This window comes from Eumetopias jubatus, unplaced genomic scaffold (genome assembly GCF_037043125.1).
Source record: "Eumetopias jubatus isolate StellerSeaLion01/CBP00866 unplaced genomic scaffold, mEumJub1_p1.0 scaffold_10, whole genome shotgun sequence".
In the NCBI taxonomy this organism is placed as follows: Eukaryota; Metazoa; Chordata; class Mammalia; order Carnivora; family Otariidae; genus Eumetopias; species Eumetopias jubatus.
In genome coordinates this window covers 42823294-42894919 of record NW_028274816.1, presented here as the reverse complement: position 1 = coordinate 42894919, position 71626 = coordinate 42823294, and the positions used below count along the sequence as shown (strand labels likewise).

The 71626-nt window shown below is 49.8% G+C and overlaps 1 protein-coding gene across 1 annotated transcript; it reads right to left on the bottom strand.

The window, feature by feature from the left end:
- Positions 1–38508: 38508 nt before the first annotated feature.
- On the bottom strand, positions 38509–64407 carry VSTM2B (V-set and transmembrane domain containing 2B). The gene is made up of 5 exons (XM_028123502.1): positions 64326–64407; positions 63590–63774; positions 62622–62651; positions 60785–61250; positions 38509–38597 (listed from the first exon to the last, which is right to left on the bottom strand). Exons 1-5 carry the CDS (start codon positions 64405–64407, stop codon positions 38509–38511), a joined length of 852 nt encoding a protein of 283 aa, XP_027979303.1.
- Between the last annotated feature and the right edge of the window lie 7219 nt (positions 64408–71626).

Genomic DNA, 71626 nt, shown 5'->3' with positions numbered 1-71626 from the left:
AAAATTATGAAAGGAAATAAACTTCATTGGTAAAAGCAAACATATAGTAAAAGTAGTAGATCAGTCACTTATAAAGCTGGTATGAAGGTTAAAAAACAAAAGTAGTAAAGTCAATTATTTCTAAAAAAAAATTAGCTAAGGAATTCACAAAATAAAAAGATGTAAAATATGATATGATATTATAACCTAAACAAGGGAGGGGTGGGGGTAAAAACGTAGTGCTCTTAGAATGTGTTTGAACTTAAGTGAAAGTCAGCTTAATATAGGGTGATATATACTTGGCATGTTCTATATGAACCCCATGGTAAAAACCAAAACCTATAATAGATAAGCAAAAAACGAAAGGAAAGGAATCCCAACATAACACTAAAAAAAGTCATCAAACCACAAAGGAAAGAGTAAGAGGAGAAGAAAAGAACAAAGAACTCCAAAACAAGTATAAGACAACAAAATGGTAATAAGTACATGCCAATCAATAATTAAATGGACTAGATGCTCCCATCTAAAGACATACAGTGACTGAATGGATAAAAATACAAGATCGGGGGGGGGGGGCAAGATGGCAGATGAGTAGGGGACCTCATTTCATCTGGTCCCTCGCATTCAGATGGATATCTATCAAACCATTCTGAATACCCATGAATTCAGCCTGATATGTATGAAAATATATCTGGAATGCTACAAGCAGAACAATGACTGTTTTTGCAAGGTAGGTGGTGCAGAGTTGTGAATATGTGGGGAAACATTGGAAGACGAACGGAGGAGTGAGGGGGCCTCCATAAACTGGCTACCAGAGATTGATATAACACCAGAGTGCAAAATCTGAACCCTTAGAAATCTGCTCCAGTGAGAGACATCCCTTTCTGAAAGGGGCTCAGGGGATGAAAAAGGCAGAATTCTAGGTGGATCATTGTGGTCTCAGGATCCCAAGAGACACAGAAATAACAGGGGTGCCTGAGCTGATAGAGTGCCCAAGAGGTGGGGTGGGGAAACTGGTTATGGTCAGTGAGCCCAGGAAGGATTCTCAGCTCTGTTCACCATAAACCGCGAGCTGGGCCGGTAAGGAGACCACTCTTTGCCTGAGCACCCTGAGAAGGACTGAAACATGTCCCTGGGAGGGACAAAATGGCTGTACCCATGACTGGGCAATAGCTCTCAGGGTGGTGGTGGCCTCAGAAAGGACAATAGGGCAGCACCAGCTGTGACCTGGGAGCAGCGGAGCAGGGTGTGTACATGAGCCCACAACCACTGGTAGTTGCAAAGACACAAAGCAAGTAACACTTGGAGATTAAAGAGCATCCTATTAAAGAATGAATGGGTCAACCAGGAAATTAACGAAGAACTTAAACAATTCACACAAACTAATAGAATGAAAACACATCAGTCCAAAACATATGGGATACAGCAAAGGCAGTCCTAAGAGGGAAGTACATAGCAATCTAAGCCTCTCTCAAAACAATTAGAAAAATCACAAATACAGAAACTAACTTTACACCTAAAAGGACCTGGAGAAAGAATAGCAAATAAAGCCTAAACCAAGCAGGAGAAGAGAAATAATAATGATAGAGCAGAAATCAATGAACTAGAAACCAAAAACAAACAAACAAACAGTAGAACAGATCGATGAAACTAGAAGCTGGTTCTTTGAAAGAATTAATAAGATCAATAAAACTCTGCCCAGACTTATCCATGAGAAAAGAGAAAGGACCCAAATTAATAAAATCATGAACGAAAAGGGAGAGACCACGACCAATATCAAGGAAATACAGACAATTGTTAGAACATATTATGAGTAACTATATGCCAACAAATTAGGCAATCTGGAAGAAATGGATGCATTCCTGGAAACTTATAAACTACCAAGATTGAAACAGGAAGAGGTAGAAAATCTGAACAGACCAATAAATGGCAAGGAAATTGAAGCAATAATCAAAAACCTCCCAAAAAACAAGAGTCCAGGGTCAGATGGCTTCTCAGGGGAATTTTACCAAACATTTAAAGGAGAAATAATATCTGTTCTACTGAAGCTGTTTCAAAAAAAAAAAAAAAAAAGAAAAGAAAAGAAATGGAAGGAAAATGTCCAAACTCATTCTATGAGGCCAGCATTACCTTGATCCCAACACCAGACAAAGACCCCATCAAAAAAGAGAATTACACACCAACATTCCTGATGAACACGGATGCCAAAATACTCACCAAGATCTTAGCCAATAGGAACCAACAGCACATTAAAAGGAATATTCACCATGATCAGGTGGGATTTATTCTTGGGATGCAAAGGTGGCTCAACATTCACAATCAATCAATGTGATAGAGCACATTAATAAAAGAAAAGACAAGAACCATATGATCTTTTCAATTGATGTAGAAAAAATACAGCATTCTTTCTTGATGAAAACTCTTCAAAGTATAAGGATAGAGGGAACATATCTCAATATCATAAAAGCCATTTATGAAAATCCCACAGTGAATAACATTATCAATGGGGAAGAACTTAGAGCTTTTCCCTTAAGGTCAGGAACACAACAGAATGCCCACTGTCACCACTACTGTTCAACATAGTACTGGAAGTCCTAGCCTCAGCAGACAACAAAAAGAAATAAAAGGCATCTGAATTGGCAAAGAAGAAGTCAAACTCTTTCTCCTCACAGTTGACATGATAATTTATGTGGAAAACCCGAACAACAACCCCAAAATTGCAAGAACTCATACAGCAATTCAGCAACGTGGCAGGATAGAAGATCAATGCCAAGAAATCAGTGCATTTCTATACACAAACACTGTGACTGAAGAAAGTGAAATTAAGGAATCTATTCCATTTACAATTGCACCAAAACCACTAGATATGTAGGAATAAACCTAACCAAAGTGGTAAAGGGTCTGTATTCTAGAAACTACATAATACTTATGAAAGAAATTGAGGCAGACCCAAAAAGATGGAAAAACATTCCATGCTCATGGATTGAAAGAATAAACACTGTTAAAATATCTATGCTGCCCAGAGAAATCTATTGCATTCAAGGCAATCTGTATCAAAATACCATTGACATTTTTCACAGAGCTGGAACAAACCATCCTAAAATTTGTATGGAGCCAAAAAAGACTGCAAATTGCCAGGGGAATGATGAAAAAGAAAACAAAAGCTGGTGGCATCACAATTCCTGACTTCAAGCTCTATTACAAAGCCGTAATCATGAAGACAGCATGGTACTGGCACAAAAACAGACACAGAGATCAATGGAACAGAATAGAGAACCCAGAAATGGACCCTCAGCTCTATGGCCAAATAATCTTTGGCAAAGCAGGAAAGAATATCCAATGGAAAAAAGACAATCTCTTCAATAATTGGTGCTGGGAAAAGTGGACAGCCACATGCAGAAGAATGAAAGTGGACCATTCTTTTACACCATACACAAAGATAAACTCAAAATGGATGAAAGCCCTAAATATGAGACTGGAATCCATCAAAATCCTAGAGGAGAACACAGGCAGTAACCACTTAGACCTCTGCCACAGCAACTTTTTGCAAGACATGTCTCTAAAGGCAAAGGAAATAAAAGCAACAATGAACTATTGGAACCTCAGTAAGATAAAAAGCTTCTGCATGGCAAAGGATTCAGTCAACAAAACTAAAAGGTAACCCACAGAATGGGAGAAGATATTTGCAAATGACATGTCAGATAAAGGGCTGGTATCCAAGATCTATAAAGAACTTCTCAAACTCAACACCCAAAAAACAAATAATCCAGTCAAGAAATGGGCAGGAGATATGAACAGAAACATCTCCAAAGAAGACATCCAAATGGCCAACAGACACATGAAAAATGCTCCACATCACTTGCCATCAGGGAAATACAAATCAAAACCACAATGAGCAGACATTTAATGACTGAGCCACCCAGGTGCCCCAAACATGATGAAATCTTATCATTCTGAACATGTATGGATCCAGAGGGTGCAAGGGTAAGTGAAAAACTCAAACAGAAAAAAGACAAATACAATATGATTTCATTTATGTGTGGAATCTAAAAAACAGAGCAAACAAACAAACAAAAAACAGAATTAGACTTTTAAATACAGAAAACAAACTGGTGGTTCCCAGAGGGGAGAGGAAGTGGGGGGGGATGGGCAAAATAGGTGAAGGAATTAAGAGTTACAAACTTCCAGTTATAAAATAAATAAGTCACAAGGATGGAAAGTACAGAGTAGGAAACATAGCCAATAATATAATAACCTTGTATGGTTAGATGGTGACTACACTTACCATGGTGAGCATTTTGTAATGTATAGAATTGTTGAATCACCATGTTGTACACCTGAAACTAGTATCATATTGTATGTCAACTACACTTCAATAAAAAATACTATTACAATTACATTGAGTAACTTAGAGGAAAAAAGGGACAAAGTGGTTAAAAAGAGGAGGAATTTCAGCAGAGAAATTCTATAGCTGAAAAATGTTTTCAGTGTTTCCTGTGATGGCAGTGGCCTACATGTGCAAACTTAACCTTTTTATAACTACTGAGAATATATCTCCAGACCACACACACTTTCCTTTTTAATCATCTGATAAGCAGATATTTACCTGCCGAGCGCTCTCTGGGCCCCTGTGTCTTGCTTGTTAAATGAAAGGTGCCCTGGGCTGGGGCACCTGGGTGGCTCAATTGGTTAAGTGACTGCCTTTGGCTCAGGTCATGATCCTACCGTCCTGGGATCGAGCCCCACATCGGGCTCCCTGCTCAGCGGGAAGCCTGCTTCTCGCTCTCCCACTCCCCCTGCTTGTGTTCCCTCTCTCGCTGTCTCTCTCTCTGTCAATTAAATAAATAAAATCTTAAAAAAAAAAAAAAAAAGGACGGTGCCCTGGGGACTCTTACCTGCCCTCCTGAAGCCCCTACTGCCCTACTGGAGAGGAGTCATGTCCCGGAAAAGGTTCTCTGCGAGCTCTGGGCCCTGAGGGCCACGTCCCAGAGCCTCAGGCAACTGGAGAGCTGGGATGTGGAGCTTGCCCTCTGGAAAATGGCTCCAGGTCCGGGCTGGACTCTGAGTCATTTTCTAATCTTCTCAGTAGCCAAGTAAGACCTCATTAATGAGGGTCTGTTCCTGTTTGTCAGTGAAGTAATAGGGAGGATGAGCTACAATTTATCCCTGGTGCTGGCCTACAGAGCAGTCAGGGCCTAGCTGGGACAACAGCCCTCTTGGTGAGCTTGGAGGGGCTCCTCTATTTGTCACAGTCCTCTGGACTCAGTGGGGACACCTGGGAGCTATGAGGGTATCGATGGCAGATCCATCTCTAGCACACTCCTGGAGGCCTGTTGATCTCTGCTTTTGGTGCACTGATGGCAGCCAGGGAGGCCCCCACACGTGGCTCATAACCAAGAAGAGGGCCCAGCTCATCTGACACAGGGTTGTGTGGTGGGGAGAACATGAGGGGACAGGTGGTCTGAGGTGCCAATGACAGGACACACTAGATTTCTGACAAAGGTTGAGTCAGCTGTGAAATCTGCTTTCCAATATAATGAGGTTCCTTGATGCCTGAAGAAGAACTGACTTTAATGTTAAATCAGCCACTTAGGTTAAGACAGGTTATATTGGCATTTATTATTTATTGGTTTACATTTTGGGAAGGAGGGGGGAAGGTTTTAGAATATTAGACGTAAATGCTGCCTTGGGTCCTCAGCTGCATATCCCAGTGTGTCGCGAGATGGCAGCCTAACACAAGGATTGAATCGGTGGCTGGCAGCCTCCTCCAGAGTCTTGGAGTTATTTTCCTCCCAGCCTGTCAAAACCCGGTTTACCATCCACTTCAAAGAATTGCAGCCCTGGGTACTAAAAACCACGACCATCCAGGAGATGGGGTTATTTCTCTCCAAACAATGTAACTTGAATTTGATCAACACTTTCCCTGTCATAATGGATGGTGACCGAGTTAAGTGGTTTAAACAAGATAGAGGTTAAAAGGAGAAAAGAATAATGAGACCTTGGGGAGAGGCGTGACTGTGGTTCACATTTGGGAATTGATGGTGCATCAGTGAGGTGGAGGGAGAGGAGGCGAGGAGCGGTTCCGCTGGCTGGATAGAGGGTAGATTGCAGCGGGGCCTGGATGGGGCTGCTTAGAGGAAGGTGAGGGAATTTCCACTTCGTTGGGGTTTGTTTGTTCTTGGAAGTGTCCTTTTTTCTTTTATGATGAAATGATTTTCTGCCCAGTGCCCTTGTTATTACCACGGAGAGAGACGCTCCTACCCGCAGAGTAAATAATACAACATGGGGCAATGATGTATGTCTATACATGAGCTCATGAATTTCATGTGACAAGTGTCCTTTTCTGTGTTCATGGAGGTAGAAATCAAGACAAAGGGAGTTGAAGCTACTTAGCAAAATTGCTACCAATTAAGCTTTATTTATTTATGTGTTTAGACGTTGGACACTATCTGGTGACATTTATTTGTGACATCTGGGTTAGGAAGCCCTGGAGTGTAGTTTTCCCTCCTCCTTATCAAGGAAGAGCAAGTGCTTGTGGGAGGGAGGCAGAAGGTGGCAAGGGCGGTAGAACGGGGTGCTGCCCCTTGTTTTTCAGGCTGACTGTGGGAATCCAGTGCAGGAGACCCACGGACATGTAGAGAGCATCTGTGAGGGATGCACAAATGACTGTATGTCGGCAATCCACTGAGAGGCACAAAGAGGGGTTGCCTCATGCTTAGGCAGAAGAGGTTACTTTCTGAGCATTGTGAATCCAGGAGCACCATAAAATACCCCTGTCCCCCATCCCCACTCATATAGTAACAGGCATGCTCCTGCTCCAAGAACCAGGGTGCTGGGAATTCCAATGGAGAGTCATTCCTTCAGGGGGAGCATTCCTTTTTCCAGAGGTATAGCTTTTAAATATAAACACTAATTGAGGGTAGTAAAGAAACTCTGCCATGTGACAAGTTAGCCCCTCACCTGGCAGTTGAGTCTGGTCTAAGGAGTCAGGATGGGGATGGGGGGTGGAGAACAAGGGAGGAGATAAAAAGTGACTTGGCTCATTTCACACTTTTGCCTCCACAATGAAAACCTGGACTTAGAATTTCATCTGAGTGGGCACAGTCCTGAGAGTTTGACTATCTTGGTTGGCTGTAACTGAGGAGAAGTAAAATGTTTTCCTTCTTTATTATTTCCTGGCCTTCCTTCCACTGAGGATCTTGATAAAACTGTATGTAAAGACCTCTAGAAAGGCAGGTGTGGGGAGCCCTCCTGTGCCTGCCTCTTCTATAAAGTGGGCCACTTTTCTTCACCTAGCTATGCTGGGCACTAAGTTCTGTTTGCCCCGAGGCTGATTGCTTTAGGAGGTGATTTCCCTTCCCTCTTGGAGACACACATGCTGTCCTTGAAAGTACAGAGCACAAATTTCTCATTGTGCATGAAAGTTATCTGTTATTAATGCAGAGTCCTGAACAGAGAACCAGTCCTGAGGTTTGGGCGTGCTGCATTGGAGGTATATAAATTCATTCTGATGCCAAGGAGGACCTTGCTTTATTTTTCTTTCATTAAGTAATTGATTAGTAGCATTGATTAGAAAAAAAATTATGCCTTGTTAACCATATTCTCAGATGAAGATCAATGAAGTTAATTTTTAGTACATCAATTCCTGCATCAGGCACTAATTAGAAGGGATAAAGCTATGCAATGTGTTACTGGATGAGACACGGGACAGCCACACCTTCAAAAGGTGCCAAGGAAATTTGATTTTTACTAACATATAATAAAATGGGAAATTGCACCTGATAGATGGAGGTTTAAAGCTGTTCCAGTACTCTAACATGAATACCATTTGATGCTCCCTAAGTATCCTTCTGAGAAGGAAAAATGACAGAGCTGGGAGCAGCTCCTGCTCCTTGTACTGCAGATACGAGCCTCCCCCTCCTTCCCCTCCAGCATACATTTTCTTTCCTAAACCCCATATCTTGTCATCACCGGGGGAAAACTTTATGTTGAGAGATGACAATTGACTGTGTCAATTGCAGAGAAAGCCAGAAATCATCTACCAGTGAAGGTTTCTAGGGTCAGAGTATAACACATTGCCTTTTTTTAAATGACTTTTGTGTGTGTGTTTTGGTCTTCTGAAGGTGGGCGTGAGTAATTGTCACCTTCATGAGAAATGCATATGGTGTGAGAGAAGGTGCAGAGTTTTTGGACAGCTAGCCAGGAAGTGGATCAGAGAAGCACTGGCTTCTGGGTTCTGGGAATCTGGAGTGTCAGACCTCTGCTGCAGAATCACTGCATTGGCCTGTGACGGATGAGGTGTTGCAGAAGAGGAGGAGCCACCACAGGTGGAAGGTCTAACTGAGTCATAGAATCTAGTCTAGTCTGGATTCTCAGGCACTGAGCAGGAGAAATTCCTTACTGGTGACATCTCTTTACCTGTAACCTCTTTATAGCCCTTGCCTGATGTTGAATTGTAATGGCAGGATGTTTTATGACTCTTGGGCTTGGGGCACCTTGACAATTTCCTTTTTCCAACTGCCCATTTGACTTTAAAGCAATTCAGGTGGTTTTCAGCACAAATTATTGTTAGAATAACCAAGTGCCATTTTAGAGGAAACAAAAGGTCAAGAAATTAGGATTAAATGAAATCCAAAGAGAATGTAGTCAGATGATTTGGCCAATTTGACCATCAGGGTACACTGGGTTGTTAAGAGGAATAAGGAGGGTACCTGCTTTCTTGAGGTTTTAAAAATGGAATAACCAGCCACCTACTCTAGATAATGTTGCTATTCCTCACTCAGTGGCAAGAGGTTGAACTAGTTGGTGTTCAAGGTTCTCTTGGCTTGAGGACTTCTGTGGTCCATGAGTGTTGTATGATAAATTAGTAGGTGTGGTGTGTACTGGGAGCTTTTGGAGGTCAAGACCCCAGACTGTCTGCTATGAGCTAAATTGTGTCTCCCCCACCCAAGATACATATGTTGAAGCTATAATCCCCAATGTCATGGTATTTAGAAATGGCATTTTTGGGAAGTAATCAAGTTTGTGTGAAGTTGTAAGCATGGGGCTCTCATGATGGGATTAGTGCCTTATAAGAAGAGACACCAGAGAGCTTGCTCCCTCTCTTTCTACCATGTGATGACACAGTGCAAAGGTGGCCATCTTCAAGCCAGGAGGTGGGCTCTTACCAGAAACCTCAATGCTGGCCCCCTGAACTTGGACTTTCAGCCTCCTAACAGTGAGAAGATAAATTGTGTAAGTCACCCAGTCTGTGGGATTTTGTTGTGTAAGTCACCCAGTCTGTGGAATTTGTTGTTATGGCAGCCTGTGCAGGCTAAGACAATGCCCAAGGGGGTTCAGACTGCTGTGTCTGTAGAGGGGCCTGATGATCTGCATCAGTAGGTTATTTGTTACAGGTGGTGGACAAGTTTGGTTAACCCCTCCAGGCAATGGTCCTGGAGACTTCAGTGGACTCTCAGTCTCATGAACTTTACTAATTTTGGTGAGACACTCCAGGTGTCCTCCCCCTTCTACCCTGTAGACTCTTAACTCCTGCTAAGAAAAAAAAAAAGATCAAAGGATTTTAACTTTGTCCTTCAGAGATTTCTGTCTATCTTGAAAAAAATACAAAACAATTAATGACCTTATATCAGAAATCCTCCCAGTAGCACTCTTTTATGGTTAAGGACATATGGACATATGGAGTTTTGCTGCTCAAGAATGAGCAGGATAAAAATCTGGAATTCAGGGGGCCTCTGTCAGGAGGTATACCCCATTTGCCAGTTCACAAGTTGGTCTGACAGTTTCATGGATGCTGGTAGAACCCACCAGAGTCCTGGGTCAGAGGCCAAGGACTCCATTCTCACAGCAGTAACAGCAGCCCATAATCAGCATTTTCCGGTACTGGTTCAACCCAGTGGGTTGTGTGACAGGAGAAGAATGTTTAGGACCTCTGAATTTTTGTAATGGGAAGTCAGCATACCTGTCCTTCCCTCCAGAAGGAGAGCAAGTCTTTCAAGGTTGTTCACTGTACAAACATCTTTGAAAAGATAGTCCAGAACAAAGGCCACCAGTGCCTCTGCTCAGAAGATATGCAGAAATGTGACAGACCCATGAAGAACTGTCTCCCAACATTTCCGTAACCCATGTCCCACCTTATCTGTCTTTACCCCTGCCTCACACTTCATGCTCAGTCATAACAAACTGCTTGTCTCCCTGCTTCATAAGGCTGCTTGTTTGTGATGCTTTCTTCCTTCCCAGATGCTTTCTGCTCATCCTTTAGGGCTCAGCATGAGTGCACTGTCTCTGCACTGAGTTAGAAGACCCTCCCTGGCAAGCTTTCTATGGAAGACCATGAATTCTTTGACAAGGAGTACAGGGTGTGGCAACTTTTCCAGAGTGAAGAGCCCCATCTTGGTTTCCCAAGGCCATCTACCATCATTGCCACTCTAATGGATCCTAGGCGAATTCAGATGTGAGTGTGGCTCATCTTTCCATGGGAATCTTTCCTGCTCTAGCCAACTGCAAACGCCGCAAAGACAGGGCTCTGTGTTGGGCACCTTGGCAGAGTGGCAAGCAGGTATTGAATACATGTTAAGTCCTCTCTGATGGGTGGGCTGTTTGAAGCTGTGACTCGGCAGGGACAGTACTGGCCAAGCAGACATGTGCTGCTGATCTGTGCTGTAGTGAGGTCTTTCTCAGACATTGGGGTTTCCTGCTGGACACAATTCTCTAAAATTGTATTGACCTGTGGACTCTTTTGCAAGTAGCTATAATCTCTGTGAGAAGCAGCCCCTACAATGTACCAAATTTGTTGAGATCTGGGTTTAGATGTTTTCTGTTAATTAAAAAGCTGCATTTTCTCATTTTGAATTATGGAAGGTAATTCCTGGGAGAAGGAAATGCTTCTGTGTTCACAAGTTTTCTCCCCTACAGAAGACAGAAATTCAAGTTAATCTGGCAAATGTTTATTGAGCATTTATAATATATGGGGAAATTAGGAGCGTAGGAAGTGGGCATTAATGACAACCTGGTCCCTGACCTCTGGAAGTTTCTATCCAGCAGGATGGGATCATGGCACTGAGTGAGAGCAAGTCCTGCAAATATTAGACAGATAACCAGGAGACAAGACTTGTTTGCCTGCATCTGGAAGTGGAGCTATATTATTTATCTTACTGCATAATAGATGACCCCAAAACTGACTGTCTTAAGAGAATATTTATTATCTCAGTTTCTGTGGGTCAGGAATTTGGGAGTGGGTTAACTGAGGAGTTCTGGCTCTGGGTTCCTCATCTTGTAGCCCAGACACCAGCCACAGCTTCAGTCAACTGAAGGACTGACTTGGGCCCGAGGGTCTACTCCCAAGAATGGCTTGTCCACCTGGTTATAGTCAGAGGACCTTGGTTCCTTCCTACGTGTGTCTTTCCACTGGGCTGTTTGTTTGAATATCTTCACAAAATATCAGCTAGCTTCTCCCAGAATCAGTGAGAAAGCAAATGAGAAGCCATAGTATCTTTTATGATCTACCCTTCAGAGACATCATCATGTCTGCAATATGCTGTTGGTTGCACAGGCCAGTCCTCTTCAATGTGGGAGAGACAATACCAGAAGACAGGGATCATGGGGGAGCATTTTGGAGGCTGGCTACCAGGGTTGTCTCCTGCTAGAAAAGGGACCCAGGAGTGGAGAACAAAGGTCCCAAGTGTCCCTGTGTCTGTTCTCACTCCTGACCAAACTGACAGCTTCTGTGGGGACTACTGGAACCTCCGCCTCAGGCTGCAGGCAGCAGTGGTAACTCTGAGTCTGCTCCGGAGATATTGCTTATGCCTGCTTGTGATCACAGAGATGTCTCTGTTTCAAAGAATTTTCCTGGCTGGGCAGTGAGAGAAGCAGCAGGTGGCTGTGCACTCTGCTCACCCTCTGAACTGGCTCCTATGCAATTGCTCTCTTTTCTTCACTTTGCACCTTCAGTACAAATCTTCCTCAGCCCTTCATCCAAGGGATGGTTGTTCACCTCTCTCAAAAAAGAAGCTTTTGCACTGCTGACCTAGATTGGTCTCAGCAAAAGTAAGATGTGTTTTCTTCCATGACCCAAGGCAGTCAGCCCCCAAATGAAGTTTATTTAATAAAGGAATTAGTTCAAGTCAAATTCTTGAGATGGAGTTATGGGTTCATTTGAGGCGAAACTGAAGGGGCAGCATGCTCAAAAGTCAAGAAGAAGCTAATGAACACTTTTCTAAAGCATACATGTTGCACCATCTGAAAGATGCAGTACTTCTAGAATGACATTTTCATTTTCCAAGCTTGTGGCTTACTGTCTCTCTCCTTCTCACACATATTATGTAGAACTACATTCCATCAAGATGCACATGTAGGCCATGGCTTGTTGTGTTCATTTTCCATTCCTGGAGCCGTGCCCCCCAGAGCTGATGCCTTAGAGTGATTCTTGTAGGGAACATTTGTTGTTTGTGCCTCCTGGCATGCATTCCTCCCCACCCACCCCCCAGGAATAAGGTGACTGTTCTTCATTTTTAGCCCATGTGCATTCAGTGAAGGTGAGGCCATCCTGGTTCACCCAGTCAGCACATTGAGTCCCTCTGGCCCTGGCGATTGGTTCCAAATGAGCATATGATTCAGGTGAGGTCAATTAGAACCAGGAGTCAACTCCAGAACTTTTGTTCAGCTGGTGAACTTGCTGCCATTAGCTTACCACATGCAGCTGCCTGTGCATCAGGTAACCTGGGAGTGCTCTGGACTGAGATGCAGCCAAATCCAGCTCCATAAATTCTCTTTTGGCTTCAACCAGTTTGGATTGCCATGTTCTATCAATATGATATACTTCTGCATTGTAGAAATAAGGTGGTTGTACCTCTCCTATATGGAACTTAATGCTTCAGGACAGATACTATGGGGAATGGATTTCTTTAATGTCTTGTCTATGTCACACCATTTGGGTGACCCAAGGCTGTCCTAAACTGTGGCCTTGAGCACCATGTTATGATGTCCACTATCTCAGTGCATTGATGGGACTTACTGCTATTGCTGCAGGGGATAGGTCTCAGAGTTGCAATCTTTGGCTGCTAGAAACAAATCTGAGGCTTGTTTTCAGTCTTTCATAGGCTGACATGTGACCTGCCCAGGTGTTGTCAACCTCTCTTGTAAACTGGGAGAACAGTACATGGATTGCAGAATTCCTCTCTCTCTAACCTACTATTTTCCTGCTTTAGCACTCATTCTTCCCTCTTGGCAAGGGACAACCCTTCCCACTTCCCATCTCCTGGGATCTTGCTCCATCAATTATCCTCCTTCTTCCATATCTCAGGCTCTACCTGTCCATTGCTTTTTCTTCCTCAGACTATGCACAGATTACAGATTGGATACTGAGCAGAAAGTGTCCCTTCCACTCCCAACACCTTGGTCCTGCCTTCCCCTAGCTACTAATCTCCTTCCCTTTTCAACCAAGCTTCTTGATAGTATGGCCTGTACTACTTCTGCCCATCTCATTCACTCACCCCTACTTCAGTATTCTCTGGTAAAGGGGACCAGTTTTCCATATTGGCAAAGCCAGTGAAACAAGCATATGCAAAGTCACAGCACAGGATGTACTCATGGCACGGGTGGCATTGATGCCCACAGCCTCTGGGGCAAGGACACCTGGAGCCCTTCAGTTTCTTGAAACTCTACAAGCCCTGGGTTCCACAACCTCGTCTCTGATGACCTTTCTACTTATGTCTTTCTTCTACATCATAGTCTCTCTTGTGCATACCCTGCCCCTGTGGGTTTTATATTTAAGATAGTGCCCTTCCTCCACTACAAGATCCCTCCAGTTGCACTTATGATTTATTTATTAGTTCTATGTACTTGCTCCCAAATATTTATCTCTGGTCCAAACCTCTCCCATGAGGTAAGTGACTTTCCAGGGAGAGGGAAGTCCACACAAAGCCCACTAGTTTCCTCAAGATGAGGAGACTGAGTGGAGGATTCAGGGAGGCCAAAGTGGCAGACTACCAGAAAGGGGTGAAGAGAGATAGATAGGAAAGGAGGTTAGAGAGAGAGAGAGAGAGAACACACTCTGGATTCTTCAAGTTCCATTCAAGTTTTCAGCTCAGTACCAGTCAGTGCATGCACGTGAGGAAACTATTTGAGGCAACTGAAAGAACCACTGGAAAGAAGAGGGTAGAAAAACCTCTGAACTCATATAGGGCTGGAATAATCATGTTCCCAATAGCAAAAGTGGAAAAATCTTGTAATACACAGGGCATCAGGAAAAATAATCATTACTCCATAATTTAGATAAAATGGACAGATTTCTTGAAAGACACAAATTATTAAAGCTTACTCATGAAAAAAGTAGATAACCCAAATAGCCCAATATCTATTAAAGAAATTAAATGTATAGTTAAAACCTTCCCACAGGGGAACCTAGATGGTTCAGTCAGTAGAGCGTGTGACTCTTGATCCTGGGGTCATTAGTTGAGTGTGGAGCCTACTGAAATAAAACACAACAAACAACAACAAACTTCCCATAAAAAAAGAAAACAAAACAAAGCCAAACTCCATGCCCTGGTGGTTTTAGTATAGAATTCTACCAATCATTTAAAGAAAAAAAAGTCAATTCAATCCAAACTCTTCTAGAAACTTGAAGATGAGGGAAGAGGTCCTAATTTATTCTATGAGGCCAGCATTACCTGTAATTTTAAAATCAGAAAAGACATTACAAGAAAAGAGGACTGCAAATTAAGATTTCTCATGAACATAGATGCAAACATTCTTAACAAGATTTTCGCAAATTGGATCCAACAAAACATAAAGAATACATCACAATCCTTATTCTAGGAACATAAGCACAGTTTAACATTTGAAAATAAATCAGTGTAGTCATTTTTTAGGTTTTTCACAGAAGACCAGAGGTCTGAGATTAGTGTAGTCATTTTTAACAGACTATAAAGGAAAATCATATGATCATCTCAATAAGTACAGAAAATAATGTGACAAAAATCCTACATCCAAACATGGTAAAAAATTGGCAAAAAAAAATAGTAAACATGGTAAAAAATACATGGTGACTTTTCTGATTTGTTTAGTGGATATTTTCTGGGGATGTCATTACCCTGTTGGCATTTTGTTCTCTCATTCATCTATTGTCCTCTGGACAAAATGACAAGACAGAAAAGATCACCTCAAAAAAAAGAACAAGAGGCAGTACCGACTGGCCAGGGACCGAATCAATATGGACATTAGTAAGATGTCGGAACTAGAGTTCAGAATGATGATTTTAAAGATACTAGCTGGGCTTGAAAAAAGCATGGAAGTTATTAGAAAAACGCTTTCTGGAGAAATAAAAGAACTAAAATCTAACCAAGTCAAAATTAAAAAGGCTATTAATGAGGTGCGATAAAAAATGGAGGCTCTCACTGCTAGGATAAATAAGGCAGAAGAGAGAATTCGTGATATAGAAGACCAAATGATGGAAAATAAAGAAGCTGAGAAAAAGAGAGATAAACAACAACTGGATCACAAGGGCAGAATTCGAGAGATAAGTGATACGATAAGATGAAACAACATTAGAATAATTGGGATCCCAGAAGAAGAAGAAAGAGAGAGAGGGGCAGAAGGTATATTGGAGCAAATTATAGCAGAGAGCTTCCCTAGTTTGGGAAAGGAAAGAGGCATCAAAATCCAGGAGGCACAGAGAACCCCTCTCAATAAAAATAGGTGAGGGGATGGAAAGCCATTTACCATGCTAATGGACACCAAAAGAAGGCTGGGGTGGCAATCCTTATATCAGACAAATTAGATTTTAAACCAAAGACTATAATAAGAGATGAGGAAGGACACTATATCCTACTTAAAGGGTCTATCCAACAAGAAGATATAACAATTGTAAAACACCCCAACATCTACTAGTAAAACTTACGAGTCTCAAAGACCAAGAGAAAATCCTGAAAGCAGCTCGGGAGAAGAGATATGTACCTACAATGGTAGAAACTTTCGATTGGCAACAGACATATCCACAGAGACCTGGCAGGCCAGAAAGGACTGGCATGATATCTTCAGAGCACTAAATGAGAAAAATATGCAGCCAAGAATACTATGTCCAGGTAGGCTGTCATTGAAAATAGAAGAAGAGATAAAAAGCTTCCAGGACGAACAAAAACTAAAAGAATTTGCAAATACGAAACCAGCCCTACAAGAAATACTGAAAGGGGTCCTCTAAGCAAAGAGAGAGCCTAAAAGCAACATAGACCAGAAAGGAACAGAGATAATATACAGTAACAGTCACCTTACAGGCAATACAATGGCACTAAATTCCTATCTTTCAATAGTCACCTTGAATGTAAATAGGCTCAATGCCCCAATCAAAAGACACAGACTATCAGATTGGCTAAAAAAACAAGACCCATTGATATGCTGTCTGCAAGAGACTCATTTTAGACGCAAAGATATCCCCAGATTGAAAGTGAGGGGGTGGAAAACCATTTACCATGCTAATGGACACCAAAAGAAAGCTGGGGTGGCAATCCTTATATCAGACAAATTAGATTTTAAACCAAAGACTGTAATAAGAGATGAGGAAGGACACTATATCCTACTGAAAGGGTCTATCCAATAAGAAGATCTAACAATTGTAAATATCTATACCCCTAACAGGGGAGCAGCCAATTATATAAGGCAATTAATAACAAAAACAAAGAAACACATCAACAACAATACAATAATAGTGGGGGACTTTAACACCCCCCTGACTGAAGTGGATAGATCATCTAAGCAAAAGATCAACAAGGAAATAAAGACTTTAAATGACACACTGGACCAGATGGACTTCACAGACATATTCAGAACACTCCATCCCAAAGCAACAGAATACACATTCTTCTCTAGTGCCCATGGAACATTCTCCAGAATACATCACATCCTGGGTCACAAATCAGGTCTCAACTGGTACCAAAAGATTGGGATCATTCCCTGCATATTTTCAGACCACAGTGCTTTGAAACTAGAACTCAATCACAAGAGGAAAGTCAGAAAGAACTCAAATACATGGAGGCTAAAGAGCATCCTACTAAAGAATGAATGGGTAAACCAGGAAATTAAAGAAGAATTTAAAAAATTCATGGAAACCAATGAAAATGAAAACACAACTATTCAAAATCTTTGGGATACAGCAAAGGCGGTCCTAAGAGGAAAGTGTATAGCAATACAAGCCTTCCTCAAGAAACGAGAATGGTCTCAAATACACAACCTAACCCTACACCTAAAGGAGCTGGAGAAAAAACAGCAAATAAAGCCTAAACCCAGCAGGAGAAGAGAAATCATAAAGATCAGAGCAGAAAACAATGAACTAGAAACCAAAAGAACAGTAGAACAGATCAACGAAACTAGGAGCTGGTTCTTTGAAAGAATTAACAAGATTGATAAACCCCTGGCCAGACTGATCAAAAAGAAAAGAGAAATGACCCAAATCAACAAAATCATGAATGAAAGAGGAGAGATCACAACCAACACCAAAGAAATACAAACAATTATAAGAACATATTATGAGCAACTCTATGCCAGCAAAGTAGATAACCTGGAAGAAATGGGTGCATTCTTAGAGATGTATCAACTACCAAAACTGAACCAGGAAGAAATAGAAAACCTGAACAGACCTATAACCACTAAGGAAATTGAAGCAGTCATCAAAAATCTCCCAACAAACAAAAGCCCAGGGCCAGATGGCTTCCCAGGGGAATTCTACCAAACATTTGAAGAAGAATTAATACCTATTCTCCTGAAACTGTTCCAAAAAATAGAAATGGAAGGAAAGCTTCCAAACTTGTTTTATGAGGCCAGCATTACCTTGATCCCCAAACCAGACAAAGACCCCATGAAAAAGGAGAATTACAGACCAATATCCTTGATGAACAGGGATGCAAAAATTCTCACCAAAATACTAGCCAATAGAATCCAACAGTACATTAAAAGTATTATTCACCACGACCAAGTGGGATTTATTCATGGGCTGCAAGGTTGGTTCAACATCTGCAAATCAAACAATGTGATACAATACATTAACAAAAGAAAGAACAAGAACTATATGATCCTCTCAATAGATGCAGAACAAGCATTTGACAAAGTACAGCATCCTTTCTTGATCAAAACTCTTCAGAGTATAGGGATAGAGGGTACATATGACAATATCATACATTCCATCTATGAAAAACCCACAGCGAATATCATTCTCAGTGGGGAACAACCGAGAGCTTTCCCCCTAAGGTCAGGAATGTGGCAGGGATGTCCACTATCACCACTGCTATTCAACATAGTATTAGAAATACTAGCCACAGCAATCAGATGACAAAAAGAAATAAAAGGCATCCGAATTGGCAAAGAAGAAGTCAAACTCTCACTCTTTGCAGATGATATGATACTTTATGTGGAAAACCCAAAAGACTCCACACCAAAATTGCTAGAACTCAGACAGGAATTCAGTAAAGTGGCAGGATATAAAATCAATGCACAGAAATCAGTGGCATTCCTATACACCAACAACAAGACAGAAGAAAGAAATTAAGGAGTTGATCCCATTTACAATTGCACCCAAAACCAAAGGATACCTAGGAATAAATCTAACCAAAGAGGCAAAGAATCTGTCCTCAGAAACCTATAAAATACTCATGAAAGAAATTGAGGAAGACACAAAGAAATGGAAAAACATTCCATGCTCATGGATTGGAAGAACAAACACTGTGAAGATGTCAATGCTACCTAGAGCAATCTACACATTCAATGCAATCCCCATCAAAATACCATCCACTTTTTTTTTTTGCCTATTAAATTTATTTTTTTTTTAATTTTTTATTGTTATGTTAATCACCATATATTACATCATTAGTTTTTGGTGCAGTGTTCCATGATTCATTGTTTGTTCATAACACCCAGTGCTCCATGCAGAACGTGCCCTCCTCAATACCCATCACCAGGCTAACCCATCCCCCTACCCCCCTCCCCTCTAGAACCCTCCGTTTGTTTTTCAGAGTCCATCATCTCTCATGGTTTGTCTCCCCCTCTGACATACTCCCCTTTTCTTCCTCTCCTGTTATCTTCTTCTTTTTCTTTTTTCTTAAAATATGTTGCGTTATTTGTTTCAGAAGTACAGAACTGTGATTCAACAGTCTTGCACAATTCACAGCGCTCACCGTAGCACATACCCTCCCCAATGTCTATCCCCCAGCCACCCCATCCCTCCCACCCCCAACCACTCCAGTAACACTCAGCTTCTTTCCTGAGATTAAGAATTCCTCATATCAGTGAGGTCATGGGATACATGTCTTTCTCTGATTGACTTATTTCACTCAGCATAACACCCTCCAGTTCCATCCATGTCGTTGTAAATGGCAAGATCTCATTCCTTTTGATGGCTGCATAATATTCCATTGTGTATATATACAACATCTTCTTAAAATACCATCCACTTTTTTCAAAGAAATGGAACAAATAATCCTAAAATTTGTATGGAAACAGAAAAGACCCTGAAAAGCCAGAGGAATGTTGAAAAAGAGAAGCAAAGCTGGCGGCATCACACTTCCAGACTTCAAGCTCTATTACAAAGCTGTCATCATCAAGACAGTATGGTACTGGCACAAAAACAGACACATAGATCCATGGAACAGAATCGAGAGCCCAGAAATGGACCCTCCACTCTATGGCCAACTAATTTTGGACAAAACAGGAAAGACTGTCCAGTGGAAAAAAGACAGTCTCTTCAACAAATGGTGTTGGGAAAATTGGACAGCCACATGCAGAAGAATGAAACTGGACCATTTTCTTGCACCACACACAAAAAGAGACTCAAAATGGTTGAAAGACCTAAATGTGAGACAGGAGTCCATCAAAATCCTAAAGGAGAACACAGGCAGCAACCTCTTTGACCTCAGCCGCAGCAACTTCTTCCTAGAAACATGGCCAAAGGCAAGGGAAGCAAGGGCAAAAATGAACTATTGGGATTTCATCAAGATAAAAAGCTTTTGCACAGCAAAAGAAACAGTCCACAAAACCAAAAGACAACCGACAGAATGGGAGAAAATATTTGCAAATGACATATCAGATAAAGGACTAGTATCCAAAATCTATAAAGAACTTATCAAACTCAACACCCAAAGAACAAATAATCCAATCAAGAAATGGGCAGAAGACATGAACAGACATTTTTCCAAAGAAGACATCCAAATGGCCAACAGAGACACGAAAAGGTGCTCAGCATCGCTCAGCATCAGGGAAATTCAAATCAAAACCTCCATGAGATACCACCTCACAGCAGTCAGAATGGCTAAAATTAACAAGTCAGGAAACGACAGACGTTGGGGGGATGCGGAGAAAGGGGAACCCTCCTACTCTGTTGGTGGGAATGCAAGCTGGTACAATCACTCTGGAAAACAGTATGGAGGTTCCTCAAACAGTTGAAAATAGAACTACCATACAATCCAGCAATTGCACTACTGGGCATTTACCCCAAAGATACAAATGTAGGGATGTGAATGGGCACGTGCACGCCTTTGTTTATAGCAGCAATGTCCACAATCGCCAAACTGTGGAAAGAGCCAAGATGTCCATCGACAGATGAATGGATAAAGAAGAAGTGGTATATATACACAATGGAATATTATGCAGCCATCAAAAGGAATGAAATCTTGCCATTTGCAATGACATTAATAGAACTGGAGAGTGTTATGCTGAGTGAAATAAGTCAATCAGAGAAAGACATGTATCATATGACCTCACTGATATGAGGAATTCTTAATCTCAGGAAACAAACAGAGGGTTGCTGGAGTGGTGGGTGTTGGAAGGGATGGGGTGGCTGGCTGATAGACATTGGGGAGGGTATGTGCTATGGTGAGCGCTGTGAATTGTGCAAGACTGTTGAATCATAGATCTGTACCTCTGAAACAAATAATACATTATATGTTAAAAAAAAAGGAAAATAGCAGGAGGGGAAAAATGAAGGGGGGGTAATCGGAGGGGGAGATGAACCATGAGAGATGATGGACTCTGAAAACGAACTGAGAGTTCTAGAGGGGAGGGGGTGGGAGGATGGGTTAGCCTGGTGATGGGTTAAAGAGGGCACATTCTGCATGGAGCACTGGGTGTTATACGCAAACAGTGAATCATGGAACACTACATCAAAAACTAATGATGTAATGTATGGTGATTAACATAACATAATAATAAAAAAAAACACAATTTTGTCAATCCAATAAAGAACTTCTGTGAAAAACCTGCTAACATCATACTTAATGGTGAAAGAGAAAATACTATTCCATAAGATTAATAGCAAGACAGGTATGTACATTCCTACCACTTCTATTCACTTCTATGCTGGAGGTGGTAGTTGGTGCAAGTAGGCATGAAAAAAAGAAAGCCAGCATACAATTAGTAAAGGAAGAAGCTTAGCCATATTACTTTGCTGACAGCATCTATCTATGTAGAAAATTATAAGGAATCTACAAAAATAAAAACAGCTATGGAACTTAATAGTGAGTTTAGTAAGTTTGCAAGAAAAAGATCAATATGAGCCAGCACATTACATTTCCTTATTCTAGCAATAATGAGAAATTTATATTCAAAATAATGCAATTTATGATAGCATCAAAAGTTTTTACTACCTACAGATAAGTTTGGCAAAAGTTGTGCAAGTCCTGTAGATTTAAACCTATAAGACACTGCTGAGAGAAATTAGACTCACATAAACGTGGAGACATATCGTGTTCATGGATCAGAAGATTCAATATTGTTAAGGTGTAAGTTCTCTTCAACTTGACTTATAGATTTAACATAATCTCAATAAAAATCCTAGACGTTTTTTGTAGAAACTCACATGCTAATTAAAAAATTTATATGTAAGTGCAAAGGTCCTAGGTAGCTAAAATAATTTGGAAAGGAAGAACAAAGTTGGAGGACTTGCACTAACTGGAAAGGGAGCAGGCAAGTGGTCAGTTGTGCTTGGGGTTTTATGTCCAGGCATGGTTTGGCAAATCATCCACCCATATCTTATTGTCAGAGTTGATTCCTTCTGGGTTACAGACTGGGTGTTGGCCAACCCTGATCCTCTTGGGTTGCTTTCATCCACCACATGCACCTCTCCCCCAAGCATCTGTGTGCTTTTGGCTAACAGACCATACCTGAAACATTCTGTGGGATGTTTTTGAACACCAGAGCCTCCTCCTTTCTAGGTAGAGAATATTTTCTCACTTGGAGCATCCCATAAACATGATTGCCTGTTCTGGGGGAAGAAAAGACCAGCATCTTTGCCTTGAGGTAGGTCAAACGTTGAGGTGTAACTTATACTTCAGAGCTTCCCAAGGGATCAGGCTGAATCTGGGACTTCACTGAGAATCACACCCTTGCTTGCCCTCTCCCTTCTCTGTGCTGCTTCCCCGCTACTCCCTTACTGGCTTCTTTAGGAGCACTTTTTCAACAGATCAGTTGCACCCAAAAGAAGCAAGTGCCAGTAAGCATCTAACTAGTCTCACTGCTCCTTTTTTAAAATCTAACTTTGTGTTTTAGAGACTTGAGTCTAGACTTCCTTTTTTTTTTTTTTTAAGAAACCTCTTCCATGTGTCTCCATCAATGAGCTCTGTTTACATGTCTGCTTCCCTTCATTAGACCAGCTCTCCTGCAGTCAGAAACGAACCATATTCATCTGAGTGTCCCTGGTGCTCATGTGACTTGGCGACAGGCATACAGTAACTGCTGGATGACATACCATTCCTGAACTTCACATCTCTTCATGAGGTTTTACTGCCAGGGTAGCATGGGGCGCCTTTGAGAGTTTTTTTTTCTCTGCTGCCTCCCTGACATGGAGAGTTGAGATATCCAAGAAGCCAGCTGGAGAGGGAAGTTGTACCCTTGCTGCTGTTCTCAGCTCAGTTTTCTGAACTCTGGGATTTGCATGAAAATTTTAAATCATCCCTGCCCCCCCCAGGCATTACAGCTCCCAAATTACACACTCTATTGCTTTGCAATTAAGCAATAATGCAATTAGAACTAATGCAGCAAAGATGATGATTTGTGGGGCCCGTTCATAAAAATGCTTTATTTAAATATTAAGCTCAGTGCAGAGAAAGAATAAACAGACATATTTTTTTTCTTTTCTTCTTTTTTACATAAAAAAGAATTGGTCTCAAAACAGTTGTGGGTTTTATGAGTCATCACGTCTGTTCAGCCTGTAGCTTTCTGCCTTGAGATGCATCAGAGGAGTCTCTCCCTTGTGGTATCCACTTTGCTCATCTCTGCCAGGCAGTGGGGGTGGCTTTGCAGGCAGATCACATCCTTGCAACTTGTGCAGCCCCTTGGATGCTTTGCCAAGCTGTTTCCTGGGGACCCAGTGACAACAGCCTCATACCTTCCACCCTTCCCTCTCCTGGGTCAGTGTATAGGTGGGGAGGCAGTGCAACAGAGGAGGGACCATCAAAGCAGAGCTCTACACTTGGAGCACAGGATTTCTGTGGCAGTGGCCCCAGGATGGGCTTCCCTGGCATTTCTTTGTCAGATGGGGACTCCAGACTGACATGGTTCCCTGGCTCCCAAAGCAGGTCTGGTGAACATAATACAGAGAGCAAAGCAAGTGCTTCACAAAGCACAATGTCTCACACTGTGATATAGTCACCTTCCCATCTTTTTTATTAAAATAGTCTTCCTATTTGAGATGGTAGTAATAATGGTTTTTCTGATATTCTTGCTCACTAGAATCAGGTTCCCAAATGGTTTTGTATTAGGTTGAACCATGTGAAATTGATAACATTCAGATTTGACATCTTTGACCTATGAAAATGGCAAGTTTGCTACAATTTGATCATTTTGACCAATAAAAATGGCATTTCAGATGGCTTGATCTAATAATTTTACTAATGCAAGAGAAACCAACCATCTGGGGCCCAGTGGTATGGTGGAACGGTCTTCATGCTAGAGTTTAGAATCAAGTTTGATTTCCACATTTTCCAGCAACCTTGGTACCTCATCTCACCTGGATGAAGGTCAGCCCATCTGTGGAGTGGGTCTATCCTCCAGTTTCCCAGGGTCATGTGAGATGATGAGCATTAAATCACCCCTTAAAGGAGTAAAGAGCCCTGTGCATGCAGGGTTAATGGCCTGCAGTTGGGATGATTTGTAATGATCAAACCTTTGGCTTGGGCTTTCTGGGAACAAAGTGTTCCTTCTGGGGACCAGCTCTGGGGACTGGACAAGGTAGAATTGGGGTGCTAAATCCTGTATGTGCCATAATGGCCTCTCATCAACAGTCAGAACAATTGGGCTAAAAGTGCAAAAATCAATCCATCAGTTACTTTGTTTCCAGGAGGTTATGCAACCAGTTTGGATCTTTTAAAAAAAGAAATAGACTTTAAGAAAAAAAAACCCTAAAATTCAGTTTTCTTTTCTCAGGGTGGCTTAGAGACCACGTTACTTATAAAATGTTTTGAAATTCTGAGTAAGAGTAATATCAAAGAGGAAAAAAGGATCATTCTTCAAGAAGACATTTCTAACTTCTAAACCTCATAAAATGACTTTACTTAATATTCTATCTATCAAAAATCTCTACTAACTATATTTTTGTACGGGGCTTGATACAGCGGTAAATGATATTCCTATTATAGAGCTGGAGGGATCACAAGATTCTCAAATGACTCTAGGACCTCCAAGACCATGTAGTTCAGTCTATTCAGTCTAGTCTGTCTTTGGAGATTGTGAATGTTGTTGGTTGCTTGCCCATTTTCAGTCACCCTTCCCACCTTAGTGTATGCCAGCTCCATTTCCAATAGCCAGCATCTGTATCTCTCTGCCTCAGGGCTCCTTTGTCACTGGGCACAGCAATCCAGAAGCTCTGAGAATCAGCAGGCAAGAGTTGGTGTATAAATACCCCAGCTCTCTCACCCCTGGTTGGGATAACTCAGGTGTGATTTGCCATCTCCCAGAGTTCTCTGGTGGGATTAGTTTCAGTTTCCCATGGTGGTAATGAGTCTGATAACACACAGTTTACTGGTTGTCTCGCTTTTCACCTCCACTATTGATATCTCATGACCTCCCAAACAGACTACTTTTGCTCTTTCATCTCAGGATCTGCATCTGGGGCAACCCATGACCTTCAGTGATCTGGGTATGGTTTTTGTGTGATCCCATCATTTTAATCTGAAAGATAGGCTTACCCTTGAGCATGTTGGATAACTGCTTAGTGTGATAATATATATAATAACTGAAATTATATGAACTTATGCATTGTCCCCAGAATTTAGTTGTTTGAGACAAATTGAAATTTGTTTCTTTTGTTAGCAGCCCTCAACTTCCTCTTGGAGAGCATATTTGTCCTGCCCTCAGTTCTTACTTCTAGTGAGAGGTTATGACTCATCCCTGGCCAATGAGAGTGTCATACCTCCCTGGCCATGTGACTGGTTCTCAGTTTGGCACATAACCCAAGACAGATCACTGAGAGACAACCCCAGGAGCTTTAGGGAGAGAGATGGTCTCTTTCCACTGGTTACCAAAGTGGAGGGCATAATCCCTGTGAGTCACCACACAGACAGAGACCTGCCCAGGACCCAAGTCAGCCCTGAGGAAAGCAAAGCTGGGAGGTGGAGGGAGAATCAGGCCTGGTGATGATGTTTGTATCCTTGATCCAGCCATGCCTGCACTTTTCCTCACATGAGCTGTTTCCCCTATTACTTGTTATAGTCATGACCACACTGCTGAACTTGAGAGGAGGTTTCTCTGGAGGGGTACAGAGTTCCCTTCCCAGCAGTTGCTTTCCTAAGGGGGGCTGTGGACTCTTCTAGAGTGTGGGCACTGAGAGTAGCCAGTACCTGGCTCCAGTGCCAGGCCCATGAGTAAGGGTAAACTCCATCAGTTCTGCAAGATCACTGTGGGGCCCAATTCTGGGTCTGGCTGTATTGGGAAACCTGCCTTGGGTGGCCCTTTCCAGAAGAGAGGTGTGCAGGGTTCGGACAGAAGGGCAGGGCACCATGGTGATAGGAAATACTAAGCAACAGGTGTCATGGTTGCCCTGCCCCTGCAGTGCCATCCCTGGACAATGGTGACAAATGTGATTTTCCTTGGTCCCCCTGAAGTCTCACAGACAGACTCTCTGCAGCATCCAGTTTATAGGGTCTCCACTGAGATTGAGTTGCTCCCCTAATTGGATACTGCCCCAAACCCCATGGATGTTTCAGCCTGAGACCTTGGTCATCTCCTGCCTGGCTAGTAGGAAGACGGGGCTGTGAAGTGTAATATGACCACAGCCATGAAGAGCAATTGAAATAGGAGTGTCTGCTACTGGTAACTGCTGGAGCCATGGACAGGAGAGGACAGACACAAATGGAGACTAGGTCTTGGGAGGGGGATTGAAAGGTATAGGTGTGGCAGGGGTATGCAAGGCACAAGTGTGGTACCGTGCAGGCTGGGAACCCTCACTGGTGAGGGCAGAAGACACCAGAGCTGGAGAGAAATGAGATTTACAAGAGGAAGGACAGGCGAGGACGCTCCAGGGACTGGGCAAAGTGGGCAAAAGAAGCAGACCACTTTGACTTGGCCACTTGATGCCTCTGTCCCACAAGTGCTGTGACAAAATGTAAAATAACTGCTTTTAATTAATCTGTGATGTTCCTGTCACAATCCCTGGCAGATGATGGGAGGGTGAGGCTCAGGGCTGGGGTCTGATTTGGTCTGACTTGATCATTACTCGATGAAAGTAATTACTTGGCTGGAGGTTTAATGGCTTGGTTTGTAGGCTGTGTTAAATGTCCCTGTGTAAAAAAAAGCCCCATGAAAATGTCATTGACAACTCACTCCTTATCATATCTCAACCAGCAAGAAGTTTTCCTCATAATCTTTGCTGTAGCAAAGTGGTTTCTCTTGTTGGTTGTGGGAGGGATGGGTGCTTACTCTGTGAGGCTGAAGAGGGTCCTCCTTGGCTGATACTGTAGTGCTGCTACTCAAAGTATGGAGTGTGCACAGCAACATCAGCACCACGTTGTTGGAAATGCAGACTCTCAGGCCTTACCCTGGACCTGCATTTTAACAAGACCCTCCAGTAGTTTGTGAGCACAGAGAAGTGTGAGCAGCATTGATATAAAGGACATCCATTACAGTATCTTCCCAGATCACAATGGCACCCCATTCCCTCACCAAAAGAAGGGGATGGGGCTGGAAGGCACATTGGATAACATAACCCCAGCTCCTTGTCACATTTGATTAGATTAGGGCTAGTCATCTGACCCAAACTGGGCCAATCACAGCCCTTCTCTGGGAATTTGCATAGGGCTGTGTGTGTGTGTGTGTGTGTGTGTGTGTGTGTGTGTGTGTGTGTGTGTGAGAGAGAGAGAGAGAGAGAGAGAGAGAGCGCGAGACAGACAGACAGAGAGACAAAGACAGGGAGAGACAGAGAGGCACTGAGACAGAGAGATAAGTACACACCTTCTCCTTGGGCAGCCAGATGTGTAACTTATATACTTGAGAATGGAATGTCTTTTACCAGCTGCAAGGCCCTGAGCAAAGGGATGTGTTAGGCAATGGATAGTCCTGGCTTTTAGGATCTTGTTCTAGCCCCATCCTGAAGTACAAGCTCAAATTCCACCCTTGGGTTCCATGAGGCTACCTTGCACCATGATAAATTCCCCTTGTCAGCCTGGCTTGGGTTGGCTATGTCAGCTGGGATTTGGGGTGGCAGCAATGGAACCCTGACTTTGGCTATCTTCCATTGGAGAGAATCTCTTGGCTGGTAAAAGCTATCAGGGGCTCATGGGAGGCAGGTGCAGCATAGGAGCTGGGTCGGTGGGCAGCAGAAGACACAGTCGGAGCTATACAGCAAGGACAGTCCAGTAAACATAAAACTATTGCCACCTGGAAGTGGCCCCAAACTGTTCTTCTTACCCTCTGTCTCTCCCTCCAGGGGCCCCAGTGGCCCTGAGGCTGCCTAGGGGGTGGGGAATGGGCAGATTTAGCTGCTTCTCTTGTGGGTCCCTCACGGATCCACCTCCCACAGAGCTGCACACACCGAGAGCATAGTAATTTCCCAAGGAAATCCAGTTATAAAGGAAGAATGGCTGCTGGACAGCCCAAAACTGCAAAGCTCTGAGTCCTAATCAGAGCCTGGGGCAAGGACTTGAGTGGAGGCAATTTATTTGGGGATGACTCTAGAAAGTGGACGGCAGGGAGCAGAAAGCGAGCCTGGAAGGAGGAAAAGACAATAAAGGATGTTCTATCTAGGTCATTTCTGTAGGCAATGGGACTTGGCTGTACACTAAGAAGTAGGCAGAATGCCTTTGGGAATGATCCACCAGAGAATGGGGAGGAAGGCATTCCCATGGGACCAATGGGATCCTTCGGTAGCCACCCAACCCCACTGTGCTTCCACTGTGACTGCTCCAGACTGAACAGGTGCTACAGCTTAGTGGAAGCCCTGGGTGGAAAAGCAGAGGACACAGGCCAAGCCTCTGAGAACAGTCCTTGGCCAGCATCTGGAAGTGTCCACCACAGCTGGGTAAAGCCTGAGAAGGCTGAGGGAAGGTCTGCATGGTGCAAAAAGCATCTGTTCCATCCATGACACACCAACAGGTTGTGTTTAAATAACCTAAGTAACTTAGATGTGGGAACACATTAGATGCCCCCAAATTGGAATGATGGAATAATTATCTCCAAAAGTGTTTGTCAATGATGCAGTGAAAATTTCCCTTTCAGGCTTGACCAGTGGCATAAATTGGGAAATTGGGAACTTTATTCATGATCTTTCTGGTCTTAGTAGACTTTTTCCTACAATTTCTATCTTATAGAAAATGTACATGGTAGCATGCCAAATGCCATACAACTCTTTAATAAATAAAAACCAATTGCTGAAATATTTCCTGCTTGATAGATCATTTTCTTTGTCCCCATCTCATACAATTTAGGAAGAAATGGCAAACTTCTCATTTATTTGACTGATTTTAGTTTTTAGCATGGTCAACAAACACATCTCTTTGACCTTGATCTGCCTATTCAGTGGCACAATCTCCGCTGGGCCCATTTCTGCTGTCCGGGGACTCTGTGTGCACAGAACGTGAGGATCTGGCAAAGGTAGGAGCAGAAGAGCTGGTGCTCGAGTTTTCTTTGACTGGAGGTTTCCTTGTTACTTTTGTGGTGTGCCTGGCTTCCCCCACATCCATCGTGACGGGTGCCCTCTGATTCACGCAGCACAGCACTCTGTCGTGACAGGTGCCCAGCACTGTCTCCCAGGCCCCGCCTGCGTGGAATGGCTCAGAACATGCCACTCCCTGTGGCTGACTCAGCTTTCAGCATAGCTGCGTGTCTTGGCCCTGTCCAGAGATCTATCCAGACTCCTGAGTGGGCTCTGACACTCCACATGGGCTGCCTTTGGCTCAGCCGCACCGAGACCCACAGTTCTTGTTCCCACGTCTCAACACATCTCGGGAAGATGCCTCCAATTCTGGTGACAGCTGCTGTGAGAAAGCACCGACTTTTGCCCAAATGACAGCAACTCTGGTGTTCGTAGGGGAAATCCCACCGTGTCTGTGTCTAATAGGACTCTTCTAGCATCAGGGCGAGGGAGGGAAGGCTCTTAAGGCCCATCTTAAATGCCCTTTCAATTCAACTCCATGTATATTTGATGAGCCCCTGCTTCCCTCCCCCACACCCCATCACAAGTAATTATTTCCCCCCCTGGGTCCCCTTCTACCCCATTACTGTGCTTATCTTGGTCCAACTGGAATTCCAGTTAACTGTGGATGTGTTCATCCCTTCTGCTGGACCACCACCTCCTTTAATGAGTTGTGGAAGGGGGAATCCTTCCATAATCAGCTCTTTGTCCTGTGCGGAGCTGTGTGTGGAATAATAACCAACGTGTGTTTGAGTCTGAATTTGGATAACAGTAGCTAATGTCAGACTCTGCAGACCTCATGGTCCATGGCCCCCAGGACACCCTGTATCCCTAGTTTCCCCTTCCTCTGAGTCCTGCTTGCCACCTATCCCCTGTTTCTTTGGGGTGGTGGGGTGTGGTAGATCACCCACCTCAGATGAACCCCAAGCTCCCACCTAAGTGACCTGCTGCATGCTCGGCCGCCAGGGAGCCAGGTGTGAAAAGCATCACATTCCCAGAAAGCCCCTTCCTAGAGTAAATGTCCTTCTGAAAACCACTGGGAAGTTACATTTTTATACATGAATCATCCTTTTTGTGTGTGAGAATTGCTTTAATTAAAAACATTTTATTACTTGTATTTTATTACAAAAGAAGTGTTCATCATGGAAAAGTTGAGCCTTACAGTCAGCCACTAAAGCGCACACAATCAATCCCACCCACCATGGAGACACCCTTAACACCCTGGTGTATAACCTTCCAAACCTCTGTGTGTGTGCGCGCACTTATGCGCGTGCTTCTATTCTCTGTATAATAAAATTAAGATTCAAACCTTGTTTTAAACATGCTGCAGGAGCTTGCTATTTAAGGGAATTCTAAAGTAATTCCTTTTGGGACATGAGTAATTCCTCTGGGATTTATCGGTGCTACTGGCTCAGGTAAAATCTAGAAGTCATAAACTGTTTATGGTTGGAGGTATGTATGTCTGACAGTCTTTGAAAATTTCTATTTCTGTAGCTGCCTCCACATCCATTCATCCATCCATCCATCCATCTATCCATCATCCATTAGCTTATCATGTATTTTTTAATTGAGTGTTGAGAGATTGACATAAAGAGAGACAGGGAAGCCAGGGTTGGGTTGATTGAGTGCCCTCCGCAGGGAGCCTCACCCACTCAGTGCCACATATTTATGGCGTTCCCCAAGGACTGGATTACACCAGGAAAGATTAACATCCCTGCTGCACAAATTAAAAATACTCTATTATTTGCAGCGTGGAGCGGACTAGCTGAAGATCAGCATCTTCTTTTTGAACAACATAATTTAATGTCTCTCAGCCTGAACCCCTCGCTGTACTGATTTGAATTAATTATATGTGCACTTGTGATCTGGCTTCCCCAGCCCAGGAGTGCCCCATGTAGCAACACTGCATGGCCACCTCCTTCCCAGCCATCACTGCTAGTCTGGAAGCCTTTGACAGTTCTAAGGACAATTAATCAGTCAAATGGAATCAGTTTTTGCTGATAAAGGAGAGCCTTCCCTGTAAGACTGACATTCCATTTTATGGGAATTAACGTTCAAAGCGACTGTGGTCTGCTTGAGTTAAAAGCACCCATTCATTAGGACCCTGTTTGGAGAAGCTGTGGGAGGTGGTGTTTGGTGGGATCAAATTTTTACCATTGAGGGGCTTAGAGCTGGGTCATTGGAGAGGAGCTTGAACAATACCAAGCTTTTTGGGATTTAGGGAGCAGGATGATGTTCGGCTGCAAACAGGGCATTAGTCGGTTGCGTAGATAAGAGTGTGTTGGTAGATTGTGCTGTAGACATACTGCAGACCTCCCAAAGCAAAATGGAAAATTTTGTATACTATAATTTACTGAAAAAAAAAGCACTGAAAAATCAACATTTGCAAGGAAAAGAAAACTCAGGTTATCTGCAATCCAATTTAACTTCACTGTGTTCTTAAATCGAAAACTGGATACATGTTCTACACAAACATCAATTACCTGCTTTGGGAATGGAAAGTGGTTAACCCTAAAACTTCTTTTGCTTCATCCCCCTCTGGGGAGCATTCTGAGTGGTTGCAGTCCCTTCTGGCCCTGCAAGGCCAGGAGAGTGGACATAGCTCTCAGAGGCTGCTGAGGGTGAGGCAGGATGGAGGCTGGCAAGGGGCCTCCTGGGGGGGGGGCGCTCATCGGCCCCCAGGTGCTCACAGATTGGGCACCTGCATGAAGCAGGCTGGGTGGGGCGAGAGAGTGGTGGGGCTTGTCGGGAAGTGGGGAGACTGCTCTTTCTCAGGGGACAGCTGCTTGGCACCCATCCATTGTCACCACATAGGAATGTGGGCCCCCTGTGGTGACATATTATGATTTTCTCAAGAGAAGCCAGAAATTTGAATTTTTATATGAGAACTCCTGACGTTGTAAAATAATAATCAACATCCTTGTGCAGGCCAAGCAAAATATGTCTGTGAGCCGGAGGTAGCTCATGAACTTTCAGTTTGCACCCCCTGGGCAGGAGTTTGAGGTAGGTGTGAGTTTGTCTTGGGGGCTGTAGAAAGGGAAAGTTGAATGTTACTTTTCTGACTTAATAGAAATCCCTGATGAGACTCAGTCTTTTCTTCTTTTGTTCTTAACCTCACCTGCGCTGAACTGATTGATCACTATCCTTGTTCGTGATAAGCTCTCATCATTGATTCAAGTGTGTTATTATTCACTCCTTCATTCAAAATAATGTAGTCAGTACCCGACCTCACCACTGAATTTGAAAACTAAGATCTTGATAATGCCCTACACCCACCTGTGGGCTCCTCCTTCACCCCATCTCTCTGCCTCCTCCGACCAAGGTAACCATGGTTCCATACCCTATTCATATTCATCACTCTCTTGCTTTCCTTTTTAGATGGTTTTATCTCATCTATAGGTTTTATAAAGAGCCTGTCCCTCCATCCCCCATCCCCCATCCCCCATCCCCCCACCCCCTATCCTCCATCCCCCCATCCCCATCCCCCATCCCCCCATTCCCCATCCCCCATCCCCCACACCCTATCCTCCATCCCCCCACCCCCATCCCCCATCCCCCCATTCCCCATCCCTCCATCTCTCCATCCCCCATCCCGCCATCCCCCATCCCCCACCCCCATCCCCCATCCCTCCATCCCCCATCTCCCCATCCCCCATCCTTCATCCCTCCACCCCCCATCCCCCATCCTTCATCCCTCCATCCCCCATCCCCCATCCTCCATCCCTCCATCCCCATCCCCCATCTCCCCATCCCCCATCCTTTATCCCTCCATCCCCCATCCCCCTATCCTCCATCCCCCCATCCCCCACCCCATCCCCCCATTCCCCATCCCTCCATCCCTCCATCCCCCACCCCCACCCCCATCCCCCATCCCCCCACCCCATCCCCCATCCCTCCATCCCCCATCTCCCCATCCCCCATCCTTCATCCCTCCATCCCCCATCCCCGATCCCCTATCCCTCCATCCCCCATCCCCCATCCCCGATCCCCTATCCCTCCATCCCCCATCCCCGATCCCCCATCCCTCCATCCCCCATCTCCCCATCTCCCATCCTTCATCCCTCCATCCCCCATCCCCATCCTCCATCCCTCCATCTCCCACCCCATCCCCCATCCTCCCATTCCCCTATCCTCCATCCCTCCATCCCCCATCCCCCATCCCATCCTCCCACCCCCATCCCCCCATTCCCCATCCCTCCATCCCTCCATCCCCCATCCTTCATCCCTCCATCCCCCATCTCCCCATCCCCCTATCCTCCATCCCCCCATCCCCCATCCCCCATCCCCCCACCCCCACCCCCCATCCCTCCATCCCCCATCTCCCCATCCCCCATCCTTCATCCCTCCATCCCCATCCTCCATCCCTCCATCCCCCACCTCCATCCCCCATCCCCCCATTCCCCTATCCTCCATCCCTCCATCCCATATCCCCCATCCCCCATCCCCCACCCCCACCCCCCATCCCCATCCCTCCATCCCCCATCCCCAACCCCATCCCTCCATCCCCCATCCCCCATCCCCCAACCCCATCCCTCCATCCCCCCATTCCCAATCCTCCATCCCCCACCCCATCCCCATCCCCCATCCCTCCATCCCCCATCCCCCATCCCCATCCCTCCATCCCCCATCCCCCATTTTCCATCCCTCCATCTCCCATCCCCCATCCCTCCATCCCCCCATCCCCCATCCTCCCTCCCTCCATCCCCCCATCCTCCATCCCCCATCCTCCATCCCCCATCCCCCCACCCCCCATTCCCCATCCCCCATCCCTCCATCCCCCCATCCTCTATCTGTTGGCTTTAGGTGGGATTTAACTTTATAAAAAGAATATTATACTGTTATGTAATCTTTTGGGGCTTATTATTTTCAAGTAATAGATAATAAGATGTAGTTCACTTGTTTTGGCTCTTGTGTAATATTACCTTCTGAGAATATTCTACAGCATATTCATCCATTCTCTTGTCCATGGGAACTTGTCTGTTTCCAGGTTATGTGAATGGGGCTGCCATTAGCTTTTGTGTACATGTTCCCTGGTGCCCACGAGCAAGACTTTTGCCATGTAGGAGTGGAGTTGCTGGGCCATAGGGTAACAGGAATGTTCAATCTTGAGAGTCAGTGGCAAAGTGTGTCCAATGAGGTTGCACCAATTTATGCTCCCACAGTGAATGCCTGAGAGATCTTGTGATCCACATCCTAACACCTGGTATTGTCCAACTTCCACATTGTTGGTAACTGAGTGGCCGTAATTATTATGGATTTGAATTGCATTTCTGTTATCACTAGTGAGGTGAGGCTGAACACCTTTTTTATGTTTACCAGCCATATTTTTTGTGGTTCATGTTTTCTGCCCATTTTTCCATTGTATCATCTGTACTTTTCTTACTGATTTCTAGGAGTTCTTTGTATGTTGTTGTTATTAATCCTTTACTGGTTGCATTTTGTAAGTCTCTTTTCACTTTCTTTATGGTAGCTTTTGACAAACAAATGCTCTTCATTACCATCATCCATCTCCTCTCTTATAGTTACCACTTTTGGGGGCTATTTAAGAAATCCTCCCCAACTTCAAAATCTAAAAGATAATCACCCATGTTTTCTAAGATTATCACTTATTGATAAGAGTATTACTTATCACTTGCCTCTTTAAAAAAATCAAGTGCAGGGAACAAATCTGATTTTCATTGGGTTTCTGTGAGTTGGTGGCACATTAGACTTGGTGTAGAGTCATGTTCTCTGACTTGATATATATTTTTAGTGCTCTGCGGTTCTTTGTCATTTAAAAGGGGTCCCTGCTGGTGTTGTGTTTGGACTTGACCTCATGTTGTGTCTGCAGGCACAAGAGAGGGTGGGTCCTTCCTATTGGTCATGGGTTTTCCATGCATTTGTGGGCACCTGGTAAAGATTTTTTCTGGCAAAAGAAAGCAGGGAGTCCTGAGGGGCAGCAGTCCCACCGTGCGTCCAGGGTGACTGAAGTTCCCCCAAGCGCTGGGCCACTCCCACTGCTGCATCACTCACTGCAAAGAAAGCAAAAGTGTTCTGAAGCAGGAGGCTGCTGCGCGGATGTGTGCCCGCACATGTGAGCCTCTTGCCGCTTGTTATCCAGAAAAAGCAGGGGGTGCACCCTCTGAAATGCTGGCCACATGGATGCCTGATGCCATCTGACATGGGGACGAGCCTGTGTGGGGAAGCAGTGCAGAGATAAGCAGGAATTAGACCCTCACCGGCCAGTGTCAAGGAGCCCCTTAGCCACAAGCTCAGCTCACAGATGGCTCACTTCATCATATTCCAACCAAGCCCAGTCTTGATCAGTCAGACGGAGCTCTGTTTCTTGGGTCAGAGCTGTAGTTAGGAATGTGGGCTTGACACAGAACTGAAAGTCAGAATGCCACTACCTCTGGTCATGTCACCTCCTGTCACTTCTCTGAGGACTCCTGTCCTTCCTGCAAAGCTTTGCCCTGAAATGCTGCCCGGAGGACATGTATGGGTCGGCACCACGGGGTGCTGCCAACCAGGGGCAGCCCTTATCACGACTGCAGACCGCAGGGCCGCTCCCCTGGGTCTGGGGTGTGGCCCACTCTCTCCAACATGCCTGCTCCCCTGGCCCTCTTCCTGCCCACCCTCCCACGCAATCTCCTGCTGGGGTGGACTTTGTCCTGCCATCACTTCCCTCCTCTCCCCTCCTGCCTTCTGTTTTGGCGTTATTTGCAACGATGACCCATACTTCCACAGTCCCTTCTAGCTAACTGGGTAGTCTTCACAGCCTGGGCCCAGAGCTCCCGAATCACCTGCAGTCCCTTCTTCTCAAATCAAAATATTCATCTTTGTCCTCATACCTGAGCCCCTGTCTGCCGTGGACTCGGACCAAAATCCAAGGGAAAAGGTGGTTTGGGTGGTGAGCCCCATCCCATGGTTTCCATTCTGGGTGGTTGCTTTGTTCTTCCTGGCTTGTATACATCCCACAAAATTCAATGCAACCTGCCCATTCTTTGTCACCATCTCAGAATGCCACATGCGGGACCTCAGGGAGCATGTATGGAGGTCTTTGTCAATCTGCTTTCTGGGTGCACAGGTGCACCCTTCACTTCTCCTTCCTTTGAGTGCAGGGCACTGAATCAGCAGGGGTCCATGGTCAGAGGGATTTGTTTTTGCCTCTCATGGACCCCAGTTCCACCTTGGCCTTGGTCTGACTTCCATTGGCCTCTGTTGGGAGGTTACGCCCAGCCTCACCCATGACTTCCTTCCTGGAAATCCTTGGTCCCGAGGAGAACTCATAGTGTTGTTCTTCCAAGTGTGAGGTGCTGCCCATCTGTGCAGAATGCAGGCGGCCCAGGAGAGCAGTTCCCCAGAGCACATCTGCCTGCTTCTTTCCTGTGTGCATCATGCCGGTCCAGTTGCTTCCGGCAGAAACCTGGTTGACTGCACATATGCAGAGGGGTCTGGTTTTGGGGATGGCAAATGGCTCCCCAGCTCCTGGTCCCTGGAGTGATCTGGCACAATGTTAGCCCACCACTCACACATCGTTTCCATTCAACCTGCAGTCGGCCCCGGGAGGTGCCTCTTTCTTTTCAAGCACAAAGGGCCTGTATTTAACATGACATTAGCCCGCTGCAGTATTGAGTTAGCTATAAAAGAGATGATCCTGTGGACAGAATCACTATCCACCAGACAAATGATTAAATTTACAGCTTGATTGGTGTTGATCAATAGAAATGAAATGTGAACAACTAAATGTATCCGCAAGAAACAGCAACCGGAGGTGGTCTCCCCATGGGCATCACAGCTCCACACCGGGGGTCTCTGCACTCGTGGGGTCCTCCAAATGCACCTTCATTTCCTCTCACCCTTCAGGGGAATACAGCAGTGCCTTGCCGAATCAACGGAGATAGGCTGGACTGAGCCGCACTGGTGACTCCAAAGCTCAGTGGCTTCAAACAGCCCATGCTGCTGCATTTCCAGGGCTGGCCAGCAGAGGGGGCTCCGTGCACCATAGAAACTCAGGACCCAGGAGAGCTGAGTATTTAGTCTTGAAAATTGTCAGTCTTCCTATCAGAGGAAGAGAGGGCGTTGAAGGGCCCTGTACTAGCAGTCAAATGCCTGAGACTGGAAGTCATGTATACCCCTTCTGTTCACCACTCCCTGGTCAGAGCTGGTTACACGGCCCACCTGCCACAGAATGTGAGAAGATGAGGCATATCAAGCACAAACACACTTAAAAAAAAAAAAAAAAAAAAAACTGGCTAGATTAACAAATCCAGTGGGTTCAGGGCTATTTAATGCGTTCCTATCATGGAATGAATAACAGCCCCCACATCATGTCTATTTCTTTAAGTCATGTGGCACCTACCCAGGCACATGTATTTCAGAGGCTCAACGCTCTCTCTCCATGTATATAGAAAGACCATGAGCTGCCCCATCTTCTCCCAGAATTCCTTTCTCAAACTAGCAGTGAATCCAATAACAGCAAATACACCTGGATGTGAAATTGTCATTTCCACATGGGCAAACGCATTGCACAACTACTTTAAACCCAAACGGGAAAAGTGGTTCCCGATTTAAATTGCACTCTTTCCAGTGACCTTCTTCCCTTCTGAACCCAGGCTGGGGGCTCCTCTCGCTCCTGGCTCCGTGAGGTCCCCTGTGCCTCGTGAAGGCTGGGAAACACTCCTGTCTGCTCTGTGCAGCCTTGGCCAGGTTCCCTGGGCGGGCCTCCATGCTGGGCTGCATCCCGCCAAGTGTGCAGCTGGCGTCAAAGAACAGGAGGTCATGGCATTCGGGCTGGTTTAGGCTCCAGGGCTTAACATTCATACATGCCTGCAGAAAGGTTATTTCAAAGTTGTTTTTTATTCAACTGTTATCAGCAATATACAATACAGTTTATAAACAAGTGTCTGACCTTGTTTCCAATCTTTATTTAAAAATAAATATTATTGACAGTGAATTTTAATTATGATAAGATGTATCTTTTCTTAATCAAAATGTCTCAAAAGAAATAATTTACTTTAATAAAAAAAAGGAAAGCCCCCAAAGAAAAAAAGTAAATAAAAAATCCCTAAACACAATAATCTACTAAAAATATTTTGCTTTGTCAAAAAGGCTTTGACCCAACATTTTTACATAGTATCCTAAAGATAACTGCTCAACAGTTCGTGCAAAATGAAGACTTGGAGGAAAAGTTTAGAAAAGAAAAATACATTGAAGTAATCACTGATCCCATGCATACTGCATGGTCCAAATTCCATCTTATTTGGAAACTAGATGCATTATTTTAGGTGTTCTACGATTGTGTAACCTCCCCCAAAAATATGATTTATTTATTTTCCACGTGGACTTTGTCATGCTTCTCTCAGTCTCTGTGTGTCCGTTTGTAGCTGCAGGCCTCACACCAGGTCTGGGCAGGCTGTGCGGGGCCGCTGAGGTGCGCAGGATGGCTGTGGCCGTCAGTGCCCCACCAGCAGGCGTAGGAACTTATGCAGAGCTAGCAGGAGCAGGGACAGGAGTGGGTCTGTGGCAGAGCTAGGGCCAGTGCCTGCAGGGGACGAGAAAATGGGCATAGTGAACGCCTGATTCACGAGAACCTAGTGGCCACGAGCAGACCAGGGAGAAGCTCGGCACTCAGCTGATGCCTGGTGGTGCTTCCATACCACGATGGGGCATTTTGCTGTTTGTTATTTACAGACCACACGTTTTAGGAGCCTACTCTGGTCAGACACAAGGTACCCCCCTGGCCTGAAGCTGGGTGTCCTAGATTGTACTTCTCAAGTCCACGTTGTTATTCTAGCTAAATCAAAAGACAATATGCTCCCCCACCACTCCCCTCAATGTATACTGCGATATGCCCTCTGCATTTAAGCCCCAGCTTCCCCCCTCCTCCAGGGAGACCCCACGATTGCACACGACTCCAACCCCTCCAACCCCTGCCTGAACTGCACAGTTTAGTATTCACAAATGCTGTCTTAGGCATCCTGATGTTTCTGGGTCTTCTTTCCATGTACTGTCAGCGAAGCCCTTGGGGTCAAATGGGGAGGTCGGAAATCATAGGTTGGTGGAGGTGAGTGGGCTAGGTTCCTGGAAGAGTGACCCTTGCACTGTTCTAGTGGGACGTCACTTCCATCTGCTTCTCCAGTGCTGCCATTAACTTGGGCCCCTGGTCCACCACCGGAATGGTGCCGTGTGTCTTCATTCTGCCTTCCCTGGGCGGCCTGCCCTGGCTTCCAGCCCGTCTGTCATCAGGGCCTGCATCTCCTGGAAGGCCCCTGGTATAACCTGGGGAAGGCCTACCTGTGATCCCCAGGCTTCCCCTGGAAGGTGGGATGCTCTAGGGGTCCTGAAAAGAGCCAGTGTAGACATGCTGCCCAAACCCTGGGGACGTCACTGCTGTCTTGCTTAGGGTCGGGCTGTGTGGATGTCAAGTTTCTAGCCCTACCCTGCTCACTTGCACCCTCTGGAGGCCTCTCTCCTCCCTTCACTCCAGCCAGCCCGCTGGGCTGGAGCTCTGCGCCAGGTTGGAGGGAGGCAGGAGGCCCTTCCCTGGGCCAAGCAGGTGGTACCAGAGGCCGTGGCCAAGCAGGTGGTACAGGGGCGTGGCCAAGGAGATGGTACAGAGGGCGTGGCCAAGCAGGTGGTACAGAGTCGTGGTCAAGCAGGTGGTACAGAGGCGTGGCCAAGCAGGTGGTACAGGGGCGTGGCCAAGCAGGTGGTACAGGGGCGTGGCAAAGCAGGTGGTATGGAGGCCGTGGCCGCCACTACTTTGCTGCCCGCGGAGCTGCAACCAGGCAGGTTGGGTTTCTGGCCTCCCTGACCAGGTGGGGCCTGAGCCCATGACCTGCCCCTCTTCAGCTGGAAGAGCCAGTAATCTTCTATCCAAGGTGTTTCCCCCAGTCCCGAAGCCGTCTTGCTCTGGCAATCACTGTGTCCTGGGCCCGGTCTCCCTTTGTAGAAGGAGAGGGATGCATCGATGATCCAGGGGCCATCCCTGCGGCAGACTCCAGGATCCCATCTGCCCATTTTGGGAAACACGGGCTGTGTTCAAACATCTGAATGGAAAGGGGGTGGAGGCCGTCTGCGGTGCGCATCTCGCCCACCAGGACTTGTCTGCAAGCCCAGTCTGAGACCCCGCGGAGAAGCACTAGGACCGGAAAAATCCAGGTGTGCTAACCGTCCTCTTCAGACACTGGTCTTCCACACCGGTGTCACTGCTGGCTGTCCTTGCAGCCTGGCCGGGGCTGACATACGCAGCTGGCCATCCATCAGTGAGGAGGCCCAGGGTATGGGAGGCCCTCCAAAGACCCGGGTCCTCCTTTGCTGCTTTTCGCTGTCACACATCACTGGAAAGGAGGGTGGGTGTGGAGACGGACGTGCTGATGGATGGCCAGGTGCCTGGACTCAGGCGCACGGAAACTGGGGGTGTAGCTAGCAGAGAGCTGCCTCGTGGGCACCCGGGACACATGTGGCCGGACTGGGCCCATTGGCCTCCAGATCTCCTGGCTCAGATCTTTGTGCTCCTGCAAACCCTGACAGTCAGGCGGATGCAGGTGGGGCAGAAGCAGGCGCGTGAGGCATTGGAAAGCAGATGGATGTGTGCAGTGGAACACAGACCCGCAAGGCACGCAGGGGCAGGAGAAATGGCAATTGGGCTCATGGGCCAGGCAAGGTCAATGTGGCCCGTGGGACCGTGTGCCTAGGAGATGCGAGGAGGAGTTTTAATTTTCCCCTAAATACTGCTGACTGGCCTTTCCCAGTGTCACACAATCATCTACTCCCATTGCAAAGTTTTAAGATTGCACAAGACTTTCCGAAGACCCTGGAGCAAAACAATCAGCCTGCCACTCTATGCTGGGCCAGAGTGAGAGCAGCATGGGCTGGAGGACTGAGATGGTGGCTCCCAGAGGCCAGCGCCTAAGCAGGGCAGACGCCAGGGTCTGTGCTGTCTCTGCTGCTGGATGTCTGTGGGGGGGGGGGCACAGCCAGGGTTTGGCTCCTGGGTGACATGTCATCTGCTCCCTGGCCCAGGGTCACCATAGAGGGGGCCAAGGGAGGTGGTGTGGGGCAGTGGGCTGGCACCTGGAAGAGAGGCTTCCAAGCCAGCCTGCTGTGGGACCTGGGATAACACCCTGTACCTCTCTGGGTCTTGTGCCACACTCCATGAAGTGGGGATGTGCATATGCATGACTCCATACAGTTAACAGGTGCTTGGCATGTCCTACCAGGTTGGGGTGCAGATCAAGCAAGATCATAGCGGTAGGTTGCAAAATAGGCCACGATCTCCTTCCCTCATCTCTGCATTCCCAGCATTCACACCCTATGGTAGTGTCCACTGACACAGACTCTGGGCTTGGTCACATGACTTCCTTTGGCCAGTGAATATTATCAAGTGTGAGGCAAGCAAAGGCTTGAAACGTGCTGTACACTGAGGCTTGCCTTTCTTCTGTGCCCCTTGTAGCCTGTGAAAAAGTCTGGGCCAGCCTGCTGCAGGACAAAAGCCATGAGATGTGCCAGCTAGGCCTGTCTAGTCCAATCAGCCCTCAGTTGAAAGGGCAACTGTCCACAGAAGCATGAGTGAGCCCAGATAAGGCTGGTGGAGGGGTTGGCCCAACTGACCTGCAGGATCATGAGCTAAATGAATGGTTCTCACGTTACACCAAACCCACCAAATTTCTGAGTGCCCTGTTACACAATCATGGAAACAACAGCGCCTCAAACCCAGGCTGTTGCTTTGCAGATAGATCTTAGCGAAAAGGGTGACATAACTACTTTTCTGAAAAGTGTTGGAGAAAAAAGAATGTGGGGGGTTGTCCTTCTCTCAAGAGGAAAATTTTCCAAGATAGAAGAAGCAGGGCAAATGATCTCCCCAGCCATTTCTCACAAGACAGACGGAGATCCCCGGATTTTTGGTGGGAGAAGGACCTAGGGTTTGGAACGTCTTGCCAGTCTCTCACTGGATATCCAAACACACTCCTGGCTTCCCGAGTGAATCAGGGCAAGACTGACTTCCAGGCTGGCCCTGGAGGAAGAGGGCTCTTTCCACCAGAAAGGGGGGTTCAGGAGTCTGGTAGTCCAGCGTCCTCTCCCCAGGTGCTGACTCCTCAGGAGGGGACACTGATGGTGTGCTGTTGGGCCCCCTCAGCGGCTGCTGCCCCCACCCCTGTCTTCACTTTCCTGGAGTGAGCCAGGACGGCCTACTGTTGTCTGGGGCTCACCTTGACCCTCCAGGGCAGGGCCGGACTGGTGCCTTTGGCTCAGCTGAGGTAGGATCTCCTGTGCTGGCCTCTTATTAGGGAGCGTGGAGGTGGCTGTGTTCCAGGGGGCATGAGGCTGCTGTGTCCACTGGATGCTAATGGTCCTGTATCTATTTCCTCCCTTCCTAAGGAGTACCAGGAATAGCACTGGATCACGCAGAAGTTTATTTGTCATGATTAAGCTGGAAAATCAGGCTGGAAAATCAGAGGTGAGGGAAGTCCTCTGATGGAATAGTGGCTGATTCATTCTTTAATTTAACAAGTATCACTGTTTTGTTAATCATTCTTAAAGAAATAAAAGCTGCTTTTGCTCTGTGAATATTAACTTTTATCCTTGAGATGGTGAACGGGATAAGATGCCTGCTGGAGCCATTTAAGAGGCTCCCAAAGAACCCAGTGGGGGCACTGAGCCCCCATGGGCACAGCGAAGGCGCCAGCCAAGCAGCTTCTGACCGGGAAGTCTTCCGTTGACACGACAATGGCAGAATGCCAAAAGCCCTGTCAGAAAACAGCATGGGATCTCTGAGGCCATCAGAGGCCTCGGGATAAAAGTGAGGGAGGTTTTGCTTGAGTCATCCCCTGGGACCCTTGCCCTGTCCAAGCCGTCTGGAGGCTGAGCCCATGAGTCAGGATCCTAGTGGGGGAGGGCCTGCAGGGGAAGCAGCAGGACACCCCCACTGTGTCCCGGACTCCCATAGGCTTGGGAGCACGGAGGGGACGTCCCCCGCTCTGTGGGCATCAGGAGCATGGTGAGCTGCTCTCGGCTGGCCAGTGGGGATGGCTAGCCAGGGCAGCCACTGTCCTCCCTCCACATGCCCTGCTGGCCCTTCCCAGGTTCCCGGGCCGTGGGGGAGGGGGGAACTCCTGCCCTGACGTGGTCTGTAGCACCTGCCACACCAGCCACGTGCTGGAGATAGCTGCAGGCCTGCTGGCGGGCTGGTCCGGGTCAGGGCTTTGCAAACGATGCCCCTCAGAGTCCAGTGTTGCTCAGAGGCTGTTTTTGTTTTTGCGATAGAGTAAAAACTAAAATTTAGTTCGGGTTTGCAAAGAGTAAATACGATTCAGATACGTTTGAGGCCTGGCTCTACCTACAAAAACAGCTAACAGGCTGGTTCTGGCTCTCACGGGCTATGCTACGTTGGAGGTTCACTATGAGGGCTGACGGCACCGTGCTGGGCCTTCCCCCCTCCAGCGCTGCACTAGAATATTCACATGCTGACTACAGGTAGCCAGAGAACTGGCCCAGTCTCTACGGACAAGGCATTCCACCAGTGAGCTAGGGGATCCTAACGTCAGGGCTTGTGATGAGGGTCTTGAGGACGGTCCCCTCATCTACATCACCCAGAGCAAGGCCACGTGAATCTGTTCTGCAATTCATGCTGTCGTAACACATCTTTTATTTTTTATTTTTTTATTTTTTTTAACACATCTTTTAAATATAGGCTTCTTGGCTAGAGAGGCTAGGAAGCCAAGTGAGTGCCCTGGATGAGCCCTTTCAGCGCTGATGTCCAGTGTGGACCTTTCTTCCTTGGCTCTGCCTCAAAGTGAGAGAGGAGGGCTGGTCCCCAAGAGGCAGCAGTCTATGCGTGGCTGGTCTTTAAGGGCTGGCCTCGACCTCTACATAGCCATGGGACAGAGGGTTGTCTGGCTGCAGCAGCTGGGGATGGACTGGCCCTCACCCCTGTTCCCATCAGCGGCCCCGCTCCATCCCGGACCCATGGCAGAGGGCCAAGCCCCAGCTGAGGGAGACGGCTCCCTCTTAGAGCGTCCCAGGGCCAGGGTGCAAGAGGCTTCTGCCTGGGTTTTTAGGGGCTTCTGCCTGGGTTTTTAGGGGCTTGTGGAGTCGAGGAGAGGGCATGATGGAGCCACCCTGACCACAGTGGAGACGCCTATGACCCGGAAGCACCAAGCCAGAGCTGCGGGCATTTGTCATGATGGGCCCAGGGGGGCTGCCAGTTGCCTCCCTGGCCCTTCCCTCAGCCAGCCTTACTCGCCTCCACCACCCAGCCTGGCCCTCAGTGGCACCTGACTTTGCAGCCCCTGAACCAGCTCTGTGGCAGCCTCCAGGAGGCCCGGCCTTGGTCCTGCTGTGGTTGGTACACTGTTGTGTGAAGACAGGGACTGGCCCTCCCCGCCCTGACACTCCCGACTTGCCCAGGTACACCGGCACCCACGCCGCCGGGGCTCTCCGCCTCTCCTGGACGCTGCACTGAGCAGGCCAGGCAGCCTGGCCACAGCTGAGTGGGAAGACGCCACCTTGTAAGGAGGCTGCTTCCTTGGTTGGTGTTTTAATTAAAGCCTCTTCATGGATATTGATTCAAAGGGAGTAGCAAGGAATAACCGGGCACCAACAGAATTGGACAGAATTAATTTCTGCCATAAAATTAATGCGTGCTGGTAACTAGGGCAAAAACTAGGCGCAACCAGTGCTGCTGGGCTTTAAAGGAAACAGATGTTTGGAAGGAAAGCCAAGTGGGGGATGAAGAGGGGCAGGAGAGCAGACGGGATGGGGGTCCCTTGGTCCCATGGTGATCGCCCTGCTGCCTGGCCTGCTGGGGCCCCGGGTACGAAGACAAGCTGTCCTGGCAGCCTCAGAGCCCAGGCAGTGGGAGGAGCCCAGGCACTCCCTGGGGCGAATGGGGGCAGGGGCGGGTGTGGGACACTCGTTTTTAGCCCTTGCTCGCTGGGCCTTCTCTTCCGTGCCACGGCCCCCGTGACCTCCTAAAGCACCTTCCTGTCTCCATTACCACCTGTTGCTCACCTCCCTCCTTCAGACACCCCTGGAGAACTCTCTCTGTGGTACAGAACCTTGATAGGTCCCCTCTGCTGTAGGACAAAGAGCCACCGTCTCAGGGCCACAGCTGGGCTTCTCCGTGACACTGCCCGGCCCCCCGGCCAGCTGATCTGCTCTCCCGTCCACCGTTCCCTGTGGGCACGTGCAGTGGACCCTGGGCTCACCCTGCAGCACTCCTTTTTCCTTTGTCTAGTTCTGACCTGTACCTCAAGCCTGGAACCAGCGCTACCTCCTCCAGGAAGCCCTCCCTGAGCACCCTGGCACAGAGGCCTTGGGACAAATGTCTGTGTTGTTCATGTAGCTCTTTGTCTCCCTGCTCCTTCTCTCCCCGCTCCCACAAATGCCTTTCCTACAACATGTCCCACCTCGGTGGAAGCCCATGCAGCAGGGGACTGGCCTCAGACCTCCTCCTCTGCCTCCAGCAAGCAGCTCTGCCCCCAGGGGGGAATGGAGATCTGATGTGGGTGGGAGCGGATGACTGACACTGGGGAGCGGATGGCCAGGAGCAGACCCAGCCAAGCCTAAGCACACAGAGGCAAGCACCTTCTGAAAGCCGACCGCAAAGCTGGCTAGCCCTCGCTGGAGCAGGTGCCGTGCAGGTGTGGTTCAGTAGATACAGTCCTCATAATGGCAGGAGTTACCATTTTATCCCTGTTTTCCGGGGGAGCGGGGGTTGAATACTGAGATCCAGAGATGTGCAGGGAAGTACTCAAGGCCTAGGGTTGCCAGAGAAAATACAGGACACCAGCTCAGTTTGAATTTCAGGTAAACGATGAATACTTTTAAGTGCATGTATATCCCAAATACCGCATGGGACCTACTTATACTAAAATGCTATCATTTGTTTATCTGAAATTCGATTAACTGCATGTCCTATATTTTCATTTGCTAAATCTGGCCCTACCAAGGCCACGCTAAGATAAATAAATGGCAGAGCCCAGACTTACACCCAGACGGTCTGGCTACTGTCCACACACCTACCCACCGCCTGTACCACATCTCAGCACCTAAGAGCAGGAGCGCTCCTTCCCCCGATGCCCCGGCTTGACCCCAGCCCCAGGCTGCTTCCAAGGGAGACGGCGTGGGATGAGATGTTTTTCTGTATTTTAACCTTCATAATGGCTTCTTAATGTGGCCAACTTTGTTGTGAACTCCTTTCCAGGTTCCTAGTTCTTTTGAAATGAGACCTTGCCCCAAATGATCTTTTAATGGCATCACTTAATGAAAACGGTAAACTGGTCTTTCCGTGTGGTCAGGAGGCCGGTGTTGGCAGGGCCAGGGATAGCCCTGACCACAGTGAACATCAGGGTGTGCCCTGGGCAGAGGTGGTGGGGGCCTCTCTCAGTGCCGGGCCCAGGCCTCATGGGGGATCCCCCACTGCCCATCCAGATTCTCGGAGCTCTGAGGCTGCAGGGTGCTAACAGGCACATGATTCTGGGTTCTCAGTGCCAAGAGAATTCTCTCCTTTCACCCCCTCAGTGGACTTAGAAGAAGCCACTTTCCCCTCTCCCAGGTGAGACCCAGAGAGGTTAAATGGCTTCTTAAAGTTGTAGAGCTGGTAGGCGGTACAGGTATAGGAGTTAATCTCTAGTGACTCCCTGGTAGCTGTGAATGGAATCTAGGCTCCTTACCTGCTGGAGGCTCTTCCTGACCCCACTCAGGGATCCTTCTGCCTCACCTACTTCCACAACGCTTCAGGAGCCCCCAGCTCCAGCAGACTGGGGTACTGCATGGAGGCCACTCATGCTGTCCCCTTTACTAGCTGGCCCTGCCCCGTCTCCTCTGGCTGCCTACAGTTCACTCCCCTCCCCCAGCCCAGCCCAACCCAGAGGCCCTTACAAGGTGACCTCCAAGACAGTTCTCATTTCCCTCTGCTGCACTGCTCTTGGCCCAGCCTTGCCTGGTCCCTCCACCCTCCCTCTCAGCATATCCACTCTCCTGGCAGGGCGGCAATGTTCCTGACTCCCCACATCCACTAACCCCAATCAGCCAGGCACCTGCCCAGCCAGGGGCCACTGTGCCCTTTTTTCAAATGCAAAGTACACATCACACCGCGAGCCCCCCAGGGGCTCCATCCCAGCTTGAAGATCCTTTAACTCCTCACCTGACCCCACCCCAGACCACCTTGCTTCACACCTGCCTTCCAGCCCCATCAGCTTCCACACTGCTCACACTGGGCCTGCCTTTTCGCCTAAATGGCTCCTCTGCGCCCCCAGGTCTCCCTAAGACACTGCATCCACCCTGACTCCAGCTGGAGGCTCCCTACATCCTACGGACCTGAGAGCAAGTTCTGATTCTTCCCAGCTGCTCTTGGGTGGCCGTGGGAGATTTTACCTTTTGACTCCTGTCTCCCAGCACCCTGCCTGCACCTTGCAGTGCTCATAAAATATTTGTTGAATGAATGAATAGAAGTCTTTCTTAGTCTAAGCACCCATGATGCACCAGACATCCACCAGATGCTTCACATTCGGAATCTCATTTTTCATCTTCAAACACAAGCCGGTGCTGGAGGCCGACCGCTATGACACTGATCTGACCTTTCAACTGCCCAAGTGTACGCACATCTCTGTCCAACTTTTCCTCAAACTAATTTCACCATCTCACATTCATTTGCCCTCTATTCTAATTTCTTCATTAAATTTTTTTTTGTTCTATTACGTTACATGCAGCTTTGTAAGCCACTTCAGATTCTTCCCTTAGAAGGTGGCATATATATATATATATATATATATATATATATATATATATGTAATTTGTATATGCTATATAACTTGTGTGTTTTTGTATGATATATATATGTAAATATCTGGACTATATCAGTTGCTTTTTAAATCTTCTAAAGCAGTAGAACCCCCTTTTTAAGCTAATTGCTGCATGGAACCCTGATATTTCAAATCATGAGAAAAACCAGACAGCTCTGTTGAAGCTGGGGGTAGGGCTGGGGCTCAGGGTTCCAAGGAACATAGTTTGGGAATCATTCACCAGAGGCTTTCCTGGACTCTGTCCAGATCTGAAACACACAGACCTGAGGATGCTGGGGTGCTAGTGTGCCTACTACACCGATAGGGAAGGGAGGACCTACCAGGGCTTCAAAGGAGTCCTTGCCCCTCTTCAGGGCATCCCAGCCCCATCTAAATCCCTCATGTCCCCTCCACTGCCTTTGTGTCCCTTGACACAGAGTGTGCCCCAGATCCCCCAGGTCAGGCAAACGTCAGGCACTCGATGCCCTCTCCGTGAAGGCTGTTCAGTGTGGGTGCAGGCCTCAGCCTCCTTGCCCGGCTCAGTGGAGTGGGGCCTGGTCATGAAGAGAGGCCGGAGGGCCAGCGAAGAAGGGCTGGAGGTCCCCTGAGCCCAGCACCGCCAGGTCACAGCAACAAACCTTTCCTCTAGGTTCTGCCCTGACCATGCCCAGATATTTCTTTCTGTTTCACATTGAGGACTTTTCTTTAGAAATACAATTTAACTGAAAAGGTTAACACATTTTAATTGCCCAGGGATAGTGCTCTGAAAATTCTATAACATGTGCTCATTAAATAGCACAGAGGAGCTGCCCAGGATATGCCACGCATTAAAATATGACTCTGTAGACTAGAATGCATTATGAATTACTGCCGTGTGTATTTTTTGTTACATTAGTCTTTAATGCGAATACACTTATTCATTTGCCCACCTGGAGATTTGACTTTTTAGATGCTTGAGAAAACGTATGCCCATTAACTTTTACATGGACAATAACCATCAGGTCTTGGTCAGGCTGCATTCACCAGAGTGCCCAGTATCCAGCAGATGGAAATGTCCCCCGCTCCCGTCCTTTACCGGGAAGTGATGGTGGTGCCTTATGAAGGCTGAGGTTTTAGGGGAGCTGGAGCAGGCTGGGGGCTAGCTGTGTCTACTTGCCCCGCCCATTCTTACTGTGGCCTGGGGACGGCAGACAGAAACAAGGGCTCGCAAGGAATTCTGGGCCAAGCCAGTTTGTACCATGCCACCTCCTATGACCTTTCTGCTGGAAGATATGGACTAACTATGCTGTGTCAGGTATGGGTAATGCCAACCCTGGGCATGTCTGCAACCCCAACTGCATTCATTCTGTAAGACCCAACATGTACCCCACACGTACCCATCTTCCCATTCCTGTTTCATCCATGTCTCCACTCATCCTTCCTTCTATCCCCCATTCACCCACCCATTCACCCATTCACATCCCTCCTTCCACCCAACCTCACCTCCACTCACCCTTCCATCCACCCACACCTCCACTCATCCTTCCACCCAACCTCACCTCCACTCATCCTTCCATCCACCCACACCTCCACTCATCCTCCTATCCATCCTCACCTCCACTCACCCTTCCATCCACCCACACTTCCACTCATCCTTCCATCCACCCACACCTCCACTCATCCTCCTATCCATCCTCACCTCCACTCACCCTTCCATCCACCCACACCTCCACTCATCCTTCCACCCAACCTCACCTCCACTCATCCTTCCATCCACCCACACCTCCACTCATCCTTCCATCCACCCACACCTCCACTCATCCTCCTATCCATCCTCACCTCCACTCATCCTTCCATCCACCCACACCTCCACTCACCCTTCCATCCACCCACACCTCCACTCATCCTTCCACCCAACCTCACCTCCACTCATCCTTCCATCCATCCTCACCTCCACTCATCCTTCCACCCAACCTCACCTCCACTCATCCTTCCATCCACCCACACCTCCACTCATCCTCCTATCCATCCTCACCTCCACTCATCCTTCCATCCACCCACACCTCCACTCATCCTCCTATCCATCCTCACCTCCACTCATCCTTCCATCCATCCTCACCTCCACTCATCCTTCCACCCAACCTCACCTCCACTCATCCTTCCATCCACCCACACCTCCACTCATCCTTCCATCCATCCTCACCTCCACTCATCCTTCCACCCAACCTCACCTCCACTCATCCTTCCATCCACCCACACCTCCACTCATCCTTCCATCCACCCACACTTCCACTCATCCTTCCACCCAACCTCACCTCCACTCATCCTTCCACCCAACCTCACCTCCACTCATCCTTCCATCCACCCACACCTCCACTCATCCTTCCATCCACCCACACTTCCACTCATCCTTCCATCCACCCACACTTCCACTCATCCTTCCACCCAACCTCACCTCCACTCATCCTTCCATCCACCCACACCTCCACTCCTCCTTCCATCCATCCTCACATCCACTCATCCTTCCATCCATTCATCCACACGTCCATTTGTCTTTCCATCTGTCTACCCGTCCACACATCCACTCGTCCTTCCTTCCACTCATCCCCTACCTTCTCATCCATACATTCACATCCTTCCCTTCAATCAGCCACCAGCTTGTTTTTCCACCCATCCACCAATCCCACCACCTATCCATCCAAACAGGTAGTCTAAGACCCATCATCTCTCAGCTGGATCACTGTCTCTAAAGTGGTTTCTCCACATCCACTCTGTCCCCACCTCTCCAACCTCCACACTGCAGCCAGAATGTCAGTTCCAAAAACATCATGCCCTATCACCCACTTGCTCCCCATGCTGTTGCCCTTAGGACAGAGCCAAAACTCCCATCCCTATCATAAGGTCTTATGGAGTCTGAGCTCTGAACTACTCTTTACTTAAATTTTCCTCTGTTCCCTTTCTTGTTTTGCTGCCCCAACCATAGTAATTTTTTGTCAGGCCTTTGTATTCCCCTGTTCCCTCTGGCCACAGGATCTTTGCACATGCTGTACCCTCTTCCTGGAAGCCCTACCTACTCACTTTACCCTCTCTCTTTACTCTTAACCATCTTTCAGATTATGGCTCAAGCATCACTCCCTCAGGGACCCTTCCCTGACTGAGTCAAGTCCCTCTATTTTTAGCTCCTGTAGCCCATGGGTCTCTCATTTAGAGTAACCAGCCATAGCTGCAAATTTCCACTTGCCATGTGACTATTTGACCAATGTCTGTTTCTCCCTCTGTCAGACTCTGAGGACCTTGCATGTGTCCTCAAGGTCTAGCACAGTTCCTGTACATAAAAGATGTTCAATGGACATTCATTGAATGAACAAGTGAATGAATGAATGAACTAGTGCCAGGCCCAGTGAACATGGAATAGGGAGGATAAAGACCTGAGAAAGAACTGGGCTTGCCTCCCTGGGGCATCAGCCTGGACGGGGTACTCAGCCAGGCACTGACTCCATGACAGGGAAGGAAGTGTTGGGAGCCCTGAGACAGCAGTGGAGGCCTTCTGGGTGCTCAGAGTGGATGAGACCCCTTTGGCTACAGGGTCAACAAAGCTTTCCTCCCTTCTGTGAAGTGAACTCTACCGTTCCCACTTTTTCTGAGCCCTTTTGTGCGCCACCCCCCCCCCCCCCCCCCGCCATGAGCTGAGCCATGAATTCATTCTCAGAGTACTTCTTGCTTGGTCTGACCACCACTATGAGACTGTGAGCTCCTCCTTGAGGTAGGGGCTGGGTCAACCTGATGCTCTGGGCAGCCCCCTGCCCCTTGGCTCTGGCCAGACCAGATATAGTTGGCCAAGAGCCCCAGCTCAGAATGAGCCATGACATGATGTCAGCTCTCCCTCCTTCCAGTTTATTAAAGATCCTTCATCTGATCCAAGTGGCATTTCTGTGAGAATCAATTGTAATAAAAGGTGCTATAAGGGGACTCACATTGTAGCTGGGCTTTCCTGGCTAAAGAAAATGGACTTCCTCCTGAGGAGAGCTGATGGGCAGGGGGCCAGGGATGAGCAGAGTGAGGGGCTCTCTGTCTTTGGCGACAGAAATTAAGAGTGGGTGGGCCTCCTTTTGGGTGAGCCTGCCTGGGCTCTCTGTGCCGGGTGGGAGGCAGGCTCCCACGGGGCAGGGAGGGGTGTGGCTGGGCAAGAGGGGCCTTGGCCTTCCAGCCCTGCAAGCAGTCCGCTCAGGTTCCCAGCATCTCCCCATGGTGGTCTTTGTCCTACCTTCTCCCCACTGGTTCTTGGGGGCCAAGCAACACCTTTATTGGTAGTCATCAGGCTCAGTGAGCCACAGCGAGGGCATCTGGATAGAGTGTGAACAAGAGAAGCAGCGGCAGGTGCTTGTGTGGAATAGCCAGTGCAGGCCCAAGCCTGCGACAGTGGTCCCAAGCCCCATCCCTCCACAGGTGCCTCCCTGCGGTTCTACCTCGAGTGGTAAGAGTACCAGAAAGGGAGATGTGGGGCACCTCCTCCCCAGTCCAGGCCTGCTCTGGAGGCTCTTTGGCTACTTGACTGTCACCGAGGGGGTCGTTCCTTCTGCTCCCTTCTCCCGTGGAGGGACCCTTGTCTAGGGCTGCAAACACCAGGCTCTTCTCAGAATTTGGCTCTCCAGGCACCAGAGGGCCCGCCTCCTCCCATCACGATGGCCTCCCTGTTGACAGCAGCCTACACAACAGTGAAGCAAGACCTGGCATAACACAGGTGCACAGTGCGGCCTACAGGCAGGTGCGCACGCATGGTGGTGTGGCTTCAGGGTGGAATGCGAGAAGCCATGGGGAGCTTGTCCTTGCTTACCAAGGAGCTCCTAACTCATAGAAAACGGCCACAGCCAGGCCAGGATAAGGATGTGGTGTCCTCCCCATTTCCTACCCTTCCCCCGGAAAAGGCACTTAGAGAAAAAGGACAAAAATAGCAACCCACTGAAGGCAATCTGAAGGCACTTTGCAATTTGAAGGTACTTTCTGTTCTGAAGCTCCTCAGCTTCCTTCCATCACCTTTAGCTCCATGACGCTCATAGCATGTGCAGAGGGAGGCATGTCGTCGAGTGAGGGCTCAGATTGGAACACCACGAAATGATCCTGGACAGTCAATGCCGTTTGCCCAAGTAATGCAGATAATAAAAGCCAGCATCTACTGAGCATTTTCTAGGTGCCAGGCCCCGTGCTAAGCTCAGCTCTTTCTGTGGATTATCTCCGCTGATGCTGGTATGGTTACGGGCACCATCCAGATGAGCACAAATGTGCAAGTCACACATGGGGCGCATGGATCAGGATTTGAATCCAAGCAGTGGACTCATGCGGAAAATGGGAAGCTTATGGAGGTTAAGGAGGATAAGGCACAGGCTGTGATATCTTGGTGGTCGGGGCTCTGTAGGTAGGGCCCAGAAATGGGGAGAGTGTGGTGGCACCCAGCCCTGGCTTGCTTATGAGCCATCTCGCTGAACAGTTAAGGAACATTCAAAATGTCAGGAGGAAGCATGAAATGTCTGGGAAAGGTGGCGAGGAAAACTTCCTCCTGAATTGTTCTTGGCCTCTTTCGGGGTTGTGCTTTGTCTCTTCCACCATAATGGGCTGCTCCCAAGAGAAGGGACCAGGCCACCTCCCCTGGGCTCGCCCTTACTGGGCGCCAGGTGTCCAGCTGGGTGCACTCAGACAGCGCCCTGTTTATAGTTGGCCTCCGCAGACATCAGGGGTCTATTCCTCAGGGCAGCCCTTCTGGCCAGGTGGTCGCTTCTGAGCTGGACAGAGCAGAGCCCCCAGGGGTGGCTAGCTGGGTGGGATGACAGGTGGGGAAGAAGCTTTTGAAATGTCCACTTTGGCTCTATCTTGTACAGACAGAGGCCCCCAAACATCCGCTTGAACCAGAAACACCAGAAGTCAGTCTGCAGTAGCTTTGATGTTTCAGTCCAGGGAGTGGTAATGTGGAACACAACAACCTATAATTTCCAGAAACAGCCTCCCCTGGGACTGCCAACTGGCCTGCCTCTCCAGGGCCATCTCATGGAAGGCACAGGTCTCACACTCTCGCTGGCTGCTGAGGGGCCCCTCCCATAGCCTAGCTTCTCGGTAGCAGCTAAACCCAGAGGAGGCCGAATTGCTTAAATCATTTTAGTATTTATAGCACACCATCCCCAAGAGCAGCAAGGCCATGACAAGCAGGCTAATTTCCCCAGAAGCCCCACCGCAGGGAAGCTTTGTCACCCTTCAAGGACCAGGTAGGGATCAGCAGTTACAGGGGCTGGGCCTGTTTGCTGGTCATCCTAAACTTTCCTGCAGCCCTTACATAAGACAAAGGGAAGCTTCTCATGCTTCGGATAGGAGTTTCTGAGAGATGACTGGTAACAGTCAGCAAAGCAAGGGGGAATAGAAAAGATAATACTTTTTTTGCCTCCTGTGCTGCAAAGATGTGTTCAAACCAAGCCAGCATCTCCCATAAAGTTCAGGGGTTTAGACCACAGCCAAGCCCTTGCCTCTGTCCACATGGGGCAGAACTAATCAATATCATATTACAAAAGCACTTGACCTCATTTATCCCCACAGATGCTTGGGGAATCCTTAATATTCAGAGCTTTAAAAATGCGCACCTGGCATATTTAATGAGAAGCTCCTTGGTGGGTTTGGCTCCCAGTGACATTTAGAAAGGCCAGCTCTCCGCTTTTCCCGTGGGAGCTGCCACCCCAGCTGAGGAAGGGGTCTTTGCCCTGGGGAGGGGACTGTGTGATGAAGGGAGGCAGGAGGAGTTATGCAGAACAGCAAAAAGGAGGGAAACCTGTGATATGTGTGTGTGGCACATAATCAGTGCTCAGTAAAAGGCAAGTATTATCTATCATCATTGCAATCCACAGGGTAGCTGTTTTGTCCTTAATTTGGGGTCTCCTTTATGCGGAGAGAATGGCCACGCCATGAGCTGGTTAACCACTCAGTGGTGGACGAAGGTTGTTCCATCTGGTGTGACTTTCTCAATTCATGTGGCACAGGATGGGGAGGTAGGCAAGTCTTCCAGCAGCTTTCCCAGGACTGACTTAAGCAGGAGGACAAAGCCCTAGGTGCCTCTTCATGTCAGAAATTGCACACTGCCTATAGGAAGCCTCCTCCGATTGCCTTAGCTGGATGAGGGCTACCCCCTCTTGGGACTCCCACTGACACAGACAGCTTTGTGGTGGAGATCGAAGGGCGCCCCTGACACTCTTGAGCTGGGTCCACGGCTGCCATTGCCGGTTCGTGCTCATGGCAGTCACGTGACTGGCCAATGAGGAGGGGGACGCTATGCAGCCAATACTCACACATGTTTGCTGCTGTCAGGGATGATGCAGGCATCTCTCACCAGCTGTGAGGCTCAGCCGTTTTCTCTATGAAATCCTTTAATTTTCTCTTTCAGGATGCTCAGGGAGCCTCGCCCTCTCTTCTCTGGGACAAATTTTGCCAGATTTATTTTCTCCTTAATTATGATCTTTGTGTCACATCAGAGCTTGAGAGAGGAGTGGATTGTTTATTGAAGGTAATTGTTTTGGGGGTCCTCATGGGTCCGGGGAGATTGGGAACACCAGGTGACTGTCGTCTGGCCCTGCTGGCCTAGGTGGAGATTTTCCCAGCTCCGTGGACACTCTCCCAGGTCACATTGGCACTGCTTCCACCAGCTTAGGGGCACCCACCTGGGGCAGGGGCTGAGAGTGAGTGTCTTCACCTTGTCCACAGCCCCCTTCTGGCATGGTTTACGGTTGCTATGGCGACACCCAAGGATGCTCCCCCCCCACCCCCCTGTGGCTCCCAGCAGTAAGAGCCTCTTGAAAGCCGGCACACCCATGGCCTTGACTGTCTCTCTTTCATTAGTAATTGAAATATTGAGAGCCAGAACCCCGTGTGAGCCCCGGGCGGCAGTTTGCCACATCAGCTGGCTCTCTGTAGGGGCCAGGGCGCCTCTCCTTGGGGCCGGAGCCTTGAGGCTAATTAGAGGTTCACATGCCACAGATCTGATCCCCAGGTCCCTGCAGAGGGGAACCTCTTGCCAACACACAAGCCATTCAGTTGCAAACTGTATTCTTCTGAGGCTGCACTTGGCATCACTGCGGCGCCGGCGCCTTTCCTGATTAGAAGGGTTTGTCTGGAAGATACTCTGTTTTCTTTCTCTCTCTCTCTTTTTTCTAGAAATGGCAATCAGCAACAAAGTGTTCATAAAAAACAGGTCAGCGTTCAGATTAATTAGGAGCCAGATTTACGAGAACGTGGCTAAGAAGGGGCTTGGTCTCCTGCACCAGCTCCGCTGTGCTAATCCAGCCCATGTTCTTTTTAGCACAAATATCAAAATGTCTCTTGACAAATGAGACGTGAAATGAATGAGTTTTGCACATAAACTTTTAGTGCAAATGTGTATTTGGCTGTGTTGGGCACCTATGGGGCACAGGAAGGGTTTTCTGGCCTGGCTGGGCAGTAGCTAAAGGGTAGAGATTCAAGTCGGTACCCCCCCTCGGCCCCCCGCCCCTTTCCTGGCATTACCAAAGTAGCTTGCTTGAAAAATGGAGGAACACAGTGTTGTCTGGGACTTCTTCTGACTTTCTTCCAGGAGCAGTTGCTTAACCGGTGATTATCTGGGGAGGTGGGCTGGGATCACCCCTGAAGCTGCCATTCTGAAACAGCCAGAGTGTCCACTTGATCCAGGCCTGGAATGGCCTTTTTAACTAGAAACTCAGCTTTGGGTTTGTCTTGGAGTTGGGGTGGGGTAGAATCCATCTTCCTCCCTCTGAGAGTTGGGTTATTCCCTTTACGCCCCCCAGATCCTCCATCCACCTTTCTCCATTCCGCTCTGAGCCCCTGGACACTGGTGCCCCTCGGCTGCATCAGCCGGTGTCCTAGCCTGAGGCTGTCGGGAGGGTTTGGTCAGTGGGAGGCCCGGGCAGGAACTGGAGGGCAGGAGGAACGTGAGGCCCTTGCTGGGCCATTCTACCAAGGCTCCACTCCATCTGGCTAGCCCCTCTGGGTTATACTAATTGCTCCCCCTTTGCCCCTTCAGGCCAGGGGTGCTAATGGTTCCCACTGCTCCTGGCCCTGCGACTGGCACTTGTCCTTTGTTGGCTGCCCTTTGCCCTGTCCACACCTTCAAAAACTACTCTCGTCGCCTCTCCCTGGTCACCCTGTTTGAAGGTGCCATTTGCTTTGCCAGCACCCTGGCTGATAAGCTCTGTCAACACCCCGTGCTTGTTAACCAGGTGGCAGCAGTCCTTGTTGGTCCCCTGTCCTCTAGGCTGCTGAGAACTGTGAGCAGGGGAGGCCAAGCCTGAGGTCACGGTCTCAAGCTCCCTGTCCAGCTCACGCTGCTGGCGGCTCTGGGCAATTGGCTGGCCTGCTGCATCCCAGGGAGGCTCAGCAGGACTGCGCACTGCGCAACAACATAACCCTGCAGAAAGGTGGTCAATGCCTAGCACCCAAAACACCATCCTCAGGCTTTGTCCCACCGGCAGCCGCAAACTCGGGTGGCCTTGGGTGGTGGGCAGGACAGGACACATAGGACAGTATGGGTCCCCTCCTTGGGATCAAGGCCATTTGGCTGTTTATGGATTAGAAGTCAGCGCATACAATTCGCCATGCCCACAGTGGGACACAGGGCTACCCACAGCACCGTGACTCTCCCAAGACCTTCTCTTGGAGATGGGAAGATGCAGGCTTTCTGGTCTTTTGGCAGAGGGTCCACCTTCTGGCCTTCCAAATGGGAGCTGGAAAGAAACTTGGGGTTCTTTCTGAGATGTGTCTACATGGTTCCTGGCCTGCTTAGGAGCTGGCAACGGTTTTGGGGTGACAGAGACATTAAGGGCCACCATACCCCCTTGCTGGTGGCACTGCCCTATCAGCCCTGATGGGAGCCCAGCTGGCTGGGTTTTCTGGAGGGAAATGTGCACTACAAGCCACTCCATGGGAGGGCAGAGGAGCCCCCAGCCTGGGCTATGTTGGCATTAAAATGCTGCCCTGTGGCTGGCAAGTGCCCAAGGCCCCACCTGCTGGGAGGTCCTGGGCACTAAGCCATCAGAACTGAATTGACATGAGGACCTCTAGATCTTCCTGAAAGGGCACTGTTTGTGCCACCCTCCACAGAGGGGTCCCTGTTGTGGGGATGAGTTACCCTGGAGCCCCTTGTGGCCAGCCCAGAGACTGGATATCTGACCAGCCATGCCAGGCACAGTCAGATCAGCCTTGGTTGGGCTCAGGGTGTCAAGGTTCTAGCCAGGAGGAGAGGGAGATTCCAGCAGGAATGAGCTTGTGGCCTTGGTCTCATTAATACCTTTTGTGAACACTACCAAGTTCATTCTCAAAGATCTCTTTCATATGATGCTTCCTTGATCAAAGCCTTTAACGGTTCCCGTTGGATCCACTTGGCATTCAAGGCCCTCAGCAGCTTGGCCTCCAAATGCCAACCATTCAGCTTTATCTCCCCGATCCCCTCTTCTCTGGCCAGAGCAGGTAATGGTCACGGTGATAATAATGAACATTTACATAGAAATTTCCACACTGAGCTCCCTCTGAGGTCAGGGATTCCCATTCTATTTTACAGATGAGGACATACTTTCAGAGATGTTAGGCCACTTGCTTAAGCCATACAGCCAATAAGTACTGGAAGCACAACTCACATCCGGCCCTGCCTTCTGAATCCTCTGCTTGGCCATTCTACTCACGGTCTGTGGAACATCCCAGAGGAATGTTCCAGCCTGAGACACTTGCTGGGGCCCAAGGGCATGGAGCAGGTTTTTTTTTCCCACCAATCCAATTAAGCCAATCGCTCTACAAGTCAATAAACACTTTTCCAGTACACCTGTGAACTAGACGGAGATGGCTAACTCCCCCCAAGATTTATGCTCCCCTTGTGCTGAGAAGAGATGAGACATGAGGTCGGAAAGCAGCTGCCTAGCCGAGGGCTACGTTTTCCAGCCTGCCTTGCATCTTTGTTGCACCACGTGACTGAGTTCTGGCTAAAAGGTGAGGGTAGAAGTAATCTTTACCACCTGTAGGCTTGGGTCTTAAACTCTTGCCTTGCCCTTGTCTACACCAGCTTTCCTCTGAGAGAATTCACCCCTACGAAAATGATTTCAGTGGCCATTCTCTCAGTCTCCCAAGAACGATGCAAACTTAGAATCATTCCAAATGTACAAGATAGAAGTCAATTCATTATATACAACATATGCCTTAGAGCACTAGGCTTGCTTTTCTCAGGGAACTGGATTGAGAAGGGTTGCTTCCGCTCACTCCGGTCTGCTGGCTGTATGTTAATGCCCGGAGTGACCACGGAAGCCACTTGTTGAAGATGGGAGAGTGTATGTCAGCCTGGGTCCCTGAATGAGTTCGTGGCACAGAACCTCTCCCTTCCCCACCCCACCCCTCCCCCACTCCGGAGCAGGATGAGATGTGAACCAGAAATAATACATCTGAACTGTGTTAACCACTGGCATTTCCGGGCTTATTTGTCACAGCAGCTAGTGTCATCTTACACTCATACAAGGGATAGAAAATTCCAAGTCAGGTGGGGAAGGCCGGGGCTGTTTGGGGAGAGGCCCTCCACAGGTCTCAGCTTGCCCACCTTCTCCCACAGCCTGGGGGAAAGTCTTCTGGGGGGCTGTGTGGAGCCTAAGACCCAGCCAAGACCCAGAAGCCTGAGCGGCACAGAGAGGCCCCCAAAGGGCGGTGGAGCCGAACGAGAAACAACTGAACTGACACAAAGACAGACGGATAGGGTCTCAACTGTCGGAAGGCTTCAGAACCAGCCAGGGAGACAGGCTGGCATGCCTGTCACCGCTGATTCAGCAGGAGAGCCCAGGAGCCTGCATCCTTAACAAGCTCTATGCTGGTGGTGAGTGGCCTGCACTTTGAGAAGCATGAGCTTAGGGCATGGCAGCCTGCTCCATCCCACAGGGACATTTATATGCCACTGTCAAGGAACCCAGCTGTCTGGTGCTGCAAAGCCAGGAGAGACGCTCTCTCTGGGACTGTGCACCAAACAAGTCTGGGGGCGGGGTTCAGAAAGGGAGTCACTGGCTTAAAATCAGACACAGGGAGAGATGGCTGGAGTTGGGCCCATCTCTGATGTCCACCTTTGAGTGGGCAGAGGAAGTGGGGGATGCCTTGGGGAGGGACACTCCCTGCAGTAGGCCTTTCTACCCTCCATAAACCCCCACTACTGCCAAGCAGCCCCTCCTGCCCCAGAGCTGCCTGCCTTGGCAGTCAGTCTGTTTTCCTTTCTGCTCTCTGACTTCCCTCTCCCGGCCCCCCTCCCATCTTCCCCAGCCCTTTCAGCTCCCTAGGAAAGCAGGTCTTAACCTCTGGGTGCCCTCCTAGCAATGACAAGGCTCTATCCTCACTCCGCCATTCTCCAAAAGGGCCCAAAGGGGATTATTTATAGCAGAGCCTGTGCCTAGGCCCAATCGGGATTTAGCCAAAGAGCAGAGGCTACACAGCCAGGCCTACCCACCCACGTAGCCTTGGACAAAGTTTGTCTGTTCGATCAGTCAGTCAGTCAGCATCCAGACGCTCACTGCCTGAGTTGTAACCACCTCCTCCCACTCCGGGGGCTCACGTCCTACGGGCTTCAGGAGAAAAGAGTCCAGTTCTCCAAACTTAAGAGAGGGCTCCCCACACTGCAGCCGCGGGTGTACCGGGAGATCAGGCAGGGCGGCCCCACCCCCCTCATAAATACACGTCTTAAATGCTTCTGAGCGACCAGCAATAAACAGCAAACAGCAGGAAGCGCGCGAGCCCAAATGAGGCTTCGGAAGACTTGCCCCAGGCGCATCCAAGTGAACTACCAACCACCAGGCAAACGCAAAGGCCAGAGCCGGGCCGCCCCTCTGGCCAGAACCGCCCCCGGCCCCGCCCGGCCCCCGGCCCCGGCCGCAGCCCCGTCCGCAGCCCCCATGCAAGCGCGCCCCCTCTCGGCACCCGCCCTTACCTGAGCCGTGCCTCTGGCGAAGAAGGACCGCCTGGCCCAGTGGCGGCGACGCTGACGAAGCAGCCGCCGAGGCCGCGACGGTGGTAGTAGCTGCGTGGGCCGCAGAGGCAGCTGCCGCCTCGGGGCCTCCAGGACCTGGGGCGGCGGAGGGGCGCCCCGGAGCCGGGCTTTTGTCGGAGGTGGCGCGGCCCGCGGCGCCGGTGGCACCCACGTTGTTGGCGTTGGCGGCGCTGGCCGGGCCGTGGCGACGCGGACCGCTGCTCTGAATGTGGGACACGGCCTCGGCGGCCTGCATGTTGGGCGGCGCAAAGCGCGAGAGCACGCGCAGCAGCGCCTGGGCCTTGTGCTCCTGCGTGTCGTCGGCGCTGTAGTCCGACACGCGGCATTCGTACACGCCCTCGTCCTGCCGCCGCACGGCCGACAGCCGCAGTCGGTGCGAGATGTCATTGCCCTGGACGCGCACGGTCTGCAAGAGAGCGGGGGCCGGGGTCAGAGGCCCGGGTGCGCGGGCCTGCGCTCTCTGCCCGCACGATGCAGCCGCGCCCACCTCTGCCTCTGCGCCCTCATGCCGCAGCACCCCAACACCTCTCGGACGCAGGTTGGCCCCTGGCGACTCAGTTTTTCTTTCATTCCGTGTCTCCCCTGTGGCATGGGGCTCCCAACCCTGATTGGACCCTGGATGGACCTACCCTCTGCGTCCCCTGCGTCCCCCATTTCAAGTGAATGCATCATGTTGCATCCCCTGGCCAAGCTATGCTTCTGTCCAACAGACCTGCAGAACCTAACCTTCCTTCCTTCCTTGTGCACCTTGCAGAAGTCCAGGCTCGGCCTCCTGTAGCTAACCGCCCGCGTCTTTGCCGCCCGGCCTTAAGCCCAGCCCCCCACATCTACTCCCACCAACGTTCCTTTCTTTACTCTGGAATCCGGAGAGACTGGGTAGTGCCTGAAGGACAGCCACTCTGCTCGCAAGAGTACACATCAATACCTGCCCCCAGCCCCCCCCACCCCAGCCCTTCACAGCTAACCCTCCGCCCTCCCGCGGGGGCAGGCCACGCTGACGCTGCTGCTGGGCTCCCTGGGCTCAGCTACTTCTGAGTCCGCCTCAGCCTGAAGCTCCCTACAAGCGCGCCTCCCCGGCGGCCTGGAGGACACGCTGACACGCCACCGGTTTGGGGCCCTCACCTCGGAACCGAGCGCACGATGAGGCCCCAGTGGTCTCCAGGCCCTGATATTTCCACGCTCCAGCTAGGAGAACTTGGGCGCATTTCCTCCTTGAGTTACAGATCCCAAGACCCCGGCCCCTCGCAGCCCCCCCAACCCCCACCCCACACCTTCCCCCACAACGAGCCCACAGAACCCGGCCCTGGGACCCGAAATCCAGGCGGAGGAGAGGGCTGCGGTGGAGGGCGCCACCTGGGCGCTCCGGTGTGTGTGTGTCGCGCGGGGTCGGTGGGCGGGGAGGCCCACCAGTCGGCGAACCGGTCACGGCCAGCGCGAGGAGCGGCGCGCTCCAGTTGCTGGGAGACAAGCCAGCAGAGGAGACGCAAGCCGATGCGCAGGGGCCTGAACGCGCCGGCCGGGCGAAGGAGAGTTTTACAGGTGAGCGCCGCTCGGAAGAGGGAAATTCAGGCCTGGGACCCCTGATTTACACAAAAGCGAACCCGATTCCGCTAGCGGCGACAGATGGCGCCCCGACATGCCAAGCAGCCTACAACGCAAGGCTGCGAGCACGGCCCTACATCGCGCGGCCGCTGAGCCTTTCTAAAAAGAAGGAAAATGTGGGGCGCGAAGCGGCCAGAAGGGGTCTCCCGCGGCCCGTGCTGGGCTCCACACTTACGCTGATTTTAGTTGCATCCTTATTTGTTACCTAAAATGCAAAGAGGGAGAGAGACACATTAGGCTCTCGGCCTTCAGGCTCCGGGAACTCAGATGCGCCTCCGGCAAGGGGACTCTGCGGGCGGGCTAGGACTCGAAACCTCTCTGGATGTGGCCCGGCTGAAGTCTCGAAGGACATCAGGATTTCCTGGAGTTTTTTACCCGGAAGGAAGCAGGGCTTGGAGCTAGCATGGTGCCTGGCCAAGGAGGGGCTGCCCTAGCACACCTGCCGGCCACAGAGGAAAGGCTGGATTGTCACCAGGGTGGGAAGAAAGGCTCGTCTCGTCTCCCTCCCCCGGAGCATCCTCATTCCCTGCCGTGTTTCTCTAAACCCCGTGGAAAGCTGGATGGAGGGGCCGGTGTATCTGGACAGGACGCAGAGGGAGACGTGAGCAGTAACTCTGGGTGGGACCCTGGGTAGAGGGTAGGTGTGTATGTGTGTGTGTTAAGAGTGTATGGGAGAGACTGGTGTAAGAGGCAGACAGACAGTGGGGGCCTTCCCTTCGATCTGGTGGGGGTTGGAGGTGCACTGCGGGCCTCTGGAACCCAGCCCAGAGGAGCTTAACTCCTTGGTCCTGTGCCCTGGGGACCTCGGAGTAGCAGAAGGCAAGGAAAGTCTGGCCCTACTAAGTGGTCTCCCTTGACCACCCAGCACCCATCTGACTCTGGGGCCGGCAGCCAGCAAGCAAGAGCAGGCGAACTGGATGAGGTGTTGCTTTGTAGGGGCCAGGCGGCAGTCCCGGAGGTTTTAAAGGAAAGAAGAGGGGAGGAATTACCAGGATTTGTGCTGCTGTTGAAGATGTTGTGGGAATGGGGACTGTGGGAGATGGGCTGCTCCACAGGGCGGCGCCCTGCCTTCCTTGCCCGGCTTATCCCAGCCGCCCCGGCCTGAGCCCGGTGAGCGCCGGCGCCGCGTGGGCGGCGGGTTACCTTGCTCCGGGCGCCCGGCACGCTGAGCGCCAGCTCGTGCAGCAGCTCCCGGGGCGGCTCCTTGAGGTACCACCACTGAATCTCCAGCGAATACGAGGTGGCTCCGCTAGCCCGGAACGCGCAGGGCATTTCGATGTCGTCTCCCTCCCGTACTGTCACATCTTTGGGGACTTCGGTAAATGTAGCTGGGGGCGGGGAAGAGAGAGGCGTGACCAACTGTGGGGCGGGGGCCTGGGGCAACCCTAGGCAAGACGGGGCATCCCCAGCTCGCTGGCCTTGTGCTTGCCACCCCAGAGCCGCAAGCGTGGCCCAGGCGCTAGCAAAGTTCGATCGAACAGCTGCCCGGCCCCAGCAGAGACCGGCTACCGCTGCAGGCTGCTTCCCTCCGGATCGGGCGGGGCAGCAGGGGCGGCTTAGGCTTCTTACCCCGCGCCCAGCCGCACTGCCAGAGCCAGGCTGGGGCGCGCCAACTCCCGCGCCCCGAAAGCCACCTCTCCGCCGGAGCACCTGTCCGGCTTCAAATGACCCCGGCGCGGGCTCTGCCGCGGCGGCGACCCTTCGCTTCTCTCCTCCCCCTACCCCTCTGGGCCCGGGCTGCACACCGGGATTGCTGGAGACCGTGAAGCCTTCCCCTTCTCTTCCTCCTCCGGCTCCTTGGCGACAGGGACAGGGTGGCTCTGGCGGCCCCGGCAAGGACCCCCCGAGCCCCCCGCAGCAACAAAGTTCCCGCGCTCACCGTCGGCCACGAAGAGCAGCAGGGCGTGCAGCAGCAGCGGCGGCAGGTATCCGAGGGCGCCGAGCCGGTTCCGCTGTTCCATCTCCCGCGGGGGGCGCGGCGGCGGCAGGGGCTCGGGCGCGGAGAGGCAGCGGTGGCGGCAGCGTGGGCTCGGATCCGGCTCCGGCTCCGGCTAGGACGCCTCCGAGCCTGCCATGGCCCCGCGCGGCGCCCCCTCCCCCGGCCGCCGGCGGCCGCCAATCAGTCCAGCTCCCTCGCCGGCTTGCCCGGCGCGGCTCCGGCGGGGGGCGCTGCGCTGGGGGCGCAGGATGCGAGGTCCCGCCGGGAGGCTACTGCTGATCTGTCCGTGCTTCCCTCTCTCGGGCGGTCCACAGGACGATGGGGTACCTCAATTCAGTCTCTGCCTGGCGGGGCCGGGCAGAGGCTGGGCCGCCCCGGGACCCATCCCTGGCCAAGGGAGTGAGCGCCTCCAGAGCCGCGAGCTTCTGCTTCCCGGTCTCTTTCTGGTTTGGCTCCCGAATGTCACCTCCTCCGGCTCCCGCCGAGCTCTCCCGCCGCCGCCCCCGCTGGTCCCTCCACGGCTCTTTCCGCAAGGCGAGTGGGCGCTCAGCCGCGGCGCGCAGCCCTGGCGTCCGACCCAGTGCAGCGCGGGGAGAGCGGGTCCAGCGTGGCGGACCCAGAGCCGGAGCGAGGCGGGGAGAGGGGGAGGGGAAGCGGAGAGGGAGGGGGCGGTCAGTGGCTGGGCGCGGAGCCGCCTCCACCGCTGCATCGCCCCCGCCCTCCCCTCCCCTTCCACAGCCGGCACCGCCCCCGCCCCGGAGCGCCCCCCACCCCCCGCGGGGGTCGCTTGGAGGGACCACAGTCTCTGTGGTTGGAGCGCAGCCCCGCCCGCACCTGCTTTGGCTGGGGGTCCTCCCACCTAAACTCTCCCTGGCTTCTTCCCCATCTTCCTCGCCCGAGACGGCCGCTTATCCCTGCATCCCGCGTGCCCCGCGGCCCTCTCCGCAGACCCCCGCCCTCAACTCCTTACCCCAGTTTGGGCAAAGAGCTGCACCGCTCTTTGTCCCAGGCCCAGGCCATGGCTGGTGGGTGGGCGCCGGGGGCCGGGGAGAAGGGCGGAGCGCTGTGCTGGGCTGGGGACGAGGCCGGGTGACGGAGGCGACGCCGGGAGTCTGCAGTGTGCGAGCGAGAAGTGAGCGCAGAGCGCCCGGCGAGCAGGTGCCTGTGGCGCGGAGAGCGCACGAGCGAGCCAGCGAGCAGCGGCCGTGAGTGACGGCAGAGGCGGCGGGGGTGGGGTGGGTGGGGAGCGCCCAGCACGACTCAGGGATCGGGAGGTTTCCGAGCGGGGGTGGGGTTCCTGCACCTCAGTCGTTGGCCCCTGCGTCCCCACTCGTTCCTCGCCGGCCGCGGCCCTCTCTTTACCGGGTGCAAGGCCGGGGGAATCCCCAGGCGGCGAGAGGTCGGGTCCACGACCGTTTGCCGGAGCCCATCCCCCTCCCCTGCATCCCCCGAATCCCTGAACCTCTCCCAGCCTTCACCAGGAGCTTGCCCCTCCCCAGCTCTCTGCGGGAGTGCAGTCTGGCCCCCAAAGGGGAACGTGGGGCCAGCTTGTGTTCCAATGGGCACACAGCTGTAGGGGCAAGTCCCGCAGCTGGGCTTGGGTCTCTCTTGCTTCCCTTCCCACGGGAGACCGGAATAGCGGATTTCAGTTTATCGGTCCCTATCTTCCTGGCCCTAACCTCTCAGCTCAGTCCTACAGGAGGGGGTGAGAGGATCCCCCCCCTCCGTGGGTTGACGGTTGACGTGTCTGTTTCCCAGGCTTAGCTTGCCAGCTTCCTGGAGGCACCACCAGAGTGTTCCGGGAGAGCCAGGGAGAAGGAAACCCACAGGGCAGATACTTCCCAGCAGCAGACCTGGTCATGCTGCCCAGGGCACACCCTCGCTGGGGAAGTAGCTTCAGTCCCTTCCTAAGCTTTGTTCTTACCAATAGGATGCTCCTGGACAGTGTGCCCTTTGCCCTTCCTGGGCCTGGCTTCCAGGATCCTCATCTGTGACCAAGGAGTCATTCCGACCCCCTCAGGCCACTGCTGCTCAGCTAGGGAGCCCTTGTTTGCCAAGGTCTGTGGCTGGGAAGGGACGAACGTCTAGGGCCTTCCTCTTCTTTCTGTTGTTTCTCTCCAGGGACCCTAACCCAAGGAGGCAGTTGCTAGCTGTCTTCTGTCATTTCATCCCCAGAGGGCCAGGAACCTTCCTGGAGAAACTGCCCTGGGCTGCTGAATGGCAGACCCTGCAGGCCCTACTGCTGTCCTCCGCTTCTGAAGGGAGGGGGCAGACTTGCACTGTGCTACGGAGATTCAGGACCTTGACAGGATTCTAGGAAAGCAGATTGATTTGGGGACTGATTCCAGGCAGGGCTCTGATGGCAAGAGCTAGCCCACTGTGCAGTGTCCGGCTTGGAGAGGCAGCAATTTCCTGTCCAGATACCAGATCCAAGCAGAGATGAATGGCCAGTGATCACGGACACACAAGGGGAGAATTCCCGCAACTGGAGGGTGTTACACCTCGGTCACCCGTAAGATCTGTGAGTCTTCTAAACCTGAACCACCTTGTGAGGTAAGGTGTGTCTTGCCCACTTCATGAGTTGGTGTTATTATTAACGAGAATGATGGCTATATTCTTTCATGTATCAGGCACTGGGTATACACATTCCGTGCATTAGTTCGCACCATGACAATCAAGTCACCCTTCTCAAACAGAAATCAGACCACTCTTTCTCTGCTCAGAACCCTGCAGTGGCTTCTTTTCCACTCAGGATAAACACCAGAGGCCTTGTAATGTCTGACAAGGTCAAACTATCTGCCTTTGTCTTCCACTCCATTGTTCTGTCATCTTGTGTTTTCTGTCCTTTCCCTGATCACTCTTTGTAGCCACACTGGTTTCCTTCCTACAGTGCAACACACTCTGGTCCCACCCCAGGGCATTTGCACCAGCTATATCATTTGATACAGGGGAATCATTTGATACAGAAGGATGCTCCTTCCCCATACCTGGTTCATAAACTCTGTCATGTTCTTCTGGCTTTAGTTAAGAAGTCGCCTTCTCTATGAGGATCCTGGGACCCCGTTTTTATAGTGCAGTCTGCACGCTGTCTTCCCCAGCACTCCCCTCACCCTGCTCTCTGTTTTTTCTCCTTCCCTTAGTACTAACTGCCTTCCAACATATGGTACAATATCCTTATTTATTGTTTCTTGTTTGTGGCCTGCAGTCTCTACTAGGATGGGGCTCTTTCAGTGCTTTGCTCACTAACATATCTCTGACCCCTAGACAGGGTCTGGCGTAGAGTAACCTCAGTAAATATTTGTGGAGTGAATGGATGAGCTCATATAACCCTTATAATAACCCTATGGGGTAGACACTGTGATTTCACTGCATTTTAGAGATGTTGTGGCCGAAGCTCAGAGAGCTTAAGGAACTAGCCCCAGGTCACGCAGCTAATAAGTGGCAGAGTAAAGCTTTAGCCCAGGTGTGTCTTAGTCTGGGGTCCTAATTCTTAACTGAAACACTCAAATTTTCCCTACTCCAGGTGACACTCTGGTCTCTGTACCTGCAGTTGGTATTGAGAGCAGGGCCCCTCTGCCCTTGGTTGATGGCAGCCTGAACCTGCCTTGCAGCTTCTTCCCTGCTCGTTGAAAGGTGCACAAGAGTTCTGTGTCTAGGGGGTCTGTTTGCTCTTCTGTCCCCTCTTACAGACTGTGAGGGCAGCAGCTGTGCTTTCACTCTCCGTGTCTTTAACTCCCAGCTAGGCCAGCCCTTGCTTAGGCTCAGTAAAAGTTGCAACTAGGAGAGCTTTAGTTGTGGCAGGAAGGGGCGCTTTCCCTCTTCCCCCCCTTTCTGCAGGGGAGCTCATTTCTTCTCGCTGTGTCAAGATGTGGGACAAAGCCTCAGTTGGAGGTTCTAAAGAAGGCATCTGTGATGGAGCATGTGTGTGGTTTCTCTGGTTCCTTTCTCAAAAGGAAACCTCTCTTTGGGGACACAGTCACTCACCCCACTCACCTGTAGCAACTGCCAGTGTCCCTTGGGTTCCCACAAAGATGCCCTGTTTAGAGGAAATGTTGGTCATGTGACGTGAGGCTGGTTTCCCACTGATGGACTTTTGAGAGCATTTCAGAATGGTGGCGTCTCTGATCCTGAACGTTCATCAGTAGATAGTAACAGACACCCTTTGGACCACAAGGTTTTTCTTTCCCTCTCTCCATTCGCAGGCTCCAAAATGCCTACAGGATCACAGTGTACAGGGACCTGGAGGTGGGCTGTCCTGTGATGTGATCACTAGGCCCTCCATGAACTGGACCCACCCATCCTGGGTGCTCGCCGGTGGCCACCCTCGTGATGTCATTCTGCACTGCTGTGATCAGGCTGCCCATTGGGGTATGCAGCGCTTGTCAATACCATTCTGTGGGTGGATTCACTAGACTCTCAGAGGCACTTCAAAAAGCGCTATTTAAAAACACTGCCTAGCCTTTCATGAAAGTACACTCAAATTACAGCCCTAAGTGAATGTGTTTCCTGGAACTCACTTTCAAAATTTATTTATTTTAATGCTCAGGTCCTCTTGGAGTTTAGGTTTCAATATTCTTGCTCGGCTGACCTTTCCTGTCCTCCCCATACCACGTACAGCAACATTGATTTTGGGTAATGTATTTTGATTTTAAGATGCAGCCCATCCATAAACTTTTCTATCAATGACCCCGGCACACTCTGTGTACCCGACAGCTTAAAGGGAAATACCAGATTTATGGGGGCTTTTATTTTTGGCCAATTTAGTCATTCACTGGCCATCACTGTCAGGGATAAAGGCCTGAAGTCCGGCCCCAGGACTACTCCTCTCCAAGGGCAAACATCAGGTCAGCTTCTCCAGATGCAGGTGGCAGAGGGTGGCCCTCTCTGTGCCCTGGCTGCTCCTAAGACATGGAGGAAGGCAAGTGGAAAAGCTCAGTCTGGGTTCCTGTGGTCCTTCTCTCCCCCGCCCTTCCAGGAGGATGACAGCGGGGCTTTGGCCCCTGCCTCGTAGGGAGACAAGAGAGGGCCCTCCGCTTGCTCGCACCATACCTCAGGGCCGTCAGGGAGGTGGGCCTGCCCTTGCCCCCGCCCCTGCCCGGGTGCACCCTGAGAAGTAGGCCTGGCTTGCAGTCCCAGGTCTGGCCTGTCATTGCTGCATTGGTGTCACTGCGCTGGGTCCCCTGTGCCTTGGGACTGTTTGTTTGCTTGTCAGAGACAGGATTGATTAGGCTTGTGGATTGCCTGGACAGATGGAATGAGGGGAGAAACTCCAGGCAGAGCCTGCTTCACCTCAAACATTTATCCAGCCAACATGTCCTGAGAGCCCAGTATTCATGTATCCGGCACATACATGTAGGCACAGACTTCATAGTGTGCAGCTTACAAGGGAGTCCGTAGCATCCTGCCTGCAGGGAACCTGCATTTGAGCCCAGGAGGGGGCAGAGATACACCTGCAGAGAAGAAACAAAACCTAAGCCCATTCGTCTCAGCCGTGTGTAACATGCGTCCCGCAGCCTACACACGCGCGAGCACACACACACACACACACACACACACACACACACCCCTAGTGGTAGCCTCGGTGGACAGGAGAGACCTGAAGTGGTCAGCTAGGCAGAGACCTGGGAGAGGCAGAATGCTTCAGGCAGATGACACAGTAAGTGCAAAGGCCAAGGGTAGGGCGGGGCGGGCAGTTGGAGGGAAGAAGGCAGAGCCTCCTCGGTGAGGGGTGCACAGTGGGACTAAGGGGGCGAAACAGGCAGGCGAGGGCACACGTAACTTTCTGACCACAGTAAGGATTTCTGTGCCTAGAACAGTGGGGTTCAAAGATGAATAGGACATGACCCTGGGTATGGAGCCTAATGGGGGAGCAAATCAAGCACAGAGTGACCCCAGTCCTGGCAGGGCAAGTTCAGGGAGGTAGGGAGTGGGAGGTGGGTCCTATCTGCTAAGACTTCCTGAACGTGTGGCCTTTTTGCTCAGGCCTGTGTGCAGAAAGGAATTTGACTGGCTTCAGTAGGCCTTGGTTAGGGTGCATCAGCATCCCAGAGTAGCGGCCTGTGCAGGGGTGTGGAGGCAGAGAAGAGTCCAGAAGAAGAAGTGTGACAGGACCATTGGCTAGTGTGGAAGGTGGCAAGGAGGAAGTCTGACTGACAACAGCGAGAGGTAGGGGTGGGAGCAGGGGAACGCGGTCCCGTGGAGGGACAGGTCAGGGAGCCGGGAGCTGGGAACAAGAGTAAGGGGTTGACCCAGACCTCTCCTTATTTGGCCCTAGCTCCAAGGAGGGGCCTTATGATGAGACCTCACCTGTCACCTTTACTTCTCCCCCCTCTCTTTGCACATGAGAGCTGGCTTGTGACAAACAGCACACTTGGTGTGAGGGTTTCAGGGTGAGCCCCACGGTGCCCAAGTCTTAGGGGTGAAGTGCCTTGCCCCACCCTTCCTGGTTCCTTGGCCTGCCACAGGTGCTTTGGAGCTTGAGGTGCAGTTGGGAAAGCCCCTGAGCCTCAGTGTGCCCAACTGCAAAATAGGATTTTAATTCCTGCCCTACCTCCTCTCTCCCTCCTGCGTCTCCCATGCACATGCTCAAAGGTGCTGGGCTTCAGACTGTCTCTAATGAGCATCATCAGAGCAAGATCCTGCCTTGTGGCCTAGGCTATTGATGACTCAATGGAAAATTAAGTCAAAACCAAACAAAGCAGAGCAAGGTGGTGTCCAGGGTTGTGGAATCCGATGGGCTCCGATTCAGATCCTGGTCTTGCCTTGACCTCTTGGAACCTCACTTTGGGAACATTGATTTTTGAGATAAAGGGTTTGCAGCAGATTGCTCAGTCCGTGAGGTGCAGGACCAGCAGCCATGGTCCACATTCTCAAGTGCATGTCTTGCTGGCTTTTGTGTCGTGAGGATGTGGGTGGGGGATTTCAGGGTACTGCCTGGCCATCCTTGAGCCTGGGTGCCTGGGTGGGGTGGTGCAGCCTGCGGGGAGGTGACCAGTGGAGCTGAGTGTCCCCTAATGGATCTTATTACAGCCTGTCTATGTGTTATTTATTTAATCACTTGCCAAAGTAAATCTTACAGACCCATGAAGAGTTTATTTTTTTAAATTTTTAATATTCTCAATACACTTGGGGTTTTATTTCCCACTAGATCTATTAGTTTAATTTAGTAGAGGACAGACTGTATACTTAACCAAAAATTGCTTTGACATTATGGAGAATTAAGAGGCTGGGGCCAGATGGAT

Coding starts and splice junctions, on each gene's coding strand:
- VSTM2B (XM_028123502.1), bottom strand. CDS start 64,407: ATGGAACAGCGGAACCGGCTCGGCGCCCTCGGATACCTGCCGCCGCTG. Junction 61,251..62,621: donor AGGATGCAACTAAAATCAGC/GTAAGTGTGGAG, acceptor GCTCTCTTGCAG/ACCGTGCGCGTCCAGGGCAA. Junction 38,598..60,784: donor TCGCCAGAGGCACGGCTCAG/GTAAGGGCGGGT, acceptor CGTCCCCTGCAG/GCACTGGCCCTAGCTCTGCC.